The 72,089-nt window shown below is 39.9% G+C and overlaps 1 protein-coding gene across 1 annotated transcript; it reads left to right on the top strand.

Annotated features, from left to right (window-relative positions):
• The first annotated feature begins 14,957 nt into the window (after nucleotides 1-14,957).
• LOC125285009 (transmembrane protein 164) lies at nucleotides 14,958-50,551 on the top strand. The gene is made up of 4 exons (XM_048229191.1): nucleotides 14,958-15,017; nucleotides 15,579-15,657; nucleotides 24,315-24,415; nucleotides 49,319-50,551. The coding sequence occupies exons 1-4, from the start codon at nucleotides 14,958-14,960 to the stop codon at nucleotides 49,523-49,525; spliced, it is 447 nt and encodes a 148-aa protein (XP_048085148.1). The 3' UTR covers nucleotides 49,526-50,551.
• The last annotated feature ends 21,538 nt before the right edge of the window (nucleotides 50,552-72,089 follow it).

Here is a 72,089-nt window from a genome sequence, read left to right as displayed (position 1 = left end):
TGGTTGAGTGATGGAGGCATTTGATTTATTGCATTTGTAGAAAACTCTAAATGCGGTTATACCAAGCAAATGAATAGCAGCACTGTTTGGATCTTTTCGACTGTCATTTATTGCACGCGTGCTACAAAATCATTCTGTGCAATGGAAGATTTACCAACGTTACACCGGTCTGATACAGTTTTGCCTATACATGCGTGAGACTGAAGCCTGTTTATTTTGTTTTAAGTGCGTGCAGGGTGTGAGAGGGGAATCGATGTGCTTTGATTACAGCTTGGTAGTTGTAGTCTGTGAAATTAAAAGCACGTGTGTGTGAAGTATCCAAACAATGACACCTTCATTTCATTATGGCTGCTTTAGCAAAACACCTTAAGCTACTGTGTAGTGGGTCCCATTTAGAAGTGGCTACTTCATTGGCTTTCATTGACTCATGGAGCTGCGTGAATGTTATTACAACTTTTCGCCCACGATATGACAGTTTAAGTCCGCTTGATACTGTAAAGTAAGCCATTGGTTTCAAAGGAGATTTTATTTATGTCGCCAGCATAGCCTATTGACAATTTATGTTGTAAATAGGCCTACCTTATAATCCTACCTGTAGCTTAGGGAAGCTAACAGCTTTCTATTAGGATCTAGTTTGTTAGTTACCGTTTTGTCATAACTCCCTGATGCATTTTTGCATTTAGAATAGCCAAGCGTGTATATCTCAATCGGAAAATTAAACAATATCGGTGCCTATGGACTAGGCTGGGTGAACCCAGCCTGATCTGCCCGCTATTTATTTTTGATTTCTTAAAAGATTGAGCTTGGTCTGATGAAAGCCAGACTAGCCATGGACCTCAGTTAAACAATGCAAGGGAACATGAATCAGCCTATATTTGCACTAACAAGAGCGGACAAAAGCTCTTCAACTTTGGCCCGTTAAAATGTGTATGAACAGTCTAGCGGCGCATTTCATCAAGGCCCATTTGGACATGTCAGTTATTTGCACCACTGGTTAGATGTAAAACAGCATTTCGTTTCAGACTAGGCTATTGTTACTTAATTTGTGCATTAACAATAACGTTTCAGACTACTGTTACTTAATTTGTGCATTGACAATAAAGTATTACATGAACTAAAGATGACTAAAATCTTATGTAGAAGAAGAAACATTCACAAAAAATCCATCCATCCAAAAATGACCTTTGTTTTTGATAGCTGTTGAAAACTTGGCATGGAACTGACAGATGTTTTTGTTTAAAAATACATTAAAAAAAAAAAAAAAAAATAAAAAAAATAACATTATGCTGATACCTTTTGCTTTTCCCAAATACAATGTAGCCTACAGGTGTAAGTGACCTTTCATCAATCCAGTTGCAATGGATGAACTGTGATGAACTGCCCTACTTGTGATTGTTTAGAGATTTTAAAGGTTTTATAACAATTCTACATCTTCTTTGGCTATTCTACAATCTATTCACCTTTTCAGCACCAGTAGGGTACTTTCTGTGCAGCTGCACACACACACTCAGGCATGCCAAACAAGCATACACAAAAGTTTCAAGAGTGGGGGATGGAGTAAAATATGGAGACAAATTGAAGTGTGATTTATTTTCACGGAACGGATGTACAGGACTGAGCGGCGGTCATATTTTGTACCGCTATGCGGTACATCTAGTTTATTATTATATCTGCAGCACCAGCTGATTTTAACTCTGTTGAAGAGGATATATTTAGAACTTGTCATTATTTCAATAAATTTGACAATTTTAAGCTTGACCTACCACTTTCTTAGAGCGATGAGGGACAGGTGGGGCTCGAGAATACCCCCTCAAAGTGGGGAATGAAAGAAAAAGTTTGAGAACCACTGATCTAGTTTGTTAACTACCACAGTCACGAGTTAGGTCGCGATAGTCTGTCATTTTTAAAAAGTGGGTCCCCAGAAAAAAAGTTTGAGAAACACTTAAATCTAGCCGAGTCTGCATGGCTTCAGTCCCAAGCTTGTCATTGTCTTTGCACTTGGCATGTCATTGTTGATTCTTACTGTACAAGAGGTAAGGGAGGTGATCTAAAATAGCCTTTGGTTGAGCTGTTGGAAGAATGGGATTAATTTTAATGGAACAAAGAGATATCAAACAATACTGGGCTGTAGACCCAAAGGGACATTTTTGGATTATTGACAAGTCAGACCAAAGGGGCTTCGGAGCAACGCGCAGTCCCCCCTGCAGCGTGCCAGCAAACGGAAAAATGAACAAAACAAACCAATTAAATATCAACTTAAAAAGGCATGTAGTTGTAGCGCGTTTCTTCTGTGAGGGGTGCAGCTCGTGTGTGTTGCTGTCCTCAATTTAGTGTTGAAGCGGACAATGCGAAGTTACATAGATAGATAGATAGATAGATAGATACTTTATTGATCCTCCAGGGGAAATTCAAGAACCTAGAATGTTAACTTTGAACTCGTTATATTCAGTAAAGAAGCACTACACAAGTAAAATCATTGTAGGCCTATGTTATAAAAAATGTTACTCCGCTATACTCAATGTGGAAGTTAGGAAAATCGCCCTTCTGGCTTGTGTCAATATTGCACCGTGCGCGTATGTGTAGGTCTACCTGGTGTGCTACGGCAAGCAACATTCATAGAAAAATACACTTTGCTACCGTTTGTGCACGAAATGTGCACTCGCAAGCATATCCCATGCAATTTCCGTGGTCAGATACAAGGAGGGGAACATAGGACCCTTTTCTACAAAAAGGGTCCTATGTTCCCCGGTCCCATAAAAATAGCGGGGAACATAAGACCCGGGGAACATACGGTACGCTCCCATTTAATACTAGTTTTCAAAACATTTTCTAAAAACATGTCTTTTGTCCGAGTGGCTGTAATGTAGCTGAGCGCTCATGGCGTATGAAAAGCGACTTCAAACCGCCTAAAACAACTTGTTTGTGAATGTCTGACAACTGCTGCAGCGCATGCATGCGCAAGGAAACCAGTAGGTGGAGAAACCAGAAGGCACACAACACCGGAACGATTTTAAGGCTATTTCGCATAGGCTACTCAATGGTGCTATTTCACACGCATTATAGCGACCCCCACTCACCGGGGTTAGGTGGGAGGTGTTAAAGGAATACGCCACCCCTAGGTGAAATTGGGTCACTCCCCGCAATCCCTAGAGTTGGATGAGTGAGCCAAAGCGTTTTATAGCCGACCCAGCCATTGTCCTAATCTAGAAACGGCCCGGTTAGCTTTAGCTTACCGTAGTCGCTGTAATCCGGCGATTCCAGCTAGCATGTCGTTGCAAAAGTGAATCAAATAACTCAAGATTTATCAGAAGATTGCTCAGAAACCTCCATAGCCCAGGGGCCTAGGGTGGTATTAAAGCTGCAGTTGGCAAGTCTGACAGATTTGCAGACTTACCCAAGATTTTGAATGTTTACATTTCTCTCCCCCACTACCACCGAGCACCCTCTCATCGAGTGCTTGTCAGTGTTTACCAGACTGTGATTGACAGTCAGACCTCACACAGGCCTGCTCTGATTGGACCAGAAGAACCGGGCGCTGTGGATTTTTGCAAAACAAATAACAGGCTCTAGGTGGATGTAGAAGTGCAGGTTTTTTTTCTAAACCCGGATGATTTATGTTGTTCTGTCGAGCATAGTGTTGGTTTCAGTGAATGTGATCAAAAAAATCTTGCCAACTGCAGCTTTAAAACGTCCCTGGGTACACCCTCCATGATTTTTCTTTTTGTATTCACATAATTACTAGGTTGATGCCTTTTCTATCCAATAGGTGGCAGTCCAGGATAACAAATACAGCAGTTCAAGAAATTAAAGTAGGAAAACGAGGCAAAGAACCGCAGCATAGCCTACAAGACAAGTGCGAACGGAAATGTAGTGTGTGAAGTTATTGGAATGGAAATAAATGTAACCACATTCAACATACTTTTGAAGACATTTTGTTTCAAGTGTCACAGATGTCAAGTGGTTAGGACCAGTTGAATGCACAGGGCAAGAAGAATGAAGTACACACACAGGAGGATGGATATCTGCAACTGTTTACTGGGCACAGAATGGGGCACAAAGGGGCACTTTAAAATGTGCACACTCACAGCAGTCTCGCTCCCATTCCCCCTTACAGCATCCACTTTGCAACTCATATACCAGTAATCATAAATAATAAATTATACATATGATAATAATTAGATATAAATGACAAAGATACAATATAATACAATACAGAAGTTATAGGCCTACAATGTGATAAATAAAGATAAACAACAGACTCATATATAATACGGGTAGGCCCCTTAGCTTTATACTATGCCTTTATCATAGGCTTTGGCTTAATACAGGTCATACATAGAATGAATCATGTAATATAATAAATATACATAGTGGCGAATGGCGATATACAACAATGTAAATAGGTGACCGAACCCACTTTATATTAAAAGAGAACCGTTTCAACATTTCATACCTGGTAGGGCTGTAACGATATACGAGTCGAAACCAAAATCGCGACATTCATATCCACGATACTGTGTCGCGGTGTGAAAAGGCAGAATCGCGACACACCCTTTCTAGTGTTTCACGCAGTGCTTTGCTTCTGTGACGCAAAAAGCAACCCACAACTCCCGCTTTACTTATCGGTAGCCTACGTTGTCCAAAACAAATAAATAAATAAATAATAATTTCATACCTCTCCTTGCTTTCATTGTAGACTGTGTGCAACTTTATCAAACAGTATAGAAGTAAACCCCTCTCCTTTCTCTGCCCTCCCTCTCACTCTCCCTCCCTCTCCTGCTCAATGAACACGGCGACTTAAATAAAACATTCACAATCATTGAAAGCAAGGGATAGATAGGCGACTAGCTAAATTACTATTAAATCTGCTTAGCATCATTAGCATGCTGCACATATTTGTTTAAAACTCTTGCATTGAAGTTGACTGATCATCTCAATACCAACGTTTCCCAAAAGGGCCTATCCCAAGGAGAACAAGTATTACCTTGAAACTTAAACACACATGGGAAAACTGAACAGTCCAATCAGTAGACTATGATAGGCTAAGCTAGCCAACTATGCTACTTTGTTAACAATATTTCCAGGCTTCAACCAGACAGCTGAATTAAAGAGGTAAATTTGTAATAAAAAAATAGTAGGCCTAGGCTATAGGCTAATCTGCATAAAGTGTGCTGTCATAAATATCAGTCATTCAGAAAAAATATTTTTATATCAGGATATAAAATAATAGATATATTATATTGTAATCCTCTGGTGTTCTAATCTAAAGGAGGCTATTAAAATTGTCTAGCCCCCCCCCAATTGAGATTCGTATCGAACCGTGGGTCAAAAATCTGATACAAACCGAATCGTAAGGTTGGTGTACCGTTACAGCCCTAATACCTGGGCACAGAATGGGGCACAAAGGGGCACTTTAGAATGTGCACACACACAGCAGTCTTGCTCCCATTCCCTACACACAGTAACGCCAATACCAATGAAAGGCTAATAACGGTAAAAACTATTTCAACTATTTTCAAAGCTTCAAATATTACTAATAACACATACAATATGATGATGTATACAACAGAAGGTTATGACATCGCTTTCACTCATTGTGGGCTGATAATAACTTTATGTACAATATAATTGTATATATTATATTACGGCATACATTAAGACACTATGAACGCTAGTTCTTGATTTCTCTTACACATTCGCTAAAACAAGGTTACAAGTGATTAAATAATACTTATAAAAGATCTTGACATTGTTTTCAGGTGATTTCTATTCAAGAACAATACTTTTAAATAAATAATTAATGCTGTTTCTATCGGCAGAAAATAATAGTGGCTAGCATCCACTTTGCAACTGAGGAATGCTGTAAACACTGGTTGCTTAGCAACATCATGCAGCACTTAGCACAAGATAATAATAGTAATTTCTATGTATATATATACAATCAATAATAATGTGCATTGATTTGATGAAATTCACTACAAAAATAAAATAATAGACAAAGTATTTCATTGCTACACAAGTGTGCAACAAATGTAGTCAATTTAGTAAGGGAGTTTGTCGGTTAGTTAGTTAGTCGGTCAGGCTCAGCAAAACGTTAAGTTAACTTTGACAAGGCTGGCGGCTAGCATTATTATCATCAAGAGGTGTGCTAACTCAAAGGCCTACCTCCGGATTGTTTTGCATCGAGATGCTACTTCAGACTTGATGAACTCCTATGATAGGCAACGGAAATTCCTTACAGCAGAAATAGTAGATTGATGCTCCTGTCAACAGTATTGGTCTGGGCGATCTTTTTAAAACGTGGGCTAAATGTTTCATTCACAGCAGTGCTTTCTCGTCTGTCTCCTTCAGTCACGATAGCCAGACTGCACTGAGTCAAATGTCACTATGAAATGTGATTAATCAGCGTTAATTTTTTTAACGCGTTATTATTTCTGTAAGTAATTAATCGAAATTAATAACACGTTATTTTGACAGCTCTAAAAAAAGATGTAATTTACAAAGCATAATTTATTCAGTACTTGAACTTTATAAAAGATTATTCATGTTTTTCTTTCACCTTTTTCATTTAGATTATTAGTAGTTATTACTAACATTATTATTAGAAATTGAGATGAAACAAAAATGAAATGGCACAACACAGAAATGATTTACAATTAATTGAAATGTAAAGCTTAATCATAGGCCACATCTCACCTGTGAGCTAAACTATTACTGTAGTTTATTGGTTGCCTAGTAACGGCCCTGCCAAGTGGCTGTCAGTCGCAACTGCTCTGTCCTTTTTTGTATATTTATATAATTTATCTTAGATTTAAGTATTTTTATTATCTAGTAATATTTTATATTATATTTTATGTACTCTGAATACGTTTTTATGCTATTCTATATTTTATTTGATACTCATTATTATTTAGATTTATTTTAGGCTTATTGTAACGAGAAGAAAATTCTTTGCAATTTTATGGTAGTTATTTTTGTGGTAGAAATATCGGTATCGACACTTGGTATCGGCAAGTACACAAATGTAAATACTCGTACTCGTATCGGTGTAAAAAACTTTCTATTTGACAAATAGGATGTAAACAATTGCAATGGAGTAGCAGATAATCCCACCCAATGCCTCAGTCTGTCTAACAGTATGCAGTGATCTATTGTGTCAAAAGTCGCACTAAGGTCCAGAAGTATCGGGACAAAGTCCAAGCCATCATCGGCTATTCTTAAAAGTTCATTGGTAACTCTCAGTAGTGCTGTTTCAGTGCTATGATGTTTTCAGAAGCCAGATTGAAACTTCCCAAAAATGCTGTTATCAAGAGCAGAAAGAAGTTGATTGGACACTATTTTTTCAAGAATTCTAGATATAAAAGTAATTTGAATATAGGTCTGTAGTTTTGAGGAAAAGCCCAGATTTTTTTGACAAAGGGTTCCAACCGTTTTAAAATAATCAGGGACCACTACCATTACACAAGGAACTGTTAAAGATGGAGAGCAGGCAGGGCCCAACAGATTCTATTACCAAATCAGAAAATACAGATATGCTTTGCGGAGAAACAATTTCTACAAAGTAAGGCTGTCCCATCATGGTCCAATATCACAGTGAGTGAAGGCTAGTTAAATACATGGGATGGAATGGGAGAAACAACTTTTCAACCTCCTCGAGCCTCGTCTTGTCCTTATTGCTTTCATGAGCCCTTTTCTTTTCAAAAACTTACATCTATAGCTAGTTTTTACCAGATGCCAACAATGTAGCTAGAGTACACTTTGCTGCTAGGTTAAAGACTAGCCATGGGTTAAACAATACAAGGGAACATGAATCAGCCTATTTTGCACTAACAATAACGGACAAAAGCTTTTCAACTTTGGCCCGTTAAAAATGTATATGGAACAGTCTAGCAGCGCATTTCATCAAAGGCCCATTTGGACATGTCAGTTATTTGCACCACTGGGCATTTCGTTTGAAACTTAACATTGACTAAAAATTATTACATTGATACCTTTTTGCAGATTTTTTCCCAAATCTGACATCCTGTTTTTGTTTTTATATAATGTTCATAATTTTATGTAATGTGTTATTTTTTTACATTTATTTGTCTAGATTCATTCTTTATTTACATTATTTTTGATAGTTTTGGTGTTATTCTTAGTCCCTTGTTTCTGCTTACAAGTTGGACTGTTCTGTGTTTCCAGTGCTTTCCCGACTGCCAGTAAATCCTCCAGGTTGGTCAGTTATAGAGACACAGCTGTGCACGGTTTCACACACGTCATCATTGGCCTTGGACATTTTTCAGCTGGTTAGATGCAACCAACAGGACTAATTTAACATTTCTGTTATTTTTTGCTTTTCATTATTTGTGAATTTGTTTGTTGTCTTGGGCATCAGAGCCATTGTATGAGGGTGGGACAGGATCCACTCACTTTTTAATATCATTAGTTTGGACCCCCACACACACACACACACACACACACACACACACACACACTTCTACCATGTCAAAATCACTGTATCAATCTATTCTCTGCCTCTTTTATGTGCGCTTCCATATTGAATCCATTCCACTTACTTTATTAGGAAAATGCCCAAATCAGTGACGATCCATGCCATGTTATCACTGCAACCTCCCGACAGAATGCTTGCACCCATACAAGTGCAGAGCACAAATGCGAAGCACATATGAACACAAGTAGCGTTTATTTAGAAATATGGCTAGACTACCCTATTCTGTATCTTGGATGTAAATAAAGATGAGGTTTTATTTTGAACACGTACTTTGTTTCACTCTGGATTTGGACTACAAGAAGAACATTCAAATGAGTCCAAATAACAGAAAGACCATGAACAAAACTCCAATTCATGGGTAAGTTAAGTTATAAACATGTAGCATATTAAACAAGGTGAAGGAAAAAGCAGATGGGGCAACACAATGCCACAGTAACGTTAGGCTTAATGTAAAGATTATGGTGCCTTATTCTCCTCAATGAACCTAAATAGCCGACTAATATGTATCATTTAATAGCCATGCCATTTAATTTAGCCATTTTAACAATTGTCTAAAATGGTAACACCTTGCTATAATAGCAGAAGTAGCCCATGCCTATATGTGCACTGATTTACAGGCATGGCAACAAAGAAACACTAATGTTATTAATCTGAATGTCATGTTTTGCTTAACTGTCATGTCTGGCACCCATGCCACCTAGATCAGGCGGGGCAAGGGAAATAGCATTTAGGCTAATGTGTAGGTTTAACTGGCCATGAAAGATGTGATATCCATCTACCAGTGCTTTTTCAAAGTTCTTCATGTCTTGTTTTAAATGTCAAGGCCCTCGGAAGTCTACCAATGAAGTATGGAGCTACTTTGAGCCTCGTAAATGGTGTAAAACAGTGATTTATTTGCATGGCTAGGCCGATGCCGAGGCACCACAACGAAACACTGTTGGTAGCATTGGCTAACTAGCGGCAGATTTCTGAGTGCAGGGGACAAGCCGAGGTGAGCTATGAGACATACGTTCTCACACGGCATCATGTTTCAACACACTTTAGGTCAATATCACACCGGAATTCTCCTTTAAGCATGGGTGAGTTGTGAGGGGTTGACTTGCTGTTCGCTTAACTGAGCGTCTGAATGGTGTCTTGCTAAATGTGCCCTCAAATTTGTGATATTACCCGAGTACTTGATCTTTGCCGGAAACGGTTTACAAACTGCATGGTTCCTGTCGATATCGGTAGTGCTCTCTTTACTCTGGAAACCAAAATGATTCCACACTTCCAATGATTCCACAAGGTCTTACCCATGAATATGCACAGAAACATGCACAGAGCCTAAACTAAAAAAAAAAAATCAATATTTTTGTATATAATCAATACAGTATTGCAAAATAAAATATCGAGTTTTTTCATACACCCCTAGTTTTTAGGTATATGTCTGGATAATGGGAGTGTTCAGGAGTCAAACAACGGATCATGAATGCGTGATTTAGACATAGTGCAGGTCCTATTCTGTGACAAAGTGCGAAGAAACTGTTTTTGTTTTAAGGCAACATTAAGGTGTTGGCGTTACAAATTAAATTAACACAATTGCCTCGGTTACTCCGTAATTGAGATTAATCTGCTGTATCCTCTGTTTTGAATTTTAAGGCTGGGATGGTGACCAGGGTATCAAATTAAACTAGAAGTTCTCATACACATGTTAGTGTTATTCTTGACATCCTAGAATGAAGGATGAAAAAATTTACTTCTCCAACTCTTCTCAACATTTTGTTTGAACAAGGGTAATTCAGTATTTAAAATAAAGATGACATATATTGTTAACAAATCTAACAAACAAAATCATGTCACATTGACAGGCAGATTACATTGGCATGGTTTTATTTGTATGCTCATTAAGCTCAATGCAAATCAAACCAGCTAATAGGCTAACTGAAATAACCATGCCAATCTCTAGGTATGGTGAAGGGTAAGTGATGATGTGGGGCTTTTTTAATTCCAAAGGCCAAGGGAACTTTATCAGGATGCATAGTATCCCGGATCCATGAATTAACTGGCCTTTAAAAATAAAAATCTACCTGCCTCTATGGGAATTTAACATAGGGGTGCCAATACTTATGACCCCTGTATTTTAAGGAAAAACATTTATTTATTTATGATACATTATTCATTCGCAAAGAAAATTGGTGTCCTTAAAGGTTGGATATTTCCTCATTTTTTTGTATATAATATATATATATATATGGATTACATAGTGTGATGCAGGAAAAACAGAGTACATGTAAGGCTAGAATGCTAACTTTCGTTGAATTTAGGAGAAATATACAGGCGTGAGTAAACACAATGTAATGAAATAAACACTTAAATGTGTAAATCGGACTTGTTTTGTTGTAGTAGTGTGACAGAATACATGCTAAGGTAGCAAACTAGCCCAACATCTCGAAATTGACCAGTGCATGAAAAAACAATGTTTTCACCTGCTGTGTCTCACCTTAACGAATAATAAAAAGGGGGAGGAAGAAATAAAAAAGGACATTCCATGTTTTAATTAGTCCAGTTGGTTGCATCTAACTGGCTGAAAAATGTCCAAGGGCAATGATGACTACTTCCGCGAAACCGCGCACAGCTGTGTCCAGGGGCGGAGTGGGGCACTAAAATCCACTGGGAAAATTCTGAGTTTAGGGACCAAAACTCTATAGACATTGTGTATGTAGAACTACATTCATAATTTCCAGCATGCATATTAAGTTTTTTGTATAAATCAAAATAATTGTATAGACTACATTTGGAGAAAAGAACTATGGATAGTGCTAATGCAATACAACCACTAAAAAATCAGGCACTTTCAATAATTGTGTAAGGAACTATAGATATTTAAGTGCAATATAAAAAGAGCTTTGTGGGTGGATGGAAATTTCAAGCATCATGCAAAAGGACATGTATCTGGGTATCATAGCACTCCAATAGTTGCCTGTATACATTTAGAAAAGGAAGTATAGACAATGCCAACCTAATAACACAGGTAATTAAATAATTGGAAAACCAGGCACTTTGAAAAGGTTTGTAGAGAATTATTAAAGTATAAACTAGGGGTGCACCAATCCGATATTTTGATCGGATATCGGCCCCGATATTGACAAAATCGGGGATCGGAAAAATTAGCAGATCCATGGGCCGATCCGAATTTACTTCAGCTTCGAAGACTGAGCCTTGACACGCAACCAGCCAGTAGCACACACTCCCCCACTGCGTCCCTCTTTGAATGTAAAATGTTTTGTGTGTGGTGTAAAGTGTTGTTGCATGTTCTGTAGACTTTGTGTTATTCAAGGGATGTACAGCGGTTTTATTGTTGGTGTCGGGTGTTTGCCGCCGGTTTGGCGTTTGTTCACGCAGCAAACCAATTGTTTGGTTTGCCGCGATTTCGCTCATTCAATCATTACAACGTCATTACCAACTTCATTCTTATCAATAACAATTACATAGTGTGGTACCCACTAGCTTGTCTTCCATTTGCCATGTTATATCTGTCTGTATAGTGCCTATAATCTGGTACATACATTGCATACATCGCATACATCTACTCACAACACTTCCTGACGCTCCGACTTCTGTCACTGTCCCATTGCGGAAGTGCACTCCGCACCGGGAACGGTCATTATAAACATTCTGCAGGGGTAGGGAGCAGGGCATGATGCTACAGGGGTGTTCTATTCTCTTGGTTGTATTGTTTCTTTATGCCTTGTGGTTATGTACGTATTTATAATGGACATATGTTTTGTTCATTATATACTTTTCTGTTGTTTTCTATATCATTGTTATGTTGATTTATGCTATGTATTATTGAGCCATATTTTGAGTGCTTCCCTGGTTCAATGGTGTGCCTCAATTATCCCCATACGGGCCATTTGACAGTAATAGCTGGGGCTATTTAATGGGGTAGCTCAGTTCCCATTGTGTGCGTAGTAGGTGAAGGACTCTCCTGTTGTGAGGCAGAGTATTATGCTGATACTTTGGACTGTGCATTGTTTGTGCTATTTTTGTTTGTTTTTGGTAGGGAAAAGTATTTTGTTTATTAGTGTTGCTATTTTTGAATACAGTGAAAAATAAATAATTGGAGTTAACAGAACCTACCTCCACCTCTCCTGCAAGTGCCTTTTCTCCATTTCCACCTACCAATCGCGTGGGTTGACCGGTCTGGTCTGGTTACTATTCATTATTTTATTAACCACCATTTGTCATTGATTAATGACGTTTGATTGATTCATGCATTTTTGTTGCATTTTTAGGCAACACGTTCAATGCGTGACTGTCAACAAATATTCAAACTCAACACATTGTCATTTTCATTGTCATTTATCTGTATAAACTGTTCCTGGTACCAAGACCCCTGGCAGTTGGGTTAGCCCCTTGAGCCATGGATCTGCCCAAGGTTTCTTCCTTGGTAAGGGAGTTTTTCCTTGCCCCTGTTGCTCTTGGGTGCTCCTTGTTGGTGCCCCCCCAATCCCAATCCACCACCACCTTTCTTATGCAGCCCTTGCCACTTAATCCACTAAACCCCTCTTCTACTGCAATTTTACCCCCCCCCCCCCCATAAATGCACAAATAGGCTGACACCAGACATAATTTCACTGCATTTCTTACTTCCAGTAACTATATGCATGTGCTAATAAACTTCCTTGTATCCTTGGTATCAAGAAATGCAAATGTTCACACTAGCTGTTAAAAACTTCTCATTTATTAGTTAAAACTTACAACTTCGTATACCATAGGCTTACCACCATTGAACATTGAATCTCTGTGTGAACTTCTTAGTATATCGCGGTTCGTGGGGAAACCGAGGGACCGTACCACTATGGGTAAATAGAGGGGTTTCACGGGTGAAACCATTTTGCCAGGGGTGTTTTAATGTATATCACTAATATGGGAGTTTTATATGCACAAAACTGGTTTTGGTGGGAGAAAGTTGTTATGTATTTGTGTGTTTTATGTTTGCTTGTAAGATTTATTATTTAGTAATAACTGTGAACTTGAATTTGAATGCTGTTCCAAGTTGCTGCTGGTGCACAATTGTTTATTTTTTAATACTAATAGTAGTAATAATAATAATTCTAATAATAATATATTACATTTATATCTAAGTGTTATTTTGTTAGATTTTGTCCTAGGAAAGTGATGTTTAGTTAGGGGAAGGATGTTTAAGTCAGTAAACCACATGATGGTTTATTAATTTAACTATGGTATCGGATTGGTATCGGGTTTCGACCGATACACAAGCTATCTGTATCGAGGTTGAAAAAGTTGGATCGGTGCATCCCTAGTATATACATATAGACAGTTTCAATGAGTTCCACTAACCATCGATCAGCCTGAGGGGCCCACTAATTAGTCATTACCATACCAGCATTTGACTAGCTTGTGCTAGTTCCCGCCTAGCAATAACGCCAAGGTTTGAGCTCCGCTAACCTTTCTCTTCTCTTCCATGTGTAAAACAGCAAGGAACCTCGCAAATCCTTCGACTGTCAAAAATCCTGTAGTTTTCCTCGAACTTGCTTGCTTTTAGGGTCATGCCATTAGACGAGGGGCCACTCGTTTATCCCCCTATATTTCTGTAAATAGACTTAACCTTTAATCGGTTTATTGGATAAATGCATTCCCCATTCCCAGGAGGCTTTGCACCATTCTATGTTAATTTAAGAACAAACGGAACACTTTACTTGACAGTATCGACTCTAACCCTAATCCTAATCCTACCCCTAACTTGTTATGACAAAAAACCGAATGACACTTAATGACAGAAGCGTTATGTCATAAACGTTTATGACTTGTTTATGATCACGTTCATGACAGTGTCATGTCACTCTTATGTCGATACTGTCAAGTAAAGTGTAACTGAACAAACAAACAAATTAAATTGCTGTTTTTTTTATTTGTGACCAAAGTTCTGTAACACTTGATTAAGAAAAACTAAATTAAGATTGGCTACACAAAAATTAGGTTAATGGGAGAGATGGGTGTACAGGGTAACCATGACTGAGATGTAGAGTGAGTGAGTGAGTGGTATAAATATTGGTTGGACTTCTCTTTTATTCAAATATTGGGGATCTTGGAGATTTTCGCGGAGAATTTAAGAAAAGTCATTAATTTCAATGAACATAAGGCTGGCCGCGTACGTTTCACGGCCGCTTTGAACAATCTATGGGCCGGCCCGCGCCGCACAAATTTATTGGCCGGCCAACCGGGAAAACTCCCGATTTTCCCGATTGCACTCCGCCCCCGGTTGTGTCTGTATAACTGACCCACCCGGAGGATTTACTGCCAGTCTGGAGAGCACTGGAAGCACAGAACAGTCTGAAGTCATGAGCGATCTTGCAGATCAGCAGCTCGGTGGATTTTAACAGCGACAGTTAGTTGTTTTGTGAGATCGTTGTTATCAGAGTTCCTTAACTTTACGCAATCCAGACTCCAGGAAGCTAGCATGGCACCTCTCAGGTCGGCAGCAGCTCAGTGGTCGTGGCAGCTGCAGATCTCTCACAGAGTAGGTTCACGGCTGCCCTAAGCAATCTCTCTGATCAGACATTGTAAGTGCAGTGTTGTTCACGGATGGATGGATGGTAGTTATGGCAAGCTCTTCAGCCCAGTGGAATAACATTAAAACTTGACGTTAACGTTACGGTATCAGCCAACTTGTAAGCAGAAAAAAAGGACTAAGAATAACACAAAAACTATCGAAAACAACATTAATAAAGAGATAATACAAGTAAACATAAATAAGTAAAAAGGACATAAAATCACAAAATTATAAAAACAAACAAAAACAGGAAGAACGGCATGTTTCGGCCAGGCTACTCATAAAATAAACTGAAATATTGTGAAAATATTCCTAAATTAACTAAAGAAAATAAACTTGTGAAATTGCTCTCTATTAAAAAAATACAAAGTAATGTATTGCAATTTGTTCTCCATACAGTACATGTAGCTATTTTTTATTGACCATTAGAAAGACATTTTGTAAAGAAAAAATGTGACACAAAATGTCATGATTTCGATTAAAGTTTGTCAAGACATCACTGACTGTAGTTTTTTTTTTCTCTTACAGTTACCTTTTGAAAAGGAGATTTACTACATTCAGCACTCCATGCTTTACTTGGTACCCATTTATCTCTTCAGGAAAGGGGGTGAGCTGACCATGAATCTGCCTAACTCTACTATCTCACCCTTATAATCTTTTGTAGGAAGTTCAACCCTGTTTTAGTACATTAGATTGTATTGTTAACTGGCAGAAAGCACATGCTTCACCTCTCTTGAATTGAAGATCCTAGGCACTGTTTCTTTCATTTGTTTCAGACATTGTTCATCATATTGGGACCCCAAACTTTGTACCAAGGAATAACGACCGCTGAAGTGTCCTGTTATATGAAATCACACTACTGGATAGGGCAGAGGCAATTATCCATTGATTTCATGTAACAGGACACCCTGAAGGTCATGAACCTGTTTAGTTCAGTTTAAAAACTTTTTAGTTTGTAGTAGGCTGCTTCTTTCTTTAGTGTCAACTTGTTCAACTGTCAAGCCTTAATTCTTCAGTTTGCTAGGTTTTTCTGATTATATACTTCTAGCTTTCCACCTGAACAGTACCAGATTAAAATGTTACTTAACTATGTGATTCATCACACAGAATTGATACAGTGGCAAGAAAAGGTATGGGAACCCTTTGGAATTAGGTGGTTACCTGGCATGAATTGGTCATAAAATCTCATTCTGATTACTACAACTGTTTCCACGGCTGTTTTGATATTAATTGCATAATTAAATATAATTATGCAATTTTGTAATAAAATGAAACACAAAAAAATAATCCAGATAAGCTATCAAAAATCAGAGGGGGCACATACCCCTCTCCTTCATTGGCCATGACACTACTGCACTAGGGCTGTTGGAACAATTTTCAGTAGTCGAATATAAATGGAATTATAAAGTCAATACTAATCGAATGTTGAAATTACTATTATGAGTAAAGATGTCGTAAAGGCCCAAATTAAAAATCACTAGACAAAGAGCAGCCTGAGGGCACAGCTGGTAATGCTACACCCTGGCAAGATAGGTGACCAGTCAGAGGTCCACAGCCAAAGCAGACAAGAACTTGGGGAGAACCAGGACGATTGAAACACGGGACAAATGAAACATTCCAGTTTTCTCAGAGTGGTCAATACATAGAGCATGTCAACATCCACCTATCAGTCGAATATCTTTGTGTTATATCCTTTTATCACAGAGTTACAGACGATAAACAGTTTTTGATGGTTAAAAGTCAGTTTCATTAGTGGTTGAATTTTTTGATTATTAAGAAGTGTTTTTCTGAGGAGCCTCTCGCTGCAGCCTGCGGGAAGGCGGGGCTTGACTTCAAGCCCAGCCCACATCCAAGTCAGCCATGTTTTTTTGTATTACGTCACGCAGTTTAAAATTGCTGGCGGCGAGAGGGAGGGAGGCAGTCGGTAGAGAGAGCCAGGACTCGCAACGAGATTGGGCGAGCTGCTAGTGCTACATTCTACAAACCAGCAACTTACTGCAAAACACGTTTTATTGTGTAATTCAACACGTAAACTGTGGATTCAAACCAGTGCAGCAACTCGCAACAGCACCAACGTTTCCATAAGAACGCTGTTGTCACACTACTCATTCGTCAGATAGGAACTAGCTAGCTGGCTAGCTAGCCAGCAAAGTTAACCACCCAGATGGCAATAGGCTGCCGGCGGGCCACCGGTTTCGCTGTCGCCGGCGGACCGCTGAGTTTTTGCACATCGGTTCTACCGCGGTCCGCTGGGCTAACGAGCCTCAGATTTGACAACCTTTTCTTTATTCGTTTATACGGCGAACTGCCGGTGGCCTAACGTTACCATCGCGGGTTGCTGACAAGTAGCCTATCTACCGGTGGTCCGATAGCTGCTTGCAATCTGGGCAGTAGCCTATATTTGAGATGAGGATGTCGAGCTTGATCTAGCTGCTAACCGGTTAACGTTACACAATGCATGTTTCTGGTTCACCTGTTGTCAATAAAGCAAAATTGCCCCTTTGTAGGCTATTTGGTTGTAATGGAGAATTCTTGCTGTTAAACTGATAGTCCATGGTAATGAAACAACACACCATTCTACTTTTGAGTGCTAAATTAAATGAAATATGGCTCGTTTTCCGTTTGAACACATTGTCATCAATATTTAAAATGACCAATTTATGTGAATGTGCATGGTTTCAAAACCGGAAATCAAATGAACGAAAAAGTAGGCCTACACGAACCCAATTACAGTAACTAGCCTAGGCCTACATGAAAAATTCACTGTTGTTGCATGAAATGTAATTTGTGTTTAGCCTAAATAATCAGTTTCTATCATCTAATATGAAACAATATACTATATAATTCGCTACCGGGCTGTCGGCAGCAGGCCTAAAGCCAAAGCGTATGGGGAGTGACGTAGGCAAAGAAAACATGGCTGAGTTGGATGTGGGCGGGGCTTGATGTCAAGCCTCGCCTTCCCGCAGGCTGCAGCGAGCTGTACTTGGGGGTTTTTCTAGCCTAGAAATCTAGACGCACCCTAGGGGCAGTAAATTAAATTTGCTGCCAGGGCTAGTCTAGCAACTCTCCGTTGGCTTGTGAGCTCGAAAAATTAAACTTCTATCAGGCCAATCAAATCGTGTATATAGTCGTTAGGCGGGCTTAACATAATGATTGATGGCAGAGTTGCAACGGTTTGGCTTGAATCCTCTGCTACTTGAAAACAAAGAAGATGGATGTTGCTGTTGGCGAACAGTGTGACACGAGTTAAGCTTTTTTTAAGTTGGCAAAAGTTTGAACTAGCCAACTAGCTCCGCTGATGGGAAAACACATAGGACTCATAGCGCTGTCCTATTGCGTGCAGAGGGAATTTGAAAGACAACCGATTATCCCGCCCCTCGGACTGAGCGCTGAAGTCTGTGGGCATAAGTCTGTGGCGGGACGATTGAAACACTTGGAATTTGGATGTGTAGTGGCCTAACCCACGTATAGAACGCAGAATCCTACTAAATTTGAATAGACTTTTGACGAGTGACGATGCACTTTAGAATGTCATGATATGGCCCTTACTGTTCTAGCTATAAAAATGGCAGAATCATCCACAGTGCACGATATTTCCATAACTTTTGCCAATGAGTTCAAATAATGAAGCGAAAGCAAATCGCATTGAAGGCTATGCTAGGTTTTAGTAAGATGGGCTACACGCTTCGGGTTGACCGCAATAAGTTGTTAACAGACAAAGTAAATATTAATAACAGGCCAAATGTAAGCACTTTTTAACAAAATTAAACATACCAAAATATATATATATATATATATATATATATATATATATATATATATATATATATATATATATATATAACAAATATAAATTGATTATTAAAATAATAATGAATGAAATTCGAATGGGATTATAGAGGAAGATAGACAGCCCTACTGTACATGGCATACACTTATTGCTGGGAGATTCCATTGTCAGGCAAGAGGCCAAAATGTTTTTTGTTTATTTCCTAAGTAAAAGTAGCTCTAACAGACATGGCAAAACTTGTTTTATTATTTGAACTCCAGGTTTTCTAACGTCTGATTCAAATGAGCTTTTGTCAGTGTTGGGGAGTAATGGAATACATGTACCGGCGTTATGTATTCAGAATACAAATTATGAGTAACTGTATTCCGTTACAGTTACAATTTAGTTGGTATTTAGAATACAGTTACATTGTTGAAATCAATGGATTACATGACGATACTTCTGTTTCACAAGTTTATCCATTCTCTAAATAAATTAAGGCAACTCCCTGCATTTCTCAAAGCCCCAATATGAAAACGAAAAAAAAAAGCTATTTGCGTGATCAGTCACAATAGAGTCGGAAGAGAAGCAGCAGGTAGAGCTGGAGTTGGAACAGGCACAACAGAGCCAGGGCAGGAATGCGTTTCTGTCTTGGAAATTCAAACAGCATTTCACATTACAGAAAGAGAAGGGAGAACGAAATATAACTGTGTAGTGCAACCTCTGCTTGCCAGCACCAACCTCCTTTCAGCGTCCAAAGACTCCACCCCCAACCCAGTGGCGTAGCCACGGTGTGCTTGGAGCACCCAATTGTCGGCCTGGCACACCTAAAATATTTCCCACCAAATACATTCACGCTTACCATTACTTCGTCCGTTCTTATCATTCTGACCTGCCAAACTAACCATAATAGCTTATCCTAGTAGCCAGCTTTGATGAAATTGTTTCCATGTTTAAATCCAAGCCCCGCCGTCTTGCACAAGCCTCACATTGCACCCGTCAAAACGCAGCCAGTGTGCATTATGAATGTGCCATCGGAGACCCTGAAATTACAAAAAAATGACACAGCAAATTAAGAGTGAAGTAAGTTCTGGTAACTCCTGTTCCTCACTGATTGTAGTTCTTCATGTCAAAAGATATTTATCTAAGCATTAATAGCTTACTTCGGCCAATCGGTATTCAGTCTTTGCTAATCAATAAACAAAGCCTAGTTCACGTGTTGATTTGTAGATAGATAGATACTTTATTAATCCCCAAGGGGAAATTCAAGGTCCAAGTAGCTTAAGACACCACACACAACAACATAAACAGGATGATAAAATAACAAATCAACATGACTAAAAAGAACAGTAGACCTACTGCAGACATAGTAGACTTAAAATAGCTTATGGCATATTTTTTTCTGATTAGATCTACATTTAAGTTTTAAAATGAATTATGGTGCAGCCTCTGAAAGTGAATTATTCTTGCGAGTAGCATATTTTAACATGGTTTTCTTATTATTAGGCCTATGTGATCACGTTAATTTTGAGAGCACTGATAGGCTATACATTATAGTGTTTACATTTCCAGGTAATTGCGTCCCACCTGTCATATCTCTGCGCCCCTCACTTTTACTGGGTTGAGGCCACCTAAAATCTCACCGGCACACCTTAATTATAATTTCTAGCTATGCTCCTGCTCCAACCTGAAGAAGCATCTTAAAGTATGTTTTTTTTTAATTAGCCAGGGTAATCGTCAGCTGTAGTTTTACTGGTCACGTTGCTATTTTATAGTTGTATCAAGTTTAAGTTTAAGTTCAAGTTCAATTTATTTCTTTGTCCCAAATGGGCAATTTGATTGCAGACAGGATCACATACCACACGACATACCACACACAATACAATACAGACAGATATGCACAAAATAATAATTTAGTTGTGATAAATAGGTCTGACAATGCCTAAAAAGTCAGTAAAAACAAGATAAAAACTTCATTAAATAAACTAAACTAAATGGACAAATCTATCTTTTCCTGTTGTGTGCATTCAGTACTTGGATAGAAAAGGGGATGAAGGAATTTTTGTACCTCTGCTTAAAAGCAATAGGAGTTTTAAAACGCAAGCCAGATGGCAGCAGCACGTATTCAGAATACAGGGGATGGCCTGTCTTGATATATTTGTATCGCTTTGTTGAACACCTGCTTATTAAAATATTCGGTGAGACTAACAAACTTCACTCCCACTATCTTACTGGCCATATTTACAATCTTGGAAAGTGCATTTTTGTCTCTGATGGTGACATTTCCATACCAGCAGATAATGGAGAATGTGAGGATTGACTCAATAAAAGCTTTGTAAAACAATGCCATCAATGTTTTGTCCACCTGAAACTTAGCCAGTTTCCTAAGTGCAGAGAGTCTTTGTTGCCCTCTCTTGCACACCGAGGTGGTGTTCAGGTCGAATTTAAGCCGGTCATTAATCAAGGTGCCTAGGTACTTGTAAGATGATACAATTTCAACATCTTGATCATTGATGACACTGTGCTTTGGAGCAGGGGGAAGGCGTCTGAAATCTATGGACATGTCCTTGGTTTTACTGATGTTCAGATGCAAAAAAGCATCTTCACACCATGACACAAATTCATTGATAACAGGGCCATGCTCATTCTCATGGGAATTCAGGAGACTGACAATTACAGAGTCATCTGCAAATTTTAGAATGTGCCTGTTGTCATACTGGCTGCGGCAGTCATTGGTGTACAGTATGTACAACAGGGGGGAGAGGACACACCCCTGAGGTGAGCCTGTGGATGATGTTAGGCCACTGGACAGTACTTTATTTACCCTCACTCTCTGAACTCTCTGCGTGAGGAAATCAAGTAGCCAACCAGTCAGGCTTGGGTCAAGGCTAAAGTTGTTCAGTAGTTTCTCAATCAGTAGGTGGGGTTGGATGGTGCTAAATGCCGAGGAGAAATCTACAAAGAGCAACATTGCATGATTCCCACTTTCCTCCAGGTGTTTATAGAGAAGATTTAGTAGAGTGATGGTAGCATCCTGCACCCCCTCTTGGCCCTATAGGCAAACTGGGAAGGATCCAAGAGAGGGTTGCACCTTGATTAGGAGCTCAGCTTTAATCAGCTTCTCTAAGGATTTTGCAATAAGAGATGTGAGGGCAACCGGCCTGAAATTATTTAGGATTCGGGGCCGACTGACCTTAGCAACAGGCACCACTACAGACTGCTTCCATAGAGATGGCACCCTCTGCAAGGAGAGTGACAAACTGAATATGTGATGGAAGATGGGGCCTAACTGTTCAGCACACACTTCTAACATGCGGCCACTGATGTTATCTGGGCCAGGGCTTTTCTTTGGATTGCAGTATTTGAAACACCTAACAACACTATGCTCATTAAAACAAGGGATAAATGGGGGGGGCAGAAGACTCTTCTTGAGTTCAGAATGTCTGTTACTGAAGTCATGTGTGTCGAATCTGACATAGAACCTGTTAAGATCCTCTGCCAGTCCTGGGTCAGCTATGCTGTTCAATTCTAACTTCCCCTTTCCCCTTTCTTTAAGCCCTACTATAGTCTTCATACTATCCCAGGCTGTACCCAGGTTGTTCTTTTTCAGTTGTGTTTCTAGTTTATCTTTATACTTTAGTTTGCCCACCCTGATTTCTCGTTTTAGACCCCTAAGAGACTTGGTAACCTATGGTTTACTGTTGGGGTAAACTTTTAAGGCCTTAGTTGGGATGACAATATCCTCACAGTAAGCCACCCAACTACTGATAACATCCATTAATTCATCAATATCAGAGCATGAGTCCTTAAACATATCCCAATCTGTGCAGTCCAGGCACCCCTGAAGAGAAAGACAAGCATCCTCCGACCAGTCCTTAATGTACACAGTCTGTTGCTTGCCTCTCTTAAGAGCAGTTTGATATGAGGGGATGAGGTGTACACAGTTGTGATCAGATAAGCCTAAAGGTGGGAGAGGGATGGACTTGAATGCATTTTTCACTGAACAATAACATAGGTCCAATGTTTTATTTTGTCTAGTGGGGCATGTAACATATTGATGGAAGTCCCTGAGAGTTTTAGACAAAGGTAAGGTACCTGATTAGTTGACGTGTGACTACATTCAGACAGTTGGAACAGAAGAACACACCAGAATAGGCCTGTTTAGTAAGCATGATTTGATGGCCACATTCCTACACTTGTAAAATGCAATTTAATGTGGAAGTAATCCAGCATTCAAAATACGTTACTCAGATTGAGTAATGTAACGGAATACGTTACAAATGACATTTTTGGGCATGTATTCTGTAACAGAATACGTTTTGAAAGTATCCTTCCCAACACTGGCTTTTGTTGAAGCCATTAGCCTTGGGGGTCACATACTTCTTCCAACTGAGTTTATGAAGGTTTGAACTATAAACAAGATTAAATAATTTGTGTGTTATCAGTGAAAACAGATTGTGCATGCTAATATTTTAAAACAAAGGCTCTGTTCGAAATGGTAAAAACTGCTGCCTTTTTAGATATCTAACTGGGGAGCAATGCAGCAAGTGCGGTTCACACTTCATGCTCCCTATCACCCATAATCCTTTGTGGCAATGTTTGAAACAGCTGTGAAAAGTAAACAAAGATGGTGGATGACATGGTAATCTGTTTAAATGTGATTTGTGTGACATTATTTTGCATAGATTTGTAGATTTGACGTGAGAAATAAACCCTTTACTATCTGATTATACCATTTTTGTAACCATTGATAGTGTGTGGTCTGATATATGTGCCGCCCGTCAAACTAATGTCTACCATTAGCCTGCTAGCTTATGTAAGCTACTTTAGTTTAACATTCTGGCTTTTGCTAACGTCATACGGTAGTGTTAACCAACGATTCTAGAGTGCTACGCTCATTTTTAAAAGATGCGTTCAATTCAAAGTCATGTCTAGTGAGACGGCTCTCTATTTAGGGAGGGTGGCAACAGGCAGCTGTCTTCCGTTTCGAACAGAGCCAAAAATCCCTTAATGTAGGTAATTTCTAAGGGTTCACTTGCTTTTTATTGCCACTGAAAATCTCACCTTGAGTTCCACTGGTATATTAAACCTAGTTTTACTATTACTACTGATCCTAATTATGTCTGCTACTAGACACAGGCATGATATGAATAAACAAAGGAAAGGATATTTAATTGTTCAGATGCAAGGTCAATGGTGTGCTCAATCCTCTCCTTTTTTTGTTCTTTTGTTTTGGGTGCTTTTTATCACAAAAATTACATGTCTTACATGGACCAGTTAAAAAAAGCATTTTTAACTGGTCCATGTAGGACATGTTGTTTTGTAATAAAGCCATCTTAATTAAGGAGTGCCTTGGTCATCAGACAATTTTTTTTTTTCTATTTTCGATCAAAGGATATTGTATGTTTGAGCTTGCATTTCAATTTTCAATGACTTCACAACAATTTCTTACCAAATGGTTTCACTCCCTCTATTTTTATGTTTTTCTATGACAGGTGTGTATACACCTGAACCTCTTGGAGATATGTGGTGGGCTCTCTTATCAACTGGCATCTTGTTCCTTTACCACTTTGTGTTTCTACAAGGCCTTGGAATGGTATGGAATCCTCTTATACCCCTTTAAGCTCACTGCTTTTGTGCACAGATTTAGGAACAATCATGGGACCATTATATTAAAATTAGTAATTTATCAAACACTTTTTATGCAAAGCGACTTAAAAACAGTTGACTAAAGCAGTGTTTTTCAACCTTTTTTGTGCCACGGCACACTTTTGACACTTAAAATGTCCCACGGCACTCTAACATCCTGTGTGAAGAAAAAATAAACATACCATAGCCTAAAATGTCAAATAATACAGAGATATGGCCTTATTATGGCTTCTATGCAAGACCTGCTCAATAAAACAAGCGCCCTCTGTTTCATTTGTAGGTGACTATATCTAATTTAATTGTTGTTATGAACTGGATATGTGATGATTCTGTGAATACTGGGGCCCCTGTTGTACAATGCCTGCATACCACAAATAGTGCAAATATATATATAAGTAATTTTCTGCGGCACACCTGCTGATCTCTCACGGCACACTATTGTGCCTCGGCACAGTGGTTAAAAAACACTGGACTAAAGTGCTGTAGAAAAAAATAATAATATAAATAGTAATACAATACAATAAATAGTAATACATAAAATAATAATAATAGTAATAACAATACAAAGTAGATCCTAATTTAAAATAATAGTGATAAATGAAGCAGTTGTCAAAACAACAATAAATCAGCAAACAGAAAACAGGATCAAGGACAATAAGAAATGAAATAAAAGGTAATAAATTATTGTGGTGGGGTGGTGTGAGGGTGGTGGCAAAAGTGGGGGGTTAAAAGCTATAGAGTAGAAATAGGCTTTGAGATGGGATTTGAAAATGTTTAGAGAAGGGACCTGTCTAATCAGCAGCAGCAAAAGCATGCTTGACTGTAGTGTCAAGAATAGGCTTTTTAATCAGAGGCTGTACTGTAGCATGCAATACAATACCTGTCATAAGGCTGCTACTAATGTTAATGATACTTAATGGATATGAGGCCCAGTATCAACAAAAATGTCTTTAAAAAGCTTGAGTGAAAGAGACTGGTTCAGACTGACTCAAGGTAGCTGGGCAGATGGCAGTCATAGAAGGGTCATAGGAGGGGCTGAGATGGAAGCTCTAAATAGTGGTAATTTTGTCAACAAAGAAATGTAAGAATTTATCTCATGTATCTGAGGAAATATCAAGACTGCTAGATTGAGGGGTGTTCAGAACAGAGTTAATAGTTCTAAAGAGTGCACGTGGAGAGTGCAAAACAGTTTTAACAGTATCAGAAAAATGTTTAGTTTTTTCTTATTTTACAATTTTATTGAGATCGTCTTGGTAGTGTATAGGTCTAATTGAGTGCCTGTCACTTTAAGACGTTCCTGAGGGAACCCTTGCAATTGTAACACAGTTAAAAGGCTGCTGATATGTTATGCAATTCATAACGTTTTCTACATAGTTAAAATAAAGGTTCGTACTTCTCCTCGGGACAAGCACTTTTGAATTTTGGAAAACACTTTTTCATTTACATCTGGATTTTCACATTCAACATTCACATTCACATTCAATGTCAGAGTCAATAAAATGAGCCCTTCAACGAAATTGACAAGCAGCTGTAAGTAGGCTAAGCATGCTAAATTCGACATCCAAACACTATTCTAACGTTAGCTTTGAGATACTGCTTGATTGCATAACTTAGTTTAGTCTCCTCAATGTAGCCTACTATGCTGTGATAAGACCTTAGCAGAGTTAACTTCAAAGCAGCAGTTTTGAACAAATTTGCGCAGCATGGTCACGATGCTAAGCGGATTTAATAGCAATTTAGCCAGAGCGTCTTCTATGCAATGCTTCTATGTAGCAACAACAGTCCTTCAACAATCGAGTGAATATTTTGTTAAAGAACGTAATGACGTAATACAAAAATGCAGTAGCACAAGGGTAGGCTTCTTACAATTTCAACAGCAACAAAGCCAAGTCGGAGTCCGTTTTGCAGTCCTCTTAGAAACTACAATCTGACTACATTTTCGAGGCACGATTGGATACTTCCGCTGAGTTACATCCGGATGTGTTCGGACCGCGACCAGAAAATTGCATATTGCGGAGAAGCACTAGGGGGAGACGAAGCACCCACCAAACGATCCAAAAAGTGTTGGAGAACCATCAGAACGACTCTCAACCTGCATAATTAAGGTCGTCATTTTTGCTAAAATTGTTGCATAGGGCTTCTTTAAATGCACATGCAGAGGAGGGGCAGCGGGCTACGAGAGAGAGCGGGGCGGGGCATGGAAAGGCTGCGTGCGTAAAAAGCGCAGCTCAATGCAAGGATTTCATCTTATATTTATAAATTCAATTCAATTCAATTAAACATAGAATATTAATGTGTGGCGGCCTGTTTTGATTCCGTGGCGCCCTGCCACAGATTAGTCAATGTATGGGAAACACTGCATACACCAGCTGTTTTTAAGCATCTCAGGATACCTGCAATCTGTCTTTTTCGACTTTATTTCTGCTCTTCTACATTCTTGTCTGGATGCAAGAGTAACACCATTGAACCATGGTTCAGCTTTAAGTTTAGATTGCATGATTTTGAAAGGGCCAATAAGATCATTCTAAGATCATTTTGAAAGTTAATTCCTCAGTGCTGCCGTTAACCTGTTACTGCAGAAGGAGATTTCCGCCTAATTTTTAGCAATTTGTACCTACACACTATAACACTCATTATCTCAAGTTCTACATGCAGCACAATGATCATTCAGGGCTTAAATTGAAGAAGAAAATGGGCCAATATATAAATCCACATAGGCATCCACTTGAGGCTGAAACTTGGCATTCTGATGTTTAGAAGGTAATCAAATGTTCTGTGACAAAATCGAAGGTTATATTACATCTTAAACATGTTTAAAGGGTTTAAGTTTTGGGAGTGGTGTGTTCAAAATGGTACTTCTGGTGAGGTATTGCATTTGGATGGCTGAAAATTGGTATGCACAATACTATAGTAGTACTTAGCAATATAAACTTGACGCTTGGATTGTATTTTAATAATATTCAAAGTTTACATACAGATAACTTTAAATTACGGGTATGGCAAGTTTGAATGAGATTTAACAGCATACCACTACAATAATTACTACTACCTTACTACTGCCTTTGCAGCTTCACTACTTGGCCCCAAATAAGAACAAGTATAAACACTATGAGGGTATTTACAACTTAAAAAGAAGCCCAAAGATGACGGTACAGTGCATTTGCACACACTGTAATGACAATAAGAAGCCAGTACTGTACAATACTGTAATAGTACAGTGCATTGCTTTGAATACACTGTAATTACAATGTCAGCATGAGTAATACTATGTGGTATAGAAATAATAAATGGGGGAAAGTAAAATTAAAGTGGACATGATTGTCTTTCAGCCGGCTCTCTCTCTTGTCCTGCGGGTGACAGGTGGCAGGTGAAGGCATTGGGGAGAAGTATCGTGGCCTCAGTTCAATGACAAGCTGCAAAGTCGTGGTGCTGGCACATTCTTCCCAAACATAGACAGCCTCTTTGTTGTAAAGTGCAGAATGTTAATCACGTTGACCAAGAAGCAAAATTAGATAGCCAGGACCCCTTTTATACTAGCTCAGTCAGTGTTCCTTCCCCTACACATTCCTTAGGGCGTGTCATACAGATCATACAGGAAAATCCAATACATACGGTGGTATGCATACATTTGTAATGGGTTAGAATCGATTACATTGGTGGTTATAAAGGTAAGGAATAATATAAGGCACTTGGGTACATTACATTCAACATAATAGTGCGTATTCAAAAAATTTTTCCTGAGCGATAACAAGTGAAGAATGTTATTAAAAATGTCTCCTTAATTCCAAATGGAGACACCAAGTTGACCGAGTTGATCCAATGTTAATCCAATGTAGCTGGAGCAGGTAAAAACTTGAGGCTGGCTTGCGAAATAATAGTTCTTTATTCTGGATGTTACAGCAGAGTTATGGTAGTGCTGCTCCATGCACAACACAGCACAATGTTGCAAAGTGAAGCCAAAACAATGAAACCAGATCTAAAACAGTCATGATTATATGTAATGACAGTATACATTCCTGTCTGGGGTTAGATTGGACGGGGGACAGGTAGGTATATGGCCTTCCTGGGCATATTTGATTTAGATGTCTCTTGTGGGGTGAGGTCAGTGTTGTATAAAGTACTAGAAAGCAATACTTGAGTAAAAGTACAAGTATTGTACTAGAAAAAGACTTTGGTAGAAATGAAAGTTACCTTTTAGAATATTACTTAAGTAAAAGTCTTAAAGTTACTGATATATACTGTACTTAAGTATCAAATGTAATTTTCTGATATTTAATGTACTTAAGTATTTGAAGTAAAAGTACAAAGCAAGCGGTTTTATTTTGAACTTTTATTATGAACTGTATTTTGGCTTTCTTATAGTAAAGCATAAAGCATATTCATATATATTCCCATATCTTCTTAATCTCACTCATCAAACCAAAATCACATTCTTTTCTAGGACTTTTCAGGCACAATTCTCTTAAGTTCAAAGAACAAACAGCATATTTTTAGAGCTGACATCAAAGAAAAAAACAAACAGAAATTTCACTTTTGTATGAACTTCAGGTAAAAATGAAAATTAAATAACTTTAAAAACAATGGGAGACCATTTTGGTCATGTGGTATGAGCATTTCTAGGGCGTACTCCCCAGGTCACCATCTCACTCTCACACACATACACAGGCCACCTATGTCCAGCAGCTACTAATATGCCAGTCATTAGTTGAAACTGAAAAGGTGTCTGTTCATCTTCAAAAGAAGCTGGTTTTCAAAGTTGCTAGAATTCAGTGCCCGGGAGTTTCAGGCCCAAGACCGGCCCACGTTTTCCATAGTGGTGGAAATTGGATAAATGAAGCAACATTTCAGCTCTTACTATCCTGTAGTTTTTATTAGTACCATGGTTCAACAAATGTGTAAAGGTTATATAATAATTCACTTCAACTGAGAAGTTAACAAAAAATGTTCCACTATTCCACAAGTTAACAAAAACAGAAAGAAAGAAAGAAAGAAAGAAAGAAAGCCTTTGAAATGTAGCCTATCCCACGCTTCCACAAAGAGGCATATTGAACTAGTGTTTAGGCTACCGGTACATGTTTTTTGCATGGGAAGGCTATATTGTTGTTTGGTGTTTTAGCCTACTCCTTTACTACACCCTCTTCTGAGCAAACAAGGCATATAGGTTTATCATGTAGGGTAATTGCTCTTTCTTATATTAAATAACTTTAATGTATCCTCTCTACTTGTCCCCGTATCTGAGAGAACTTTTTGGAAAAGACAGGCTATATGGAACCAACCAACTCTTTTTGGGAGGGGAGAACTACATGGGCTACGTAGGCTACAACCCATGCAGAGGCATTGCATTGGTGTCATGCACAGAATGCGGAACGTGTTCTACTTTAAGAAAAGATAGACTAACGTGACCAATGTCAATATTTTTTTCCTTCACCTTCACAGAATTCTCCCGGGCTGCCACTCTTCTTGGACTGAAACAATTTCTTGCAAATAGCCGGACAGGGCTGAGGTATAGCGTTCTTCTTCACAGAAGCTGCCCCTGTACAGAAACCAAAATACGTCAGGGTGTATAACGTTATCTTATGACCCTGTTCACCACTATCGTCAGGGTGGTCCTCCAGTAGATCCAGTTGATGCTACTCATGGCGGTTTCAGTTGTGCGTCCTCCTCCTTTAGCAACAAACCGCAGCTGAAATAGAAGCGCATGGCGTGCAGAGCGTCGTAATGCAATCTAGGAGCAGTGATTCGCCAAACCTCCCTTATTGCAGTTGCACACATTTCTTCTAATTTTATGTTTTAGTAACAGTACTTGAAGATGCTTAGTGGAAATATAACGGAGTAAAAGTATACATTTTATCTAGGAAATGTAGTGGAGTAAAAGTGAAAGTTGCCATAAATTGAAATGGCGAAGTAAAGTACAGAAACGTGAAATTTCTACTTAAGTACAGTAACGAAGTATTTTTACTCCGTTACATTACAACACTGGGTGAGGTGAGGAGCAATAGGTACAACATTTGGCATTCTGTCTGCTTACAATAAACTTTCTATCTCAGTCATTTCTGTGGTTTAGACAGAGAGACAAGAATATATTTGAAAGAAAAACAACAAAATTCTACAACCCCAAAACAGAAATTTAGGCCGCTGTGCAAAATGCTAATAAAATCAGAAGGTGATATATTTAGCAGCAAAAAAGACAGACAACATATCAAATGTTGAAAATTAAAATTTGGACTATTTCATGGAAGATAAAAAAGTCAAGGTCTTCTTTGGAATAGACATTGCCTGGATGGCAGTATATGTTGCTCAAAACCTGTATAGATCATTCAGAATTAATTGTGCTTTGCCAAAGGTGCAAAATGCTCATGTGGGAGGCACTAATGCTCCTCCACACAGTCATCGATGTTGGGTTTGGAACTGAGCACTAAAACAAGTTGGATAGGTTGGATACTTGGAGAGGCCCTCTCCTCTTTAGCACAGATGAGTCCATGATTTCCAAAAAGAATGGCAAATTTGAATTGGTCTAACTTTAGTTTTCTAACTTTACTTCTAAGAGACCCTGTGTCAGACACCAAACAGGACGAGGACCACAAAAGAGTCACGCGTTCAAAAGTTTATTTAAGGGTTGGGGGTTAAGGGGTTTCAGGGTTCCGGGGGTTCAGGAGTTCCAGAGTCTGCGTGTGTGTGTGTTCCCCAGTAGCCGAACACGCGATGGCAGGAGCTGGATGAACCGGCAAAACAGGCAGGTAACTGGTGCTGGTTGCAGACGATTTGAATTGGACTCTAAGGGCATGATGAGTGGTTTAGTTTTAAACGAGGGTGAGGCAGAGCAGAGCAGGAACAGGTGGAGGTCATCAGACTTCTAAGATCATGACACCCTGCCTCTCTGGAATGCTCTTTTTCATTCCCAATCGTGTTTGCCAGTTACCCTAATTAGTTATTACCCAACTTTTCCAGCATTTTACATGTTACCCCCGTCCCAACTTCTTTTGAAACGTGTTGCTTATATCAAATTCAACATTAACATATATTTTCCATGAAATAGACAGATTTGTCATATTCAACATTTGATATGTTGTCTGTGTCCTTTTTGCAACTAAATATGAGATTTGCAGATGTTTAAGAGATTATTACATTCTGTTTTTAATTCACATTTTACACAACGTCCCAACTTTTTCTATTTTGGGGTTGTACAATCCCCCATCTGATCATAAACCAACTAAATAAATTATCACAAAAAAAAAATCTAAATTTTCAAACTATGCTTAGATTGTAAAGAATCAAACCATTCCTATAGTGTAGTGGTCAAGAAAATGGGAATATCAAATACCAAAAAGTATTATGTAGTGTCTTTTACAAATAGGATGCCAAGTTCCTGAACTCATCGGCAGAAGCGGGAATCCTCAAATCTCTGATTTTGTGAATTATAGAAGAAAAACAATACAGTAATTTCCTGTGTATTAGCCACATTATCTATATAAGCTGCAGGACCGTGTTTTATGCAAGTTAAAACAACAAAACCATATTAATACTACATTAACTGCCCCCATGTATTAACCTCATAGCTGAAGATATTTTGCAAAATCATGGGCGCTGTTGAGCAATTGGCGATGTGAGACATGTTTTACAGTGGCTCCTGGAAATGTGGCATTTTATATGATACAGTGGGCATCGCTTTCAAATGGCCACTTCAGTCACGCATTACGAGGCGTGAAGCTGCGTGAAGCTTTAGTACCACTTTCAGCCATTGTGCATCGCTCTGCCTGCCGCCCCTTCTGCCCCCTTCTGAAAAATTTCGATTTACCTCGATTTAGGCTACTTGGGTATGGCTTAAGGCTTGACTACGCGGTGGTAACGGAAATCGAAATTTCCTGTCTACATTATTGTCAGTGTTGGGTTAACGCACCACGCATAAATCAAAACAGTGGTGTGATAATTGAGCCAGTAGAGAAATAACTGTTCAGAATTAATCTGTAGCCTTGGGTAGGCTTCTGCGACGTTTTTAACAGGCTACACTATAGAGGCTTAGACAACTATGACCCACGTTTTGGTTTCGTAAATTAATTTGTCCTACTTCTTGACTGCAATGTAGTCAATTAACTGCTTGACATGTCATTTTTATTTTTCTGTACAATAAACAAATACATCTGCTTTATGCCACAGAATTACATTCATATTTGGAACTTACATAGTCCAATGCATCGTTACACTATGTTAGTGTTTCCCAAAACCATAGTAGCAACAAACGTTCGCAACCACTATCGTAAAGTTGTGTAGTTACAACTACACCTTTCGACCTGTGGTAGAATGCTAGTAGAAGCATAGTTCCAGGGATCTTCATGTCAAAGACGTCACTGACGCCAGTTATTTGTTTGCAAATTAATAATTATGAATATATTTAGGTTTCCAATTGATATTTACACTTCTAACCACCATACATCCATATTTTAAAATGCCCAAGGCAGAAAATACATAAACATAATTTCACTGCATTTCTTACTTCCAGTAACTCTATGCATGTGACAATAAACTTCCTTGTATCCTTGTATCCTTGTAATTAAAAGTGTTTTGACGAGTCAGCTGAGAATATGTAGCCTTTGATTTTCATGGAGGGGGGTCGTAACTTACATGTTGGTTAGTTGAATGATGCATCCTGTTAGTAAAAAGCTAACCTCCGTAGTTGTACGGGAAATGCACCCCAGATCAGGTTGTAGGCCATTAGCAATCTGTTCATTTTATTTTATGAAGCCTACACAGTAGATCACATGCCACATTCTCGCTTTCAATAGACAGATGCAATAGCCATTGGTCAAGTATTGAGTATAAAGCAATTAAGATAGTACCCTATACAAAAAGTACTTCATACTATCATAAAAATTTGTTAAAACGAATAGCATTTTGCAACTTGACAAAACACTGGATTAATATAGTAGGCACAGAAGAAAACTTGTACATCAATTGGCCCGTGGGGAGATCACATGTGAGAACACACGTGCTATGACTCGTTCGGCTGTGAGCTTGTTTCGCCAAAAAAAAAACTATTGCAGATATCAATGCTTCTTTGTTCATGGGTTTGGCCTCACAGCAGAGGCTTAGACAACTATGATCCACGTTTTGGTTTCGTAATTTGCCCTACTTATTGACTGCAATGTAGTCAATTGACTGCTTGACATTTTATTGACATTTATTTTTATTTTTATGTACAATAAACAAATACATCTGCTTTATGCCGCAGAATTACGGACTTGGCCAGCCTATAGAACGGGCACATTTTGGAGAGAATAGAGAATGTACGCACGCAAGAATCTGTATGCTATTTGTGGCTGGTTACCAGCAAACAATGTTTAATGCATTAACTCAAGACGTCAAACATTTTCTAAACAATACAAACAGAAAGGATGCAGCAGGCAGCAAATGTAGAAGAGTCATTTCCAGTGGAAGAACAAAATGCTGAATGAAGCCCAAAGATATGAAGGCATATCTGGCAAGTTGTTATTTTTTGAAGACGTAAATGGTTGGGCTACAGGCCTATTTTGCAAGAAGGAGACATAAAGCGTGAGCATGCCACACTATCCACAGCTGTGGTAGCGGGGGTAGGAGGAGGATTACTGTTAGTGCAGGATTTATATAAAATTCTTCAACAGAAGGCCTGCCTCGAATGCAGGCTTGCCCAAAAAAAGGCCTGTGGTTTGCACAGCCTACAGTAAGTAGGTCTTAGTGAGTTAGGAGTCCTCTAGACTTCTTTTAAACTGTCTCAGAGGTGGAAAGTTGCGTTCGTTGGGGGCAGGGCCGGATTAACAATTCATAGACCCTTGGGAACAAATGTCTGATGGCCCCCCCCTGCCCCCCAGTCAAAGTGAATCGGGCGGTCAGTTAATAGGCCTATCATGAAGATTTGTATTGCCATTTAAGGCACGAGCGCATCTGTGAGGCCAAGCCTCACCAAGTAGCCCGTTTGTTTACAACTAACATTACATTTAATTAAACTGCTTATAGGCTATGCCGAAATAGTTTCAACATTTTGAATATCAGTGTTGGGTGAATTAGGAAATGCCTTATGGCTGAAAGCTGCTTGGGATCCCCCCTGTCAAGCAATAACCATACAAAAAGTTAAAAACAGATGACATGATGTGCGTCACTGACATAATGCGCAAATAATATAGCCTAGATATTCCAATATATTCAAATACATGTGTTTATTTTAGAGGGGATATTCGAACGTCATTTTTGAGCAATTTTGACAGCCCTAGTCCACTGTAGGCTACGGCAATCGTCTATTAACACCTTCCACCTAACCCCGGTGAGTGGGGGTCACTATAATGCGTGTGAAATAGCACCATTGAGTAGCCTATGCGAAATAGCCTTAAAATTGTTCCGGTGTTGTGTGCCTTCTGGTTTCTCCACCTACTGGTTTCCTTTTGCGTGCTGGCTGCAGCAGTTGTCAGACATTCACAAACAAGTTGTTTTAGGCGGTTTGAAGTCGCTTTTCATACGCCATGAGCGCTCGGTTACATTACAGCCACTCGGACAAAAGACATGTAAAAAAAATATGTTTTGAAAACTAGCATTAAACTGGATTCAATCCCGCAAAAGCAACACACGCGTCTACTTCCCTACTTGATTCCCTACTTGAGCCAACTAATATGTTACGCGAATCAATTAACTATTGTAGGCTACCATTAATTAATAACTTCAGGTGGGAAGAATTTCCATACGAAAGACGCTCTCATTGGTGGTTAGTAGGCCTATATGGAGTAGGGAATTGACAGCAACATATCCAATCACATTATGAGAGATGCTGAATTTAACATAAACTGCAATGTTTGATTTTATTTCACGCTGGCACACGTGGGTGCTCGATGTTTTCAGTGGGTGCCCAAGAGACGGAGCACCCACGGTATCGGCGCATATGACAAGAGTATCTCGCGGTTACATCCATTACAAACAAACATGCAATGTGAACGTCTGGGATTGGGGAGATCACTAAATGCTCTTCTGAATAAGCGCGAAGTCAAGCCTTTAAATGAAAATCACTCTTTAATAATCAAAAAATACGCTAATGAAGTAAACTTGTGACCATCAAAAATAGTTTATCGGCTGTAACTCCGTGATAACAGGACGTAACAGGAAGGCATTTGGCTTAGCAACGGAGGTTAATATGCTCTATATTTTGTCCAAATGATGTCTGTCTATCATCGTTGCACTTTCGGAGAAAACCAGAATGTTTAATTTGTCCCATGCGTTTCTTTCTACGGCTGCAAAAGGGATTCACTTCGCCGTTAACCAAATATTTCTTTATTAGGGCAGGGCAGGCATATTTCTGGCTATTAAATTATTTCTAAACCAGTCTGCTAAAGTCTGTAGTGAAGTCTGTGTAGGGTTTTCCAGCTCCATTTCTTTTTACGAGACACCCTGCTCACTTGAGACCTCTGCCGGTTGTTGCAGCGTCACTGGAAAAATACAAATTAAAGTCGCGTGATGCCGCGTGATCCCGCGCGCGGACCGTGAGGGATGCTGGCCAAGTCGAAGCACTGCCCACTGTATAATTCATCAACTTTAACGTCTATTCGACATATTTTGTGTGCTGAGAAAAGATAACTTCAAGCTACGCTGACTGTACAGCTTGCAACATTGAAGATGACTGGTAAACCATAGAAACCAGACTCTTCCAAAACGGGCTGAAACACCAAGCCTCGAGCATCTCCCAAGGAAGAGCCCTCAGATGGTAACCCCTTAGTCAACATCAGGGAAATGGTGGAAGAAATGCGTTCTGACATTATTAGTAAATTTGACACGGCCGTGTCTCAGTCTGTGAAAAGGGAGATAACAGCGGTTCTGGAGCCCTTTGAGAGAAAACTCCGCTTAGTGGGTGAAACTGTTGGCGAGCTAGAACGCGCTGCTAATGATCACAGTGATCGGCTAACGGAACTTGAAGCTAAAGTTTCTACGTTGACCACTTTGGCTGATTCCCTTACTAAGAAATGCGATGACCTGGAGGGGAGTTCGAGATGGAATAACATACGCTTGTTGGGTCAGCCTGAAGGTTCAGAGGGAAAGCAACCCACTGACTTCACAGCTCAGCTACTCAATGATCTACCGAGTCTCCAAGACAAGCCAGCCCTTGACCGGGCGCACAGATTTTGATTGATTATTTCCTTATTGGTAACAAACTCCTTCCATCGGTGTCATCCTGTAAATACGAGGCAATCGTTCTTTCTGATCATTCTCCTGTGTCCATGGCAGTTTATTTTAACTCGGCAGTTTATTTTAACTGTTTTCGGGAGCTTTGTCCTAGAGTGCCAGCAATCTAGACCATTGTTGATGATTTTTGTACAGCCACAGCATATTCTGTGTTACAGCTATGAACACATACAATGGCTCGTTTAAAAGGTGAGACTTTAAGCTCTCGGTGGGTGCAAACCGTGTATTTCTACACGCCTCTGTTCCTGAGAAATCCCAAGCTAAACAGTGGCTAGTTTTCATCAAAATGCCTGTTTTTTTCTAGAAATGGAGGTATAACGTCTTTCATGAAATATGAAGTGTTGCCTGTTACTTACTTGTGTAAACTTTCCGGGAAGTGATCAGCGAGACCTGGCGAGACTGCCACCTAGTGATAGACCCACCAAAATGGCCTGGTTTTGACCTGACGTGCATGCGTCACTGATTCGACCCAAAGCGGCAACGGAGTTATGATAAAATGTGCAGATAAAATGTCCAGATTGTGCATTTTCATGAGTTTTCGATCGTCATATATTTCATTTCCATTCATCACAGAGTTCCCAAAATCGCATATACGGTATGTTAGAGTGTCTAGTTTCGTAATTAAAAAAAAGAGCTAAAAACTTAATATTATGTTTTTGGCACTCAACGCATGGGAAGGAAAAACGTAATATTATGTTTTTGGCACTCAATGAGTTAAAGAATAAGAATTTGATATTCTTATGACACAACCCTCCGCTGAACTCCTACTTCGAACCAGATCAACCTATTTTGAACATGGCGATAAAGCTAGTAAATAACTTGCACACCAACTGCTACGGGCAGCCTCTTCCCATCAAATCCCTCAGATACAAACGAGCAAGACATCTGACCCATTAGAGATTAATAATGCTTTCAGAGACTTTTACATGTCACTTTATGCAACGGAACAAACTTCCGCCTCTCGATTTCAATAATCTTTTTTTAATGGTTTGGATGTTTTGGAGAATTTGCTGTAGATATTTTAGATCAGCCATAGAGGAGTTCAATCCAGCGCTCCTGACATTGCAAAGTGGAGTTCTACAAGGTGTTTTGGCTCCAGCTTTCCCCCTTGCTATTAGAAATGTATAATCATTTTAAAATGGCCTTCTTCCTCAGACTCTCAATCAGGCATCTATTTCTCTCATTCTGAAAAAAGACAAGGACCCCTTAGCCTGTGCCTCTTTTTGCACTATAAGTTTACTAAATGTTATACTGACAGTATAAAATACTGTCTAAACTTCTGTTTCTTCGTCTAGACTCTATTCTCACAACTATCATCTCACCTGACCAAACAGGGTTATATGCAATAGACACTCTTTCTCCAATCTTAGACAGGTATTTAATACCATTTACAATCCCTCCATCTCTCACATGGAAGAAGCTTTGATATCCATGGATGCTGAGAAAGCTTTTGATAGAGTGGAGTGGATCTGTTCTACACTCTTGGAAAATTTGTTTTTGGGGAGAAATATATATCCTGGATTAAACTGCTTTACTCCTCCCCACAAGCCTCAGTTAGAACCAATAACATTCAATCTGGGTACTTTAATCTCCACTGTCCTCTAAGTCCTCTTCTATTTGCAATTGCCATTGAACCCCTTGCTGTGGCACTTCATTGTCACCCCGATATCTCTAGCATATACTGAAACGGTATTGAATTAAAGGTTTCTCTGTATAGTGGTGATGTACTCATCTTTTTTCCAGCCTCTCTGTTTCTATACCTGCCACCCTGGTCTGTCGTCAGTCCTTTGGTCAAATATCTGGCTATAAATTAAATCTTACTAAGAGTGAGATATTCCCTGTCAATACAGCTGCTCAGACATTCCCTTTACACAACCTGCCTTTCAAAGTAGCCCATCATAGCTTTAAATATCTTGGAATTCATTTCACTCACAAATTCAAAGACCTTTTCAAGGCAAATTTTACTCCTTTGCTATCTAAAACTCAAGAGGACTTTGAACGTTGGTCTCTTCTCAACTTGTCTTTGGCCAGTCGTGTCAATTCTGTGAAGATGACTACTCTCCCACGTTTTCCATATCTGTTTCAATCTGTCCCCATTTTGAGAAATGGCACTGTGCCATCACCCTAAAAATACCATACCAACAGTGAGGTTTGGAGGTGGAGGCATCACGGTGGGGGGCTGTTTTTCATCTAATGGTACTGGCAGACTTCATACAGTTGAAGGAATGATGAATGGAGCTAGCCTAGAAATCTAGACGTGCCCCTAGCGGCAGCAAATTACATTTGTTGCCAGGGCTAGTCTAGCAACTCTCCGTTGGCTTTTGAGCTCCAGAAATCGAAACTTAATCAGGCCTTTGAAATCGTGTATAGAGTCGTTTAACATCATGATTGATGGCAGAGTTGCAACGGTTTGGCTTGAATTCCCTGCTACTTGAAAACAAATATCCAATTGCGTCCTATTGCGTGCAGAGGGAATTTGAAAGACAACTGATTATCCCACCCCTCGGACTGAGCACTGCGAATGGTGAGTGCCCAGACCCTACATTTTAATGTAGGTCTGGCTCGCCAGGCTAGAATGGAGCCATTTTTCTGGGAGAATCTTGCTATCCACCAAGACGATGAGGATGAGATATAGCTAGACCTTCCAGCAGGACAATGATCCAAAGCATTCAGCAAAGGAAACTCTCAATTGGTTTCAGAGAAAGGAAATCAAAGCCCTGACTTAAATCCAATTTAACAGTATTTGAAGTTATCTAAAGATCAGGATTTACAAGTGGGACCCCTGGAATCTTCAATATTAAAAGACTATCTGTTTAAAAGAATGGGCCAAAATCACACCTAAATACTGCGACTGATTAGTTTTGTCATACAGGAAATGCCTTGAAGCTCTCATTACAAATAAAGGCTTTTCCACAAAGTATTTAAGACATTTCAGTAGGCATGTTCAGTAGGCACTTTTTTCCTGTGGCATTTCACTTTTTTACTCATAACTCTAGTTATGGACATTAATGTTTGGATTTTTTTATATGTGCGGATTACCTAAGTTAATACTAATGTCTGGTGAAAATGTCATGCAAATAGCCTCACTGGAAGTATACTTACTGCAAAAAATGTTGACGTGTTCAATACTTACAGTGGGCAGTGCTTCGACTTGCTCAGCTTCCCTCACGGTCCGCGCGCGGGATCACGCGGCATCACGCGACTTTAATTTGTATTTTTCCAGTGACGCTGCAACGACGCTGCAACAACCGGCAAAGGTCTCAAGTGAACAGGGTGTCTCGTAAAAAGAAATGGAGCTGGAAAACCCTACACAGATTTCACTACAGACTTTAGCAGACTGGTTTAGAAATAATTTAATAGCCAGAAATATGCCTGCCCTGCCCTAATAAAGAAATATTTGGTTTCGGCGAGTGAATCCGTTTGCACCCGTGAAGAAAAGAACAAATTAAACATTCTGGTTTTCTCGAAAGTGCAACGATGATAGACAGACATCATTTGGACAAAATATAGAGCATATTAACCTCCGTTGCTCAGCCAAATGCCTTCCTGTTACGTCCTGTTATCACGGAGTTACAGGCGATAAACGATTTTCATGGTCACTTCAAGTTTACTTCATTAGCGTTTATTTTTTTGATTATTAGAGAGTGTTTTTAATTTAAAGGCTTGACTTTGTGCTTATTCAGAAGAGCATTTAGTGCTCTCCCCAATCCCAGACGTTCACATTGCATGTTTGTTTTGTAATGGATGCAACCCCAGATACACTTGTCATAGGCGCTGATACCGTGGGTGCTCCGTCTCGGGCACCCCATTGAAAACATCGAGCACCACGTGTGCCAGCTTACAGTCCGGCTAAATTTACATTAATTTAAAATCAAACATCGCGCAGTTTATGTTAAATTCAGCATATCTCATAATGTGATTGGATATGTTGCTGTCAATTCCCTACTCCATATACTAACCACCAATGAGAGCGTCTCTCGTATGAAAATTCCTGACACTTCCCACCTGAAGAATTAACACAAGGCTTTGTGTTACACAAGGCGCGTACATCAGCCCCGAATGTTTAAAATGTATATGAATATCATTTTAAAAGTCGTCTGACAAAGCTTATCGTTTTGTGACACAGCTAAACACTGGTACCTCATAGAACGTCTATAACATAGCCTAGGTGGTCGCAACTCACAAAAGTAAAGCAGATAGAAAAAACTCACGCAAATCTAGCCTACAACACGCAGACAGCTTCATGCGCAGGGGAGAGAGCGTGCACGCGCACAGGTGCTTATGATTGTTGGCTTCTGATGGTATCTTGCTAATTCACTGAACTGCATTAGGTGACACAAATGGTATTGCCTTTATCTTATGACTCCTTGTCTGAGCGACTACCAGGCCTATGGTTTTTAAAAGTCAGATGTTCCCTGACAAAGACATTCGAAAATTAAGAATGTTTATTGACTTAAAAAATACACTAATTTTTGCCAAGACATCGCGGTCTGGTGCGCTATGTAGATCGTTTCTCATACCATTTAATTTCTCAGAATTTAGGTCTACTAGACCTACAATAACGTCATCACCAAATACACCTATTATTTATTTTTAGTTGATCAACCACAAAGAGTAGCATAGGCCTACTGTGCACAGTGCACTGACGACTGTAGCAGCCCAAGGTAACCAGTTGTTGTAGATGAGAGGCAACCCCTTGTTTCAGATAGCCTGGACAACATGTTACCTGGGTGTTGCCTACGTTATTAATTAATGGTAGCCTACAATAGTTAATTGATTCGCGTAACATATTAGTTGGCTCAAAGAGTAGGGAATCAGGATGGAGAGAGTCACACGTGTGTTGCTTTTGCGTCTTTTGTCCTTTGTCCGAGTGGCTGTAATGTAGCCGAGCGCTCATGGCGTATGTAAAGCGACTTCAAACCTCCTAAAACAACTTGTTTGTGAATGTCTGACAACTGCTGCAGCGCATGCACGCGCAAGGAAACCAGTAGGTGGAGAAACCAGAAGGCACACAACAACGGAACGATTTTAAGGCTATATCGCATAGGCTACTCAATGGTGCTATTTCACACGCATTATAGCGACCCCCACTCACCGGGGTTAGGTGGAAGGTGTTAATAGACAATTGCCGTAGCCTACAGTGGACTAGGGCTGTCAAAATTGCTCATAAATGACGTTCGAATATCCCCTCTAAAATAAACACATGTATTCAAATATATTGGAATATCTAGGCTATATTATTTGCATCATGTCATCTGTTTTTAACTTTTTGTATGGTTATTGCTTGACAGGGGGGATCCCAAGTAGCTTTCAGCCATAAGGCATTTCCTAATTCACCCGACACTGATATTCAAAATGTTGAAACTATTTCGGCATAGCCTATAAGCAGTTTAATTAAATGTAATGTTAGTTGTAAACAAACGGGCTACTTGGTGAGGCTTGGCCTCACAGATCGCCCTGTGCCTTAAATGGGCCTATTAACTGACCACCCGATTCACGTTGGCTGGGGGGGGCAGGGGGCCATCAGACATTTGTTCCCAAGGGTCTATGAATTGTTAATCGCCCTGCCCCCCATAGCATAACTTTCCACCTCTGAGACAGCTTAAAAGAAGTCTAGAGGACTCTAACTCACTAAGACCTACTTACTGTAGGCTGCGCCAAACCACAGGCCTTTTTTTTGGGCAAGCCTGCATTCGAGGCAGGCCTTCTGTTGAAGAATTTTTATATAAATCCTGCGCTAACAGTAATCCTCCTACCCCGCTACCACAGCTGTGGATAGTGTGGCATGCTCACGCTTTATGTCTCCTTCTTGCAAACTATGCCTATAGCCCAACCATTTCGTCTTCAAAAATAACAACTTGCCAGATACTGTATGCCTTCATATCTTTGGGCTTCATTCAGCATTTTGTTCTTCTACTGGAAATTACTCTTCTACATTTGCATTCTACATTTTTGGGTCATAGTTGTCTGAGCCTCTGCTGTGAGGCCAAACCCATGAACAAAGGCGCAATTGATATCTGCAATAGAGTTTTTTTGGAGGCCAAAAACAAGCTCACAGCCGAAGCGAGTCATAGCACTGATGGGAGAGGCAACTGGCATGTGATCTCCCCGCGGGCCAATGGATGTACAAGTTTTTCTCCTGTGCCTCACGGTATTTAATCCAGTGTTTTGTCAAGTTGCAAAATGCTATTCGTTTTAACAAATTTTTATGATAGTATGAAGTACTTTTTGTATAGGGTACTATCTTAATTGCTTTATATTCAATACTTGACCAATGGCTATTGCATCTGTCTATTGAAAGTGAAAATGTGGCATGTGATCTACTGTATAGGCTTCATAAAATACAATAAACAGATTGCTAATGGCCTACAAGCTGATCTGGGGTGCGTTTCCCGTACAACTACGGAGGTTAGCTTTTTACTAACAGGATGCATCGTTCAACTAACCAACATGTAAGTTACGACTGTTTCCCAAAACTGTCGTGCCCACATAGTACTGTAAGTTTGGACCATGATAGTTTCCAAACTTCAGTAGTCTGGACTAAGGTAGTTAATGACGTTTAGTAGCACGTGAACCGGCACCTGCACATACTTCTGTAGCGCATTGCGTTGAGGCCGGCAGATGACAGCCGCCGTTGCACAGCAGTTACCAGTCCCTTGTCCAATTGTTCGAATCTGGGTTAAGATTTTGACAACAATATTGACATCGTTGTTTACCTAAGTTTATCTTTTGTGCAGATCATATTATCAAAATCAGAATCAGCCTTCTTGGCTTGGTTTGCGTAAACTAACAAGGCCCCATAAAGGCTACATATTCTCGGCTGACTCGTCAAAAAGTGCGCACCACCTTATTATTATCTGCAGGTGTGTGACTTTTACTTACGTGCACATGGCTGCAAATTGACTTTTAATTTATGTATTTTCTGCCTTGGGCATTTTAAAATATGGATGTATGGTGGTTAGAAGTGTAAATATCAATTAGAAACCTAAATATATTCATAATTATTAATTTGCAAACAAATAACTGGCGTCAGTGACGTCTTTGACATGAAGATCCCTGGAACTATGCTTCTACTAGCATTCTACCACATGTTGAGAGGTGTAGTTGTAACTACACAACTTTACGATAGTGGTTGCGAACATTCGTTGCTATTATGGTTTTGGGAAACACTAACGTAGAGTAACGATGCATTGGACTATATAAGTTCCAAATATGAATGTAATTCTGCAGCAAAAAGCAGATGTATTTGTTTATTGTACACAAAAATAAAAATGACATGTCAGACAGTCATTTGACTACATTGCAGTCAAGAAGTAGGGCAAATTAATTTACGAAACCAAAATGTGGGTCATACTGTAGTTGTCTAAGCCTCTATAGCGTAGCCTGTTAAAAACGTCGCAAAAGCCTACCCAAGGCTACAGATTAATTCTGAACAGTTACTTCTCTACTGGCTCAATTATCACACCACTGTTTTGATTTGCGTAGTTGCGTTACCCCAACACTGACAATAATGTAGACTGCAAATTTCGATTTCGATTTTCGGGGCGGCAGGCAGAGTGATGTACAGGGGCAGAGCGACGCACAGTGGCTGAAAGTGGTACTAAAGCTTCACGCAGCTTCACGCCTCGTAATGCGCAACTGAAGTGGCCATTTGAAAGCGATGCCCACTGTATTTTCCCCGCTGTACCCCTCTGAAAACCTTTTACTGAGAAAACTGGCCTGATAGATTTGCAAATTGTCACCTCACCTGAGTCAAATGAAAGACAATTGTGCTCATTTGGATCTCATTGAGATAAGCCCTCCTCTACAGATGTCACACTGTGACATCTGGTATCTGTAGCCCTAACCCCTACAGGTGTCACTGTGACACCTGAATCTGTTAGCCTGCAGGGCAGAAAGAATTGTAGTGTTGTTAATATTGATGTAGTGTTATTTTCATTAGGCACTTCACTGGACTTAGAATAATGAGAATTAGAAGGTACTTTATTGAAATGTTAATGCTTTTATTACAAAAGGCCCTGAATAGCAATTCAGTAGCAATAGCCTACTGTCCTCAAGTAGACTAGTTGCTAAACCATTAGCGTCACATTCAATTCAGGCAATGCTAACAGGCCCCTTTGCACCTTACTCTGGATGTATTCATACAAACTGTCCTCCAGTAGGCTAGGTGCTAAATCATTAGCATCAGTCCATTCAAGCAATTCAAGCATTATTCAAATTAATAGCAGATGCTCACATTACTAGCCAAAAACCTCCCATTACAGCTTAGTTTCGATGTGCATATCACTTTAAACGACAGTACTGAGCTAGCTAATAACAATGTAGCTAGCTAGCAAGCAATGTAGCAGGAATTGCAATGTAACAGGGACTACTTATGCCATGAGAAACTGAAAAGTATTCCTGCAGACTTCATTGCCTCCGATGAAATACGCGGTCCGGGGGGACTTTCTTTTCGTCTGCGGCTTTCTGGTGGATGTAGTCATCTCCGAAGTAACTACTGGAAGTAACTACTGTCTGTCTGTTTGCCTCAAGATGGCCAATGATTCGCATGTCCTGCCACTCTCTTTCGGCAGCTATAGAATCACTCCGTATTTTGTACATAAGCTCTGGAGAAAGTTTGTCGCTACAGTTACGGATTTTCTCCATTTTGTCTTTTTCCCCTTCAAATGTTACCGTAGAGATAGCGTCTGATATCTCACGCTCCAGTTCCTCTGCTGTATATTAAGTAGCCATGTGTATCGCTTGTAACGTGCAGCTGATTGGCCGAAAAATAACAAAAGCACGTAAATGCCCAACTGCAGTTCAGTATGGAAATTAGCTAACACGCCCCAGCAGAAAGAGAAATTTGCCAAAACTATACCCAATTTCAACGACAAAATGTATACTTTTAAGGCAACCTATACTGTTATCTGAAACATGGAGTGGCTTGTTCATGACTTCAACTTGCACATTCTGCAAAAAAACTAAAATAACTAATTTGAAAAAAAACTTAAATTGTGTTTTGCGCAATTTCGTCTAGGCCGACTTGCTGCTGGTTTTCATATGGCGGGTCACATTTGTATAAGTTATGAAATGTCAACAGCAGGACTCACGTTTATCCATAATCATATGATTCTGCATCAGTGACTATTGACACCTGGCATGGCCCTTCCCAATTAGCTTCAAAGGCTACTCTGAGTGGGTCGTTAACCATTGGCCAGGCACCAGGGAGTGTCCCTCGTCAAGTGACTCCTCACACGCCTCTGTCACCTGATGACATGTCTTGACTGTTTCAGTCAATTCAGCCAAGTATCCAAGTCAGTCTGGTTATCATTATCTTCACCGTTATCACCGCTAGGGCAGCCGTGGCCTACTGGTTAGCGCTTCGGACTTGTAACCGGAGGGTTGCCGGTTTGAACCCCGACCAGTAGGCACGGCTGAAGTGCCCTTGAGCAAGGCACCTAACCCCTCACTGCTCCCCGAGCACCGCTGTTGTTGCAGGCAGCTCACTGTGCCGGGATTAATGTGTGCTTCACCTCACTGTGTGTTCACTGTGTGCTGAGTGTGTTTCACTAATTCAAGGATTGGGATAAATGCAGAGACCAAATTTTCCTCACAGGATCAAAAGTATATATACTTATACTTATACTTATACTTTCACTCTCGCTATCGTGCCAAGTGTTGTGATTTGAATGGGGCCCACCAGAGTGCGGATTACCCCACCATGATCGCCAAGTGCAACATGTGTTGTGCAACACACATACAAGGTCTAAACATGCGACAAACAGTAGGCTACAGAATATCTCATCGTTCTTATATATCCTGTTGTCTTCCTGCGGCCTGCTCACGGCTTTCATCCTGTGCCTCTCCTGTCTGCTGAGCACGCCTTTCCTTAACACATATGAACAGTGTAGGCTATAAAACCTAACTGCACCTACACTTTTAATGTAATTGTTTGTAGATCTTAGTGTTAATATTTCCTGCTTACTCTTTTAGCACCAAAAAAGTGCCTGATGTGTGCCATTTCCTTTTCCTCATAGTGTCTCTATGAATAAAATAAAATCCTAGTTTCATTAAGATAGTATCAGGGTTCTCAGATGAAACTACATTTATCAAACTAAACATATGAAATAATAGAATGTAAAAACAATACCAACCAATTAAAAACAAATTCAAATACTAGCACATACTATTTAGTCTAAGCTACTTGGGTCTTTTTATGTTTTCACAGGTTTCACTGATGTTATGTAGGCTTAGCTACATCAGACCCTCTTGTGCATAGGCCTACCGGTAATATAAAAACACAGGATCTGTGCCAAACTAATTTCAAAAGGGCACAATAATGTATTCAAGATCAAATGAGAATGGACACCTATGGAGTTCATCTCCTTGGAAATGACAATCGATTTTACCACCACAATGTAAAGCTTGATTTAAATATAGAATTAGCCTATCTTGCTAACTATCCTTGGTAGCACTAACTAACCAAAGTCCACTTTACTAGCCTCAGTGGGTAAGTAGCAGGTAAGTAGCCAGTAATTCAATGTATGAAGATGTGACATGAGCTATGAAAGAACAAAACATGTTTATAAATGAAGGTTGTAAAATAACACATTTTCAACAAGCTAGACGTCAGCTAGCAACTTACATTTACCCATGCACGTCAGCAGCAAACCGAATTTAAAAAAAAAAATACTTTGAGTTTAGTAGGCTGTCATTTCAGTTCCTGTTGATATCTATTGCACGATATGTAATAATTTAAAGGAATCTAGTTGCAGTCTTGTAAATAGTGACCCTGCAAGATCCCTAGTCATTGCAAAATCATAGTCTGTGACTTAAAACTCTTTTACTTGTCTTTAGATGTGAGAGGGTCTGAAACTCTAGTCTTTCAAAAATCTTTTCCATATCTTTGCAAATTTTTCTTTGCTGCATTGATTAGCATTTTAAGAGTGAATGTTGTGTCGTCCCAAGTGGGCATGGTCATTTTAACAGCTTGCTTAAAATCTGGAAGCAAGTTTTGCAAAAGATTAGCCTTCAGCGTGCCATTGCCACTTGATCCAATGTTGTCAGACCACTCTCGCCAGAATGTCTCAAAAACACGTCAACAAATCTTTGTGCAAAACATCCATAACTTCATTAACTTTTTGCTCACGATCGGATATTTTAGCCCAATTTGTACTTGCATTCGTAATGCCCATAATCCACTCACGGAGGGCCACCCAACCATTACAAATTTAGATTTTCACCTAAACCAGTCTCAATAGCACATCTCACCCTGCTAGCTTCAGAAGTATTCAGCACAGTGCAAACATAGCCACGCTATCAAATGGATGCAACTGGTAAATGTTGCGCAAGCGGTTAATCTTAGACCAGGCCTCGATGCCTGCTTTCCGAGAATGCTGCATGTCCTTAGACCACTGATCGATTTTGTGAGGTTTAGCGACTTTATAGAAATAAACATTTCCATTAGCTTGCCTTGTTGTCACAGGTCTGAGATTTTCATACTCATCTACATTCTCATCAACATTTTCGCATTCATCATGGATTGTTGCTTTGTTGCTGAATTTATCACTTCACACATTTCAGAGCGGCTTCTCATATTTCATTGAAAGGATACAGTGTTTCTTCGGGTGAAATCTGATTGACACAAACACTCACTTTGTGTCCAAATCTCGCGGATTGGGTGTTTCACATGGCAACCTTTGTTTCATTTTGAATCTTTACCATCTTTAGCAATTTCACCTCATCCTTAAGATTAGACATTTTTTGTGTTAACGCATCCACCCTGCTCTTTTTATCTTTCTTTTCAGCAGCTTTCCGTTTACTCATCACTTGGCTTGAAATTACTACAAAATAATGGCAGTTTATCCCTATCGGATAGACGTTGCAATTTCCCCCATGCTTACTCTAAATCGGCCGTAGGCCACAAATTATCCTCACCAGACACAATTCCATCATTCATTTCAGTTCAATTCATATTTCATTGCTTACAAAGTTGACATTTACAGTTACAAGCTAGTTACAAATGGAAGCAACAACTTGAAGTGGTAAATATGGCAACATTTAATAATAAAGTTTAATCTAATCTAATATGGCAACATTACATGGATTTGATGCATGTACAGTTTTACAGAAATCATACTGATTAAGCAACAAACTTATCATTTGTAGGCAAGCACATTGACCTTTAAAAAAGTCTGATTGACCTTGCACTGTCGTCCAGTTCTCCATCAGGAGAGCATTCAGATAATCGTCACACATGGGTTTTAGGCTCCTAGCTAGCACGCCCGCCTCCCAGTCTGAGGTGGTGCAAGTTCACAGGCTTGAGCCCAGGCAGGTATAGGGCTAATGGCACAGTCAACAACACAATGTAGTTTAAACAAACACTCTACTAAATGAAACTCATGGGCTGTAACTTGAGACCGCAAGGTGTATTACAAACACTACAATCCACACTACAATCAGCCTTCTTTGTTTAAACAGTGCCAGTGTGTTCTCATTTAACAAAGTGCACCTGCCTTTGCCTTTGTTACAGTTTTAATGCTAAACGTCCATGTCAATAATTAAAAAGTAAATAACTATTGTTATAACTATTATTATATAATTATAATTATTCAGTATTTCAGTTTTACAATCTCTTTCGCCTTTTTCCACCACCTTCCCCTGCCCCTGTTCACAGATGACGGAAGTCAACTTGAATAACATGCTGTGTCCAGCTGTGTCAGATCCTTTCTACGGCCAATGGTACAGAGTTTGGGCCACTGGCCATCAGACCCTTCTAACTTTGGCTCACGGCAAAGTGCTCACATTGTTTGCTCAACATACAATCCCAATGTGTCGCTACTTCATGGATAGTACCTGCCTTCGAAGCAAGAAGGTTGATTGAGCACTGATTCTCTTGTACATGAGTACATGTTCATCATACCCAAATCATGTAATCTATCGTTTAATCCATAGTCAGAATATATTCCTAGATGTCCTCATATCAGTTTTAATGGGTAGTTCATTCTTGTATGTTTGTGTGTGTGCACCAGTAATGATGCAAAACTTGCCAAATAAATTGTCTTTTTCATGCATACTTTTTCATGTATACATCTGAAGTTTGACTTTGGTGAACGCTGTTCACGCTGTTGAACGCTGTTGGCTCTTGTTCTTTTATCCTAATGATGCCTTCATTAAGTGTAGTCATGGTATAGCTATCAGAGGTTTATCCAGTGGCTTCCTTATGTTCACTGGTCATGGCTACAACCACAAGTGTTAAGTTTTCTTTTTTTTCTAATGTACAGTTGTTACTTTCAGCAATGTTTTGAAAACAAATAATTTTATCTGTTTTACATTGCACATGATAACAAGCACCTACATAAATTGTGGTAAAGGTAAAAGTAAGTTTCAAATGTTATTTTTTTAATTCATGAAAAGTGTAAAATGTGTTGGACTACTGGGTTCTTTGAAGTGAGACCTGGATGCTATTGTGAAAGTCATCAGCATATTCACCTGGAGTAGCCTATACCATGAACTGTACTACCTACAGCTGGGTACATCAGGTAATCAGAGTGCTGATTAAATTCTCACCTACCATCATCACCATGATACCATAACCATGGCCAGTGAAAAAAATAAAGTTTTTTTTAAAGAGTTTAATTTGGTGGTTTTCTCTATATGTTTAATGACATTCTATTAGTTAGAGACTTAGGACAAAGGCATTGTCCCCATTGAAGTTACCTGGGCACTCACCCACACAGATTCTTAATATCTTGACTTTTTTGATTCTTAATATCCTGACTTTTTTAGATGCTATTTTGATTATTGTATTACTGTTATTTCTGTAATGTGTTGTTATTTTATACCATGAGTCTAACATAATCATTGTTATTATGTCATATATCATATCTCATAAAGTTATAAACCCCAACCTTTTTTGACCCAAAATCTCCTTTTAAAGTTGACAGTGTCCCAAGATCTACCAAGCCAAATAAAAAGTTTAGTCATTACCGGTACCTATTTATATATGTAGGCTTTGTACATTCTGTGATTTCAATTCTTCCTCAGTTTTTCCACAATTCTATAATCTCAATGCCCAAACACCCAGTATCTCCATGCTCTAAAACTGATTGGACCCCATTCATTGTCCCCAGCAACTATATTTATTCATTGGGGGCCTCAAGTGGGTTTTATCCAGCAAGCAGGCTACTGGGTCTGCCGCACATGCTGTAATTTAATATCGAGGCTACTGCGGGATACAAATCAAACTTTACCCAAATCCCGTAGGGAATAGGCCCTAGGGCCACGACATCTTTGCCCGAAATAAAATGTCTTAAACACTCTTTTTGTTCGGACTTCAATTCCTGAATATTTGGAAGCGTAGCCAGTACGGACTGAATTGCTTTATTGACTTCTGCCATTGCCAACTCCTCGAGGACTACAATTCAAACACAGCGCAGAATCTTGACGTCGTCTCTCACAACTCCCGCCTCCTGCTCGCTGATTGGCTCGGGGTCGAATTGTTCGTTGCGAGCAAGGCCAATGGCCGGAATCCCAGACGGAGTTGTGGAGGAGATGATCCAGCAAGCCCACTATTGTTCTTCGGACCAGTATGTAGGAAATATATGGAAAATAACCATTCCAAAAATGATCACCATATGTTGTCAGCGAGTAAGAAAACACGATGAATTGAAGTAGTGGCTTATTTGACAACATTACTATAATAATAAGCCACTACTTCAATTCATCATATTTCCTTCCTCTGACGACATATGTGAGGTCTAGCAGCGAAGCTGCAGGCACCCATTGAGTTACTAGCTTTTCCTATTATTGGGGGCCTAGCAGCGAAGCTGCGAAGGCACCCATTGTTTTACTAGCTTTTCCTATTATTATTCTGCCATTTGAGTTTATGGCAGCCCATAGAACGCCTGGCTAAAAAGTGCTGATTTTTGGCAGAAAGTTTCGGGACACTCCACTGACCACTCACACTCATTTACAGACCTCTAAACCCAGTCTAGTTAGTGCCACCAACGGGTCAAAATTTGGCCGAAAAGTGAACCGCTGGGTCTAAAGTTATGAAATTCGGCGCACTGATTCAGAACCGTCCCATGATCACTCTCACCAATTTACAGAACTCTATGCCCAACACTCTAGCACCACCAATAGGTTGAAACTGGACTTGCATTCACGCATGTGACCTTTGAACGGTGCGTCCGATTTTTACAAATCTGGCACCGTTGGAATCCCTGGACTGACTTGAGTTCAATGACCCCTATTACGTCACTTTCCGCCATATTGGACCTCCTTTCCACAGAACTTGGTAGAGATGATCTTCACACTGAGCCGCACAAACGATACTTGCCAGATTTTTCAATTTCAAGTTTGTTTGCCTGTGACAATCAAATATCGCGACGAAGCCGCCAAACAGGAAGTGGACCAACATCTCGGCGACGCTCTGAGTTACAGTGGGCGCCGCTTTCAAATGGCCACTTCAGTCGCGGATTACGCGGCGTGAAGCTGCGTGAAACTTTAGTACCACTTTCAGCCACTGTGCGTCGCTCTGCCACTGTACATCGCTCTGTCAGTAGCCTGATTGCCACCCCTTCTGAAAAAGCAGGAGGCTACCGTTAAACATAGGCTAATTGTTGCCGAGAGGAATCCCAGTCTACGAATTCAATAACAAAATAAATCATGCATAATTAAACATTACCTCGATTTAGGCTACTTGGGTATGGCTTAAGGCTTGATTACACGGTGGTAACGAAAATCAAAATCTGCTTTTGATAGCCGGTGGCGCTCCACAAAACGAAAAAATATCTTAATTTGCTGTCTACATTATTGTCAGTGTTGGGGGTAACGCAACTATGAAAATCAAAACAGTGTCTTGTGTGATAATTGAGCCAGTAAAGAAATAACTGTTCAGAATTAATCTGTAGCTTTGGGTAGGCTTCTGCAGAAAACAATGTTGTTGGCGATTTAATACAATCTAGTAACGTTTATACCAGGCTAGACAACTATGACCCACGTTTTGGTTTCGTAAATTAATTTGCCCTACTTCTTGACTGCAATGTAGTCAATTGACTGCTTGACATGCCATTTTTATTTTTCTGTACAATAAACAAATATATCTGCTTTATGCTGCAGAATTAAATTCAAATTTGGCTGACTTCTGCAGACGCGCAAAAAAACACCGCCACTTCCTTCCCCATATTCCAAGATTAAGATAGTATGAAGTACTTTTTGTATAGGTTACTATCATAAAAAATTGTTAAAACGAATAGCTATTTGCAATTTGACAAAACACTGGTCCTCATTTTGCGAATGCGAGGACGATATGAGCCTGTTGCATTTAGTTAGATGTCCGAGTCACGCATAATGTTTGAAAACCACTGGCTCGTAATCACAATAATTTAACAAACGACAGTTGGATAGCCTACTTCATCATATTCCCATGCCTACATTTTGGTGAGTAGCATAGAGATCGTTAAAAACAATAAAGTATGGCTCTCCGTTTGGGACATCGAAAACGTATATTTTTAATAGGGTAGACTACCGTTGGAGATGCAGACTTGCAAAGGCCTCGGGATAACACGTTATCTCCACCATCATCAGTCAATGGCCCCTGATCAAAGTGGGGAATGAAAGAAAACATTTGAGAACCACTGGCTTAACAAGTTACCTGTAGTCCAGAACACAACAGAAAGTGTTGAATATTATGATGATATCGGCAAATGTTTGTTTTAGCTAGGAGTTTCTCTTATTAAGTTATTCACAAAGCCTTTCAGACCTACTCTACAAATAGCCTAGTAGCCTAATGAAACATACGGATTGATGTAGTATCATTGTAACATTATTAAATTACTCTGTTACTATGCCTACGTTTGCAAAAGATAACATTTTAACTCACATTCACAATAATGTTTCACAATAATAAACATTTAATTTACATGTTGACAATGAGTACCCTAGTTTTGGTTGTTGTTGGTGGCGTTATTGCATATTAGTTATGCCTACAATGCAAAATTGCTTCCTCACGATTGGAAGCTCCTGTAGCCGCATAGGATTTCAAAACATGGCGAAATGCCACAAAAACCGGTTTGTGAATAGGTCTGTGAGTTAGGAGTCCTTTCAACTTCTTTTAAGCTGTCACAGAGGTGGTAAGGTGTGATTTGTTGGGGGCAGGGCCGGATTCACTGGGCACAAATGTCTGATGCCCCCAGCCAACGTGAATCGGGTGGTCAGTTAATAGGCCTATCGTGAAGATTTTTCTTGCCATCTAAGGCACAAGCGCATCTGTGAGGCCAAGCCTCACCAAGTAGCCTGTTTGTTTACAACTAACATTACATTTAATTAAACTGCTTATAGGCTATGCTGAAATAGTTTTCAACATTTTGAATATTAGTGTCGGGTGAATTAGGAAATGTTTTCAATTATGGCTGAAAGTTGCTTGGGATCCCCTGTCAAGCAATATAACCATACAAACGGCGGCCTGCACTCATTGTTTCAAAAGGAGTAATTTTGGCTTTGTCGGAACTGAAGAGCTGATGGCACGGCAGGGCATGCCCAATGAAAATAAATTAACGGAACACACAACACAGACCCCGCTTCTTTTGCGTCAGTCACTGAAATGAACGAAACACAGAACCCGCTTCTCTCGCGGCAGTCACTGATAGTAGCCTAGAATAAATGCATGGGGAAAAACACTTCCCCATGACAAAGACATCGTAAAACACTGAAAGTTAATATTTTGTCACTAGCAACATACATCTGTCCTATGTCAAATGTGTTACGTTCCAAGTAGCCTAGTCCGTAATTCTGCTTCATAAAGTTGAACAAATACATTTGCTTATTTCACAGAAAAATATAAATAGCCAGTTTAGGGTCTACAGTGCAGAGTTGGTAAGTTATGGTAGGCCAACTTGGAGTGAACATTTAAACAGGGGAAATTCTTTCTCTAGTAGCTGAGTAGCCTGATGGTACGTTTCCCCCATTATGTAACATAATGAAACTATTCTTGAATAGTATTGCCTAGCTCCCTTCCACAGGTATCTTAAAGGATTCAAAGAGGGAAAAGGGGTATACCAAAAAAAGGGTATACCAAAAATAATCTCAATTTATTATTACAAATGGTTTGGTTAAAATATTGATGGTTGGCATCTAATACAGCCCGAGGGCACACAAATGACCAACAGCACAGCCTCACTACCACACAAAACACAATGCATCCGACACTTCAATCTCAGTTAGCACTGCAACCCCAATAGGAAAACATGTATAAGCATGCAAGCTCAAAGCTGGGTAATTCATGTGAAACCACACCAGATCTATGCTAGAGGCTAACTTCGGACAAGTGTTGTGCAATGTTATAATACTGTTTTGCCAGACCATTCAAAATAACAACCACCCCTTCAAAAAAAGGAAAGAAAAGAAACAAACAAAACAAATACACAAAATGTACAATAAACCTTGGAGGTACAATACAATTCTTAAAATTACGATGGGGGAAAAGTAATTTACAAAGACATCGTAAAACACTTAAAGTTAATATTTCGTATTTTAGATAAATTGCTGCTGGGCTATATGTCTTGGTTCATGTCTGTTAACAACTCATTTGCATCCATCCTTCTATGGCGTTTGCATCCATCCGCCCTGGCCTATGAATTGAAGATGTTTTTTTTTCTGAAAAGGCGTCAATGTCATTTATTTTCCTGCCAAGACCTGGCCTATGATTTCATTGTCTGAGTGTTAAAGTGTTTGCCTTTGTAAAACGGCTATGATAAACGGCTTATGGCCAAATATGTGACTCAGCTAATGTTATAGGCTATAAAATTTCCCCTCTTAAAGACTGGTGTAGCCTTTAGCCTACTATTAAAAATGCACCGTCAATAGGCTATCGCATGATTTCATGCAAGAAAAGGGTGAAAAGGGCCTCACACCTGTCAAGTTCGCACAGGGCCTCGCACCCTCTTGTTAAAGTTAAAATACAGTACATGATAAACCCGGAAAATGTTGACAGGTAGGCTATGTTTCGGTCCCAGTGATTATTTATGAAATTGTGCAAACGACAGCCTTTTCAAGGTATTTTAAGGAAGGAGTGGTAGCATGCAAGCTCCCAAATTGACCCAGTAGCCTACAGAAGGCATCAATAAATTGAAGGGGAGGGTCGTGCGTTTTTTCATAATCACTTTGGAGGGTCAGAGAAACATTTCTTGCTGGCGAAGGAGGGTCACGTCTTTTTTGACTAATGTTCCCAAAACTCCTCCAGTAGCCCCTTAAATAAACTAGATGTACCGCATAGCGGTACAAAATATGACCGCCGCTCAGTCCTGTACATCCGTTCGGCGAAAATAAATCACACTTCAATTTGTCTCCATATTTTAGTCCATCCCCCACTCTTGAAACTTTTGTGTATGCTTGTTTGGCATGCCTGAGTGTGTGTGTGCGGCTGCACAGAAAGTACCCTACTGGTGCTGAAAAGGTGAATAGATTGTAGAATAGCCAAAGAAGATGTAGAATTGTTATAAAACCTTTAAAATCTCTAAACAATCACAAGTAGGGCAGTTCATCACAGTTCATCCATTGCAACTGGATTGATGAAAGGTCCCTTACACCTGTAGGCTACATTGTATTTGGGAAAAGCAAAAGGTATCAGCATAATGTTATTTATTTTTTTTTTATGTATTTTTAAACAAAAACATCTCTGTCAGTTCCATGCCGTTTTCAACAGCTATCAAAAACAAAGGTCATTTTTGGATGGATGGATTTTTTGTGAATGTTTCTTCTTCTACATAAGATTTTAGTCATCTTTAGTTCATGTAATACTTTATTGTCAATGCACAAATTAAGTAACAGTAGTCTGAAACGTTATTGTTAATGCACAAATTAAGTAACAGTAGCCTAGTCTGAAACGAAATGCTGTTTTACATCTAACCAGTGGTGCAAATAACTGACATGTCCAAATGGGCCTTGATGAAATGCGTCGCTAGACAGTTCATACACATTTTAACAGGCCAAAGTTGAAGAGCTTTTGTCCGTTATTGTTAGGCTGATTCATGTTCCCTTGCATTGTTTAACTGAGGTCCATGGCTAGTCTGGCTTTCATCAGACCAAGCTCAATCTTTTAAGAAATCAAAAAATAAATAGCGGGCAGATCAGGCTGGGTTCACCCAGCCTAGTCCATAGGCACCCGATATTGTTTAATTTTCCGATTGAGATATACACGCTCTGGCTATTCTAAATGCAAAAAATGCATCAGGGAGTTATGACAAAATGGTAACTAACAAACTAGATCCTAATAGAAAGCTGTTAGCTTCCCTAAGCTACAGGTAGGATTATAAGGTAGGCCTATTTACAACATAAATTGTCAATAGGCTATGCCTCCTTTGGAAACCAACACAAATAAAATCTCCTTTGAAACCAATGGTTTAGCCACTTTTACAGTATCAGCTTAAGGGACTTAAAGCGGTCATATGAAATGAAAGGTGTCATTGTTTTTTAATTTTTAATTTCACAGACTACAACTACCAAGCTGTAATCAAAGCACATCGATTCCCCTCTCACACCCTGCACGCACTTAAAACAAAATAAACAAAGCCTCAGTCTCACGATGTATAGGCAAAACTGTATCAGACCCGGTGTAACGTTGGTAAATCTTCCATTGCACAGAATGATTTTGTAGCGCGTGCAATAAATGACAGTCGAAAGATACAAACAGTGCTGCTATACATTTGCTTGGTATAACCGCATTTATAGTTTTCTACAAATGCAATAAATCAAATGCCTCCATCACTCAACCAACGCTAACGGTAACATTACCTAGGTCCTTATTGATATTACAAGATTAACGTACCTGCAGTAAAACCAAGCATGTCCGATAAACATCCTCAGATTTATTTCTGGCTTCAAGAAGAAATGGGAATTACACTTCATGTGAACATCATCCTATCCTTATTAGATGTTAAGCTGCGGTAAATTACAGTCCTTGTATGAAGCGTCCATTGTTTTTTCCAACCCACTTTTAACTTCCAACAAAATTACGTCTCACTGCAACGATGCGCCATCTAGTGGACAAACGACTACTTCTCGCCAATACTGAAAATGCAGCCATGATGATGATGATGATGAATATTTATTTTGGCTTTCTTTTAATCCTACTGAATTTGTAATTATGTATCGCCATTCTAATACCGATAGTATGTGGGTGTCTGTGTGTGTGCATGTGTATATGTGTGCACCGCCATTTACAGGCCAATGAGTGTACAGTCACTAAATGTACACATAACCTAATTTTTTAGACCCCCATGGATGAAATTCTACTTAAACTTGGCATACCCCGAGAATGCCAGGTCAATCATACACATAAAATTTGGTGCAGTTCTGAACATCTTAACTGAAGATAGAGGCGATTAAAGCAGAATAATATTGCATTTTCATTTTTACGAGGGGTGGGGGTGCAAATCACAAATGAGTGATTATGAGCCAGGTTGATGTGGGCCCTTGAGACCAACATACCATAAAAGATTCTTCATCCTCAGTGCCACGGTTCAGGTAGTTATTTAGGAAAAACTGTTTTTTTGCGGTTCAGGGGGCCCAGCACGGGGGTTGGTGGTGGTCCCCGGGGACGAAATGAAATTTTTCCGTAAAAGTCTAGTGGGGCTACATACCCACCAAATTTCATGTACCCCGGTGGTTCGGTGTCCCGGGTATCAATGACCAAAAATTCAGGGAGTAGATGACGGGAAAAATTCTTGAATTGTGTGCATGTGTGCGTGTACAAATTTATGTTTATGTGTGTGTGTCTGTGTGTGTGTGTGTGTATGTGCGTGTTTGTGTGTTTGCCTGCGTTGTGTGTTTGTGCATGCATGCGCATTATATGTCTACTGTGTGAGTATGTGTCATAATGTATGATTACTGTAAATGTATGTGTGTGCGTGTGTATCTGTTTATGCACATGTGTGCACATGGAATGGGTTAACATGACCCCTGGAGGCAAACATACGGAAAAAATTGGTCATCCTAGGCCCTACAGTTCTCAAGATATTCACAGAGAACTGTGTCTGCCCTACCCTCCTTTTGGGGGGTCCAGTCCAGCGGGGGGGGGGACAGATCAAAACGAAAAACGATGGTTCCATGCTATCCATGTGGGGTTACATGCCCACCAAGTTTCGTGTACCCCGGTCTTTCAGTGTCCCGGGAATCATTGACGCTGCGCGGCGGTCATAATAACGAACAGTCCCTAATGAAGTAAACTTGTGACCATCAAAAATCGTTTATCGCCTGTAACTCCGTGATAACAGGACGTAACAGGAAGGCATTTGGCTGAGCAATGGAGGTTAATATGCTATATATTTTGTCCAAATGATGTCTGTCTGTCATCGTTGCACTCAGAGAAAGCCAGAATGTTTAATTTGCCCTGCGTTCCTTCTACGGCTGCAAACGGGATTCACTCGCAGTTAACCAAATATTTCTTTATTAAGGCAGGCATATTTCTGGCTATTAAATTATTTCTAAACCAGTTTGCTAAAGTCTGTAGTGAAGTCTGTGTAGGGTTTTCCAGGCTCTGTTTCTTTTTATGAGACACCAGCATCACTGGAAAAATACAAATTAAAGTCGCGTGATACCACGTGATCCAGAAGGCACAAGACCCGCAAGGGAAGTAGTGTTAATTTAGATCAGGCGAGACTAGAGAAAAATGTTAGATCAACAACCTTTTTTTTCCATGACTAAGACGAGGCGATGACAAGACTGCACTAATGTCCTGAAACACTGACTAAGACTATCTTAAGATGCATTATTGTTGTGAAAAAAAGACGAGACTAAAATGTTTTGCATGAAATAAAAACTAAGATAAAATCTCTCTTCATTTTCCTAAAAAAAATGAGAAGCCAGAATAGCTGTTACGTTTTCAAAATATTCGAATGAGTTCATGGTTCATGCGCAGCAACTTTCCTGTAGGCTAGTCTACGTGCTGTTGCTGCAACTAGACATTCTCTGCTGCAACCCTGTACCTAAACTACATGGAACAAGAACACCGGAGATTTCTGCCAGAGTTAGCAAGCTAACTACCTAGGCATTAGGCCACAATGCTACATACCCAGAAGTTGAAGCTTATCTCATACATATACAGATTAACATCCCCAGAATGTCCATACGAAAAATTTTCAGCAAGTAATGTCAACTATTTAACTAGTTACACTGATGATGCAAAGTTTGCTAGCAAGTAAGCTAATATGGAAAGTTCGCTAGCAAGTTAGCTTTTTTAGAGAGTTTGTGTTGCGTTTAAGCATATTGCCATCTAGCGTGGCGGAGTAAACATTCATACTTGAGTCTAAAACAGTGTTTCTCAAACTTTTTCAGATGAAGGACCACTTAACTAATCAATAAAAAGAAACGACGGACTACCTAGCTAAAAACAATTAAAAAAAATAGACCTAGCCTACAAAATAGACTGAACCACCTTGCTTATTGTCTTTGCACTTTGCTTAATTGTGTCAGAGGATTCATATGATTTAAACTGGCATATCTGACATAGACAGTGTTGTAGAACTGTTTGAATTTACATACAAGTTGGTTCAATATTGCAAACAACTCATCTATATTATATTTTACCAGGTCTGCTCGTGGACCACTTGGGATAGCTTGCGGACCACCAGTGGTCCCCGGACCACACTTTGTGAAACACTGGTCTACGAAGATCATGACAGTGGTCCAGTCAAATCTTTTACTGTCTATGGTCAAATCCCAGCCGAGCTATAACTGTAGCTCGACTTACCTGTGCATGTAAACATACTGACTGACTGAAATAATTTGTTATAAAAAAAGACTGAAATGTTTTGACTAAAACTGACTAAGATAGCTTTAGTTTTCTTTTGACTAAAACTAGACTAAAATTACGAGACTTTTAGTTGACTAAAACTTGACTAACAAAAATGATATTTGAATGACTAAATATGACAAAGACTAAAAAGGACATTTTGTCACAAGACTAAGACTAAGACTAAATTAAAAATAGGTGACAAAATTAACACTAAAGGGAAGCTGGCCAAATCAAAGCACTGCCCACTGTAACATGACAAAACTCGATACCATTAGTCAGGACAATGTCCCAATCACTCACAGCAATTTTTATGTATATACATTGGACGCTCTAGCGCCACCACCAGTTCAATGTTAGACATGCATTCATGCGCGTGATCCTTGACTCTTTTGTCTGATTTTCACAATTGAGGTAGCATCGGAATTCTTGGACCATCCCGAGTTCTTCGACCCCTATTGCGTCACTTATGGCCATATTGGACCACCTCCATATTGGATTTGATCCAAACTCAACGAAAAGTTTCAGGCAGTCACAAATTTAATCTCATTTTCACGAAACTTGGCAGTGATGATCTTCAGACCAAGCAACACAAACAATAAAACATGGCCAAAATATGGCCAAACAGGAAGTGGGCTAATGTCTCGGCGACGCTTTAACCCTCTAGGCACCACAGTCGAGTTTTCTCAACAAGATGCGGCACTGAATAAAACGGCCAATTTTGTCAAATAGGGTGTCGTATTTCGTCCGACCTCCACTCCACTAGATGGCAGACATGTCATACATCATCCACGGCTCATAAAATGTCATGGTTCTAAACAAAATCTTCAAGCTAGAGCGCGTTGAATCAGTGCGAGCAATAGCAGAGCTAATGTGCGTGTAAGCAATTTTATCAGAGCGATATTGTCAACGTCGGCGAGTATTTGCATTAGTTTATCATCTAATGGCATCAAAAAGTTTACCTGAAATGAAGTGTTTGGTCTTCTATTCGCGGAGCCTGATTCTGAAGGGGAATATCTTCCCTCAAAATGATGGTGATTCGTTTAGTGACCAGGCTTCAGATGTGTCTTGCAATGGTGCAGCTAAATATGCATAGTCTATTGCAAGATGATGGGAATGCCGGCCCTGTATGGATAGGGAGTCATTACCTATACAGCAAAAGGCCTGCTACATCAATTCTTTTTTTTTGTCAGCCATTTATTAGTAATGATTTACACTGTTGATTTACTATCTATTTCCCTAAACATTTAGTAATGTGTTCATGTCCTTGTGATGTGTGTGTCTTTGTCAGCTAAAAAAAAACAACCAAAAAAACATCAACAAAAACAACAAAAAGAAAAAAAAACATTGTTTCTCGTCTTGTCTTGTCATCTCACTCCTGATCTGTTGAGCTTTTGAACCTGAGCATACAGTATTGTGCAATATAGCATACAGAAGGTGAGGGACATTTTGGGGGGAAAGAAGTGCTACATTTTATCATTCAAACATGACTTTTCATGAAAATTCTATAATCCAAGATGGCTGCCACCATATGACGTCATAATATGCAAATTTAATCCCAACATAAACTTTGGGTCATCCTTAATATTTCTCTAATTTACAGAAAGTCTCTCTCATCACTTTTAAGATATAGCCTTTTGAAATTAATATGTTAAAATCGAACGTTAAAAAAAAAAAAAACTCTGGTGCCTAAAGGGTTAATGTATGAAGTCCAAACTTGGTATAGGGACTTGGTTAGGATGTAACGATTACCGGTATAATGGTAAACCGCGATAAAAATGTTGACGATAACAATTACCGTTTTCATTTCAAATATCATGATTATCACAGATGATTACGACGGTGTGGAAACTGTGTGTTTAATCCTTCCCAGCTTCATCCAAGCCTGCTTTTGACATACAGTAGGCCTGGTACAATGAAACAAAACTGGTACCCTACTGATTTTGTTATCTACTTGATGGATTTAATTATGGCACAAAGCCAATTAAACATGACCAAGGAAAAAGTGAACGGGACAACAAACAATGCCACGGTAACGTTATGCTATGAATTAAGAATGCTCAGCTCAGCCAGGTTTGTTTGTGCAGTCAGGATGTAGGCCTATGAATGTGAATGAAAATATGCCCTTCTCCAGTAGCAATAGGCCACCTTAAAATGCACCAGAATAAAAGAATTACATCTACTCAGTAACAATTTTTTACCCTCCCTCAGCACCCCCTCTATGAGCACCCCCAGATGAAAATGAGTTCCAGCGTCCCTGGTTAAATGTTGCACTTTTGATATAAGGTTTTGCCTATATTTTGTAATAGTAAATGCTGTCAGACTTTTTGAAACTATTTCAGCTTGTGTAGGCCTATTAGTCCTTTCTGAACATATTGAACACACTTTTAAAAATATTGCGATAATACCGAAAACCGTGATAATTTTGGTTAAATTTTCGTTACATATCGTTACATCCCTAGACTTGGTACCTGATTGTGAGGACACACTAGGAAATTGTCATCATTTGGCCTCTATAGGGGGTGCTGCAATACAGGAAGTGAGCTCGTATCTCAGCAATGCTCTGATGTACAAAGTCCAAACTTGATATAGGGACTTGATACCTGATTGTGAGGATGCACTAGGAAATTGGCATCACTTGGCCTCTAGGGCGAACCAGCTGAACCACTTCTACAACAGGTTTCACTGCCCTGCTCCAGCTCCAATGGCAGTGGTCTGTCCACAACCCCCTGCTGACTCTCTCTTGCTTGCTTACCTGCCCAACCCACACCTCCCCCCTCAGTCTCAGTGCAACACTATTGCACCCCTCCCCCACATGGTGACAATGGCTTCAATCAACAGCCATCAGTCTCCAGCCACCCGACAACCCCCTCAGATGCACCCCTCCCCCTCCCCTCCCCTCATCCCCCCCATCATCACGGCAGATCAGGTCAAAGGACAGCTGAAGAAACTTTGACCTAGGAAGACAGCCGGCCCTGACAGACTGTATCCAAGGTCTGTGCTGCTGAACTGGGGGAGCCACTGAAGCACATCTTCAACCTGAGTCTCCGTCTCGGACGAGTCCCAACACTGTGGAAGACATCATGTCTCACCCCCCTCCCTAAGAAGCCACACCCAAGTGAGCTCAATGACTACAGGCCTGTCGCTCTAACTTCACACGTGATGAAGACAATGGAGCGACTGGTCTTGTGCATACTCAGACCCCAGGTACACCATGCACTAGACCCCCTACAGTTTGCATACCTGGAGAAAGTGGGTGTGGACGATGCCATCACTTATCTCCTACACAGGACACACTCTCACCTAGACAAGGGGAAAAGTGTTGTGAGAATCATGTTCTTTGATTTCTCAAGTGCTTTTAACACCATCCAACCCCTCAGACTGAGAGACAAGCTCTTGCCGATGGGTGTGGACGCACCAATGTGGAGGTGGTAAGCACCTACAAGTATCTGGGTCTCCACCTGGACAATAAACTGGACTGGTCAGCCAACACTGATGCACTCTACAAGAAAGGACAGAGCAGGCTGTACTTCCTGAGGAGGCTGCGGTCCTTCAATATGTGCAGCAAGCTCCTCAGGATGTTCTATTAGTCTGTTGTGGCAACCGCGGATCGGGCGGATGACGTGAAGAAATATAATATTTTAATTAAATTCGGGCGGGTGGCAGTTGAACCAATCAAATGAAAAAATATAGCCTATACATTGTTAAATTGTGTTACCTACAAAAAAAAAAAAAACGAGCACACTTTGAAATAGTAAAATTTTCAATCAGGCAGTTTGGCCTAGTTGCTTCTATGCATGCTGCTTTGTTTATCTATCAGAGACGGTGTTGCGGAATTGGTGTATTCCGATGTTTCACTGAGCAACCCCTCACGCACGCACGCGCACACACACACTCACACACACACACACACGCACACACACACTAAAGGTAACAAAGTTTAAATGAAGTAGCCTATCGTAGCCTACCAGCATGTTTTCCTCTCCAGTGTGTAGTAAGAAAGTAGAATAGGCTACAGTGCAAGTTGACCGATGATTCATCTCCCATGTCGCGTCTCGTTGCAGAGCCTTGGTAGGCCACTAATCAAATCTGCAACCTATGAGCCCAGGGGCCCAAGGGAGCTTAACCTACCCAGATGTAACCCAGGGTTACTTTGTAAAACCGGGGTTGACAAAACCTGGTTATCATAAGTGGTGTTAATCGGTACTACGACGCCGATTAAGAAGTTGATTTGTTGAACCGGGGTTAACCTAATTGGAGTTTGTGCGCGTTCACATAAAAGGGGCGGGTTGCAGCACAAGTCAGCACTTTCAATGATGACGCGTTCTCCTTATTTTACGGACGAGGAATGCACAATTATTGAGACAAGTTACGAGGAATTAAAACTCACTCTACGACAAAAATCAAATACGTCGGCAGCAAACAAAGCAAGGCAAGGCTGTTGGCAACGTATTGCAGATCGGGTAGCCTAAATGCCTAAAAGTAAAGTTTTATTTCCACATGTTCTTCAAATATGTTTTACGGAGGATTAATAGCTTGCGGAATGTCTCAAATGAGTTGAAATAATTAAATTGCCTATTTTGAGTTCATAAAAAGGCCTACAGATGCAACACAATTCAGAAGTGGGCATATAGATTACAGTAATAAGGATAATTTAATGTTGAAGTAGCCCCCATTGACTGATTTAGTGTATGCATAATCCTGTGAACATTTCAGATGCAACACCATTGCCAAATGCACATGGCAGCAGGTGAAAATGAAACACAAAAACATTATTCAGAATATAGGTTTATATAGTTATAGCTTGCATTAATATTTCTTAATTATGAAAACATGTAGGCTAGGCCTACAGCTAACAAGAAAAAGGTGTCTTTGAACACTACTGTAAGGCACCAGAGTGTTTTACAGTAGCAGAGGAGTTGGCCGATTATGGAGGGGGTTGAGGGAGGCATTCGGTCGGATTCTGGTGCTGTGGAAATGTGTAGCCTTTATGTGCAGGTAATTAAACAAGTTTGTTAAAATGGTGATTTTAATTTATAAGGCCTACTGTAGGCTATGTCTGATTTATTTTCGGACAGTAGGCCTAGGCTATTCTTGCTCAGATGTTCAGCATATGTAGGCCTATGTCCGATTTATTTTCGGACATACAGTATTCTTGCTCAGATGTTCAGCATCACCGATGGAATACATGAATTGTCCACGTAAGGGCATTGCTATGACGGGGCATTGCTCATCTGACAAAGATAACGAATTCCCTCAGCTGACAATATTGAGACAGCTGACAATATTGAGACAGCTGAGAATATTGTCCAGGTATATATATATATATATATATATATATATATATATATATATATATATATATATATATATATATATATATGGCGGTCTCTAAAACCCCTCGCCCTGCGAATAGAGCCCCTCACGATTTGCGCTCCAATGTCGTATGGATCATCCAGGTATACGCCGACATTCTCGGGAGAAATTGTTAGTAAAGGGGTGGTATTTATAAAGGGTGTGGTTAACGGAAACCTCGGGTTAACCAAGAACATAACCTGCTCGGAGCAGGTTTGAGATGCAGCGTAAATTGCCATGGCAGCATACCTCGGTTAAAACCTATCCACCTTTAGTAGTACGGGTTAATCGGGAAGTTACGCCACACATGATCAAGTTACTCTCGAAGTTACCCAGATAAGCCAGTAACCCCGCTTCGTAGTACAGGCCCCAGCTGCCAGTATTGGAGGAGGCCTAAACATCTCGTAGATGAGACTGAGTGGGTTATTTTGTTTCGATATTATATATAAAACACATAGTCATTGTAGCCTACCATTCAGGGCATTTAAAAGGGAGACAGATTATGGAGTGATATGGCAGTGCAAGATGTTCAGAACGTAAGAGCTAAAACTTCTACAAGCTCAGTAACATCCACAGCGGAAAAAAGAAGGTAAGAAAAATAGTCGGAAAACTTAGATGTGTAAGGCAAGCAAGCAAGTTTGGCGGTTGTTACTAAAAATGTGAACATGCACGTTGCACTGCTGTGTGGTGGGTTACAGTGCGTAAAGTAGCCTATAATGTGAATGACTTGTTATTTTATTAAGGATTTCTTTCTTTTTGCAAAAAATAAAGTACAATAGGCATTAATTAGTAGGCTAAATAGCAGCATGTTGAAATTATGTGCCAAATTGCGTTTTTTATTACAATGATAAAATTGTAGGCTACAGGCCGATGTGCGTTTTATTTGGAGTCTTTTGCGAGACAGAGACTGAGTTTGCTGCTGATATTCTGGGGATAGGCTACAACATAGCCAATGTAGGACTTTAGCCATTTAATATATTTGCTGCATTGGATCAGTCTTTCTAGAACAGGCAAGAGCTTTCTAGCCTCCGTCAGCAGCACCGCAGACAGCCTATATACATTAAAACAACCAGCGGATGGCGGGCGGGTGCGGTTTTGAAAATTGGTCAAAAAACATTGGTGCGGATGGATGATAAGTTTTGCTATGCGTTTACGGTTGAAATAATAGCCCATCCGCGCATCTCTACTGGGGAGGAAGCACAAAGAAGAAGGATGCTGGGCGACTTGACAGGCTGGTAAGGAAGGCTGGCTCTGTAGTGGGGGCTGAACTGGAGTGCATCACTTCAATATCTGACAAAAGGACCCTAAACAAACTGATCAACATCTTGGACAATGAATGTCATCCGCTCTACAGCACTATCAAAAACCAAAAGAGCTTGATCAGCTGGAGACTTCGCTCACTGCCATGCACAACTGAAAGGCTGAGGAAGTCATTTGTTCCTAGGGCCATTGAACTGTTCAATGCCTCACTAAAGGGAAGAGGAGAGATAGACTTCTTTGCTTAGTCTGTCTGCCTCTCCATGTTTGAGTACTGACTGCCCACTACTGCTGTACTACTGTTTTACTACTGTTTTACTAATGTACACAGCCTAATGTTTTCACTACTGTTTTTCATGCTATATTAGCACACATGATCAATGGCTGCGGTCAGGCTTCTGCTACAATACTGAATGAATGAATGGCTATAACCCTATTACTTCAACCTGTTCTTGCACTGAAATAGTTTTTTTATTTTACCTTGTCTACATTATACTTTACTCTCCTATTTGTCCATACTATTATGCTGGTCTCTAGACCTTACTCTTTCACTGTTGCACTGTTGGACTAATGTTGGATTACTTTTTGCACCTTCACCATGACACTCACTCTCTTGAGCACCTTGCCATGCACACATAACTAAGGACTATGGTTGGACTACTGTTTGCACCTTCACCATGGACGCTCCTCCCTTTAGCACCTTACCAGTTTCACCATGACACTCACTCTCTTGAGCACCTTGCCATGCACACATAACTAAGGACTATGGTTGGACTACTGTTTGCACCTTCACCATGACACTCACTCTCTTGAGCACCTTGCCATGCACACATAACTAAGGACTATGGTTGGACTACTGTTTGCACCTTCACCATGACACTCACTCTCTTGAGCACCTTGCCATGCACATAACTAAGGACTATGGTTGGACTACTGTTTGCACCTTCACCATGACACTCACTCTCTTGAGCACCTTGCCATGCACATAACTAAGGACTATGGTTGGACTACTGTTTGCACCTTCACCATGACACTCACTCTCTTGAGCACCTTGCCATGCACATAACTAAGGACTATGGTTGGACTACTGTTTGCACCTTCACCATGACACTCACTCTCTTGAGCACCTTGCCATGCACATAACTAAGGACTATGGTTGGACTACTGTTTGCACCTTCACCATGACACTCACTCTCTTGAGCACCTTGCTCAGTCCCGGCCCTGTCACTACAAGCGTCTTATGCTTGATCACCCTCAAGCACATTGGACTTTCTTAATTTAATTTATATAGTGTATTTAGTATTTAGTTTTGTTAGTTTTCTTATCTCTCTTATCTTCTACTATCTTTATTGTACAGTGGAGTTTAGTTATATGTTTATACTTATACGTATGTTTACCATTTCTGCTGTAAGTGCATGTTGTGTGTGATGTCTGGATGCCACTGAGACCCTTGAATTTCCCCTTGGGGATCAATAAAGTATCTATCTATCTATCTACAACTCCTAGATTCCTTGCAGTCCTGGTAGGTGAAACAGACAGGGAGTCAAATTTGATGTTGATGTCGTGGTGTATGGTAGGTTTAGCTGGGAGGACCAGCAGTTCAGTCTTTGAGAGGTTTAACTGGAGGTGGTGTGCCTTCATCCATGTAGCTATGTCAGAGAGGCAATCTGAGATCTGTGCTGAAACCAAGGGGTCATCAGGTGGAAAGGACAGATAGAGCTGTGAGTCGTCTGCATATCAGTGGTATGAGAAGCCATGCGAACAGATAATCTGTTCCAAGGAGGTGGTGTAGATAGCAAAGAGAAGGGGGCCCAGCACTGAGCCCTGGGGGACCCCTGTGGTGAGATGGTGAGGTGCAGATAGCTGACCAAGCCATGATACATTAAACGAGCGTCCTGTGAGGTAGGATTCAAACCAGGAGAGAGCAGAACCGGAGATTCCCATGTTAGCGAGTATAGTGAGAAGGATGCGGTGATTAACCGTGTCAAAGGCAGCCGATAAGTCAAGCAGAATGAATACTGATGACTGAGCGGTCGCCCTGGCTTCTTTTAAGGCTTCTGTTACAGACAGCAGAGCCGTTTCGGTAGAGTGGCCGCTTTTGAACCTGAACTTGACTGATTTGGATCCAGAAGGTTGTTCTGTGAAAGGAAGTCAGAGACCTGTTTGGAGACTGCTCGTTCAATGCCTTTGGATAGGAAAGGCAGGAGTGAGACAGGGCGGTAGTTCTCGACTTGAGCAGGGTTGAGAGAAGCTTTCCTAAGTAATGGTGTTACCCGGGCCATTTTAAACGCTGTTGGAAATGTGCCGGAGGTTAGCGAGGCATTGATCACGTGTGATAGCTGGTGCGATGGTCAGGCTGATGGACTGAAGTAGGCTCGTAGGTATAGGGTCTAGCGAGCATGTGGTAGGACGGCTACATGTCAGGAGTCTAGATACTTCACTCTCGGAGAGAGGTGCGAATGCTGAAATAGATGTTCCAGCAGCCCCTAGGGTTGTAGGAGTGCGGTATCTGAGTCATATGCGTTGTGTGGGCATGTAGAGAATTGACTGCTGATTGCCGCCACTTTGTTTGTAAAAAATGAGGCAAGGGTGTTCGCAGTAAGGCTGGATGGAGGAGGAGGCAGCTGAGGGTTGAGTAGCAATTTGAAGGTTGAGAAAAGTTTTCGAGTGTCTGTAGCGCTGTTGATTTTGTCATATCCACTGTTTCAATCAATACAGTATCCACTGTATCAATCAATCTGTTCTATTCTTTGTTTTCCAAATTATCATGAAAATTGATGCATTACATATATCATTGTACATTCAAGAAGTTATCTGTCTGGTGTGGGGAGGTAAAAGGGAAAGTCAATGTCAGTCTAGAGTCAGTCAAAGTCATGGGTGCTCCTACCGCCAGGGAGGCAATGAGGGTTCAAAGGTTCAGAGGTTGGGTTTGGCTCGCCATTATATCCAAAAAATCTTTCCATCCACACTAAAAAACCTGACCTGTAAATTACATGGCCAGAAATAAATAATCAAATAAAACAAACAATGAAATGAAAGTTCCTATCCTGAATTTCATACTATTAGAGATTAGTATGAACATATTAGTGGTATAAATATAATATATTATGATATTATAGTTTAATAGAATCATATTACTCTAAACTATTTATTATACTTTACAGTTGTAGCCTGCACGGTAAACTCCATGTACGTTACACTAGGCTAGACTATATGTGCGGCGCTAGGTTACCAGGCTACTGGCCCTACAGCAGACACCGTTTAAAACATTACATTCTCTAATGCAGTTACTAAGATACACTGTAAAAAATAATAAGTAATGGTTACTTGAAAAAAGGGTGGAAACTCGTTGCCTTAAATAAGTTAAGTAAACAAAACTTTTCTCTTCCAAGTTATGTTTACTTGATGTCTACAAGTAATGCTTACTTAGAAGAAGTTATCCTTACTTAAGACTTTAAAGTTCTGGTTACTTACTTCCAACTAGTAAAGTTTACTTCATGCCCTCGAGTAAAGCTTACTTGAAACGAAGTTGTATTTACTACTGTTAAATGAGTTACCCTTACTTTGAGTTGTAAAGGGTACTTTATGTTGGACAGTAAAGTTTACTTGCAGAATATACACAAATAGTTGGCACTATTAGATTAGATAACTTTATTGTCATTTTGCAGAGTACAAGTACAAAAAAGACAACAAAATGCAGTTTGCATCTAACTAGAAGTAAAAAAAAAAGCAGAAAAATGCAATGTGATATACAAAGACAGGTGGTGCATAGACAGGATAAGAAATATGCGGTGTAAACAGTAGTATACAGTTGGTTTTACAGAAGGTGGTTTAGAGTAATATAAATTATATATAAATATGTGCAATGTATTAGCAGAATAAATATGGATATTCGGTATGAACCATATAGACATATATGTACAGTATACAGCTATGTGCAGTGTGATAACAGTACTGTAGTGCAGAAACAGTAACATTATAACAGTAGTAAGAATCGTGTATGTGCAGGATGAATAGTATGAAAGAGCAGTAGAAAATGCCATGTATAAGTGTAATTACAGTATGTACATTTTGTAAATAAATAGAACACTATGGGTGGGATAGGGCAATTGTCCCGGGGGGTGGGTGTCCCCCGTCAAGGTTTCCATGGTCATGGTGGACACCTCAACAGGCACAGGCAAGGAGGCATCGGGCGGGGGCTTAGTTGGTTGGTTGTCACCGGGATGCAGAGCTAGAGTTCAGTAGGGTGACAGCCGCAGGGAAGAAGCTTCCTCTGAACCTGCTGGTTTGGGTGCAGGGAGACCTGTAACGCCTCCCAGAGGGGAGTGGGGTGAACAGTCTGTGGTTGAGGTGAGAACAGTCTTTGATGATGCTGCGCGCCTTACGCAAGCATCACTTGCCCTGGATGGCCTTGATGGAGGGGAGTGAGGAACCGGGTGATCGTTGGCCAGTTTTCACCACCCTCTGCAGTTTTTTGACCCCGATTCTGATTCTGGTGTAACCTCCATGTTTCAATCAGTAGTGTTTGAGCAACTGACCTCTGACTTCACATCCAAACAAGCACAACTTACATGTCCAGTTCATTGCTCTGCATTTTCAGTTTTCCAACTGCAAAAAGAAAAAGAGGGCAAAATTATTATCAATATGCATCTATTGGCCATGTTTAACTAAAACAGCTGATTAAGTTTCACATTAAATGTTAAATTAAATTATTTCTCCAGAGACCTAATTAATACTGTTAAGCTAAAAATATTATGATTTGGCAACTTAATTTTCTCTATTGCTTCAGGCCTAGTACATTTATCACAATAGAATTTAAAATGTCAATCATACGCTGGAATTATATGACGCCATTTTGCACCTCAATAACGGCACATGGATTTCAAATTCCACACACTGCAACCTAAGTCCTCTTGCTAAATCACAACGAAAAGATTTTAGATAAAAGACCATGGCTTTCTCAGTCAGTAAGGTTATGAGTCAATTATCCTAATTGTTTTATCAATACAGTAGGAATATCGACGTAAACCATACACAGTTTAAT

This window comes from Alosa alosa, chromosome 20 (assembly GCF_017589495.1).
Source record: "Alosa alosa isolate M-15738 ecotype Scorff River chromosome 20, AALO_Geno_1.1, whole genome shotgun sequence".
NCBI classification, from domain to species: Eukaryota; Metazoa; Chordata; class Actinopteri; order Clupeiformes; family Clupeidae; genus Alosa; species Alosa alosa.
The sequence above is the reverse complement of the archived record's forward strand: the minus strand, read 5'-3'. Positions and strand labels throughout refer to the sequence as shown.

Excerpts from the sequence above, each read along its gene's own strand:
- LOC125285009 (XM_048229191.1), top strand. The coding sequence starts at position 14,958 with ATGGCACCTCTCAGGTCGGCAGCAGCTCAGTGGTCGTGGCAGCTGCAG. Across the intron at positions 15,018-15,578 it reads AGCTGCAGATCTCTCACAGA|TTACCTTTTGAAAAGGAGAT; the intron begins GTAGGTTCACGG and ends TTTCTCTTACAG. Across the intron at positions 15,658-24,314 it reads TTATCTCTTCAGGAAAGGGG|GTGTGTATACACCTGAACCT; the intron begins GTGAGCTGACCA and ends TTTCTATGACAG.